The sequence below is a fragment of the Diospyros lotus genome, chromosome 12, assembly GCF_014633365.1.
Source record: "Diospyros lotus cultivar Yz01 chromosome 12, ASM1463336v1, whole genome shotgun sequence".
NCBI lineage: Eukaryota > Viridiplantae > Streptophyta > Magnoliopsida > Ericales > Ebenaceae > Diospyros > Diospyros lotus.
In genome coordinates this window covers 18,189,217-18,261,305 of record NC_068349.1, presented here as the reverse complement: position 1 = coordinate 18,261,305, position 72,089 = coordinate 18,189,217, and the positions used below count along the sequence as shown (strand labels likewise).

Below are 72,089 nucleotides of genomic sequence, written 5' to 3'. Positions count from 1 at the left end.
AAAAAATATTTTCCAATTTCATGAAAAATAATCCTCACCTACTATCTAGTTGCAGTTTTTTTTATGGAAAATGGATCAAAATATGATTCAATGTGTTGTATCATGAAAATTTTTCATAAAAAATGTTAAGCAATCAAACATACAAATATAAAATTTTTTTCATCGATATGATATTTTTCATGAAAAATAATTCAAACAAACAAGAGTATTCTACTTGTGGGGCCGAAAGAGCAATGGGCCCACAAGTGGGAAAGAAAGTGGGCCAGGACCCGCCAAAAGTTTTTTAATCTGCGGCCCATCAATTCGAGTTACAGCTTGACGAATCTAACCCATTACCAAAATCCAAAAGGTTGCTTTCAAGCCTTGTACTACTTTTTCTTTGGGAATCAATTCTTGTCTATCCTTCTAATTTATATATATATATATGAATTTGTTGATTTCTTCTACTCGGTAACAAGAATAGAAAATTATAAATGTTACAATAATAGGAACAAAAGTGACTACTTACTTACCCATAATTATATTATAATTATTAAAAATTGGCATTGACATGGTCTTTCTGTTTCTTATTCCAGGTGCATGTCTACTGAATTATTTGTGTAGAATTTTTTATATAAAAGAAATCTTATTAATAACATATTAATGGATGGCATTAAGAAGGGTGTCCTCCGTATGATGAATGAATCCAATTACATTCTATATAAAATCCAATTATATATGTTGAATACTAATTTCATCATTACCTTCAACTACCCCTTTCCCTCGTATATATATCATCTAAGAGGCTCTTTGCCTTATCGATTTATTTTTGTAGTTTTTAAGATGCTTAACTTATAAATTGTGTAAATATTAAAAGTTGGATAGTGTTTAGATTAATAACATATTTAGATAAATATATTTTTAAGTTATCAATTATATAGTTATATATTTGCTTTGAAAAATTTGATAATTTATCAAAATTTGGTAAAAAGGCAAAAATAAATATATTATTGAATAATATAAATAAAATTTATAAAAATATTAAATTTTAATAAAAAAATTAAATATATTAATTCAATATACATTAAAAATATATATATATATATAGTGACTAGAGGAAGCAGGGAGGGGCAACGACGATAGTGGGAGGAAGAAGTAATAGAGAAAAAGATGGAAACAACAACAATGGGCTAGAGACGATGAGCTGGGATGATGGTGATGGAGACAGATGAATGATGTCACTAGACGACGGACGATGGCAACAATCAACAGTGACGAAATGGAAGAGGCAGATGATGGCAACAAACATGGAGGGGGCGATGATGGAGACTAGAGGCTACTGGAGATGAGTTTGGCAGCGGCGACGGAGGAGAAGGTAAAGAGATTGCTTGGTCAATGCAAAAACCTCCTAAAAGCTTTTTTTTTTTTTTGGGGGGGGGGGGGGGGTGTTAGAGCATAAACCTTAAATTCAAATATTGTTAAAATAGTTTATAAGTTTGATGGTATTTAATCTCTTAAATATTATCAAACACGTAAAAAAAAATAAACTACATAACTTATAAGTTAATTCAATAACCCAAACTACATATTATAAGTAGTCAAATCGATAACCCAAACACCCTCTAAAGCTCTAAACCTACTGCATTCTACCAGACAAATGGAGACGCAAGAGAGTTGGAGTCCTCGTGATTAAGACCACCACTACCACTAGGCTTTTATCTCATATATTAAAAATATTATTGAAGGAAATACTCAGTCCAAATGTGTATATATGTGAATCTTTTGTATTGTTTTAGTTTGCAGGTTACTCAAAATATAAATAGACTTAAAGAGTATATACTTGTTGTTACACGTATGACGTTAATTAGGATAACAACTATATATATCATTGCAAAAGGTGAAAAACCGGCAATCTGGTGAAATTGCGTATTCTTTTAGTTGCACACGTTTTATAAAATTATTATTGTTGCTGTTGATTAGGTTTGGATTTAATCTAAATCCAATTTAGATTCGACCACTAAAATTTAATCTAGTTAAATGCAAACTTGATCCCAATTCAATAGACTCGTGATTCGTAAGATTCATTAATAATTATTTGGTTGAATCTGGATGAACTCCATCAGATGTATTATTAAGCCAAATCTATTATAAATATATATATATATATATGTTTTATTATAAAAACAATCTTCTAACCAGTTACTTGAAAAAATCAAACTAAAGTCTCATTGACAATGTCTAGAGAAATAAAGAAGTCTACCTAAGATAAAGCGCTAAGTCATCAACGTTAGGGCGACAGAATCTAATCTATGTAGAAGACTGCCACCAAAATATCTCCTAGGGTAGGATGTGGATAACCGTCACAAGCACACTTCAAATTAACATGAGATGACAAGGTTTTGAAGTACTTATTTATTAAATTATTATTGTAAAGATACAATAATTAAAATTAATTTATTTGAAAACTTTAACAAAACAATCAGTTGAGCCTGACGAGAAGAAAGAGGTAGAAAACCACTAGAGGAGATTGGCAATCGAGGGCTGATCCTGCTGTTTAGGGGAACAGAATTATTGAGTCAACTTGCTCATATTAATTAAGTTTTGATGATTAATAAAAATATTTTTATGATATAAATGTTTTCTCTTACTCATACAAAGAGTAAATTTATTTTGAATTAAAAGAAAATTATTTTTAAACATATTTTCTTATTTTAATCATTTATATCTCTAAACCTTAAATTTGAATTTTTAAATTTTAAATTAAAGCAGAATTATTTTTAGACATGTTTTCTTTTACTTATACAAAAAGTAAATTTATTTTGAATTCAAAGAGAATTGCTTTTAAACATGTTTTAAATTTATTTTGAATTAAAGGAAATTGGTTTTAGATATGTTTTTTTGTTTTAATCATTTATGCCTAAAAAGCTTATATTTGAATTTTCAAATCTTGATTTCTCATTCAAAAAGTAAATTTATTTTGAATTAAATGTGATATATATTTTCTTATTTTTTGAGAAAACTTGAACATTTTTTAAATTTCAAACTTTATATTAACCCTTTCTTTAGTGGCTACACTACAAAAAAACTGATTTTTTGTGGAAGTTTTTTGCGACGGTTTTAAAAATCGTCACAAAACATGGTGTTTTACAACGGTTTTGAAACAGCTGCAAAATATGTTTTTTGTGGTGGTTTTTTAAAAATTTTGCGGCGATTTCATAAAATCGTCGCAAAATTTAGTAAAACATTTAATTTTGCGACAGTTTTTAAAGAACCGTCGCTAAATTTAAAAAAAAATTAAATAATTAAAAAATTAAATTCAATTTCGCGGAGATTTTTTAGAAACCGTCGCTAAATTCAAAAAATTAAATAATTAAAAATTAAAATTAAATTAACATTTGCGACAGTTTACAAAAATCGCCGCAAAATTCATTAAAAAAAATTAAATTTTACTCAAGAAAATAATTAAAAATTAAATTAATAAAAATAAATATAAAATCTTAAAAATAAATTTAAAATTGAATTTAAATTAATAGAAAAATTCATTAAAAATTTAATTTTAAAAAATAAAAATTAATTTAACAAAATTTTAATAATTTTTAAAAAATATATAAAATCTTCTTTTTATTTTTAATCAATTAACTAATTTAATTTAACTCAATTAATTTATTCCATTATTCTTTTAAAAAATAATCAATTAATAATATTTTTAATATATATTAAAAAATATAAAATATAATTCTGCAAATTAGTTGTTAGATTAGTATATAATACATATATGTGCATATATGTCAAGGGGGCTTCGCAGATCAGGCGGGTCGCGCGTGCGAGCGCATAGTTGAGATCCTAAGTTCGAAACTTGGAGAGGGGAAGGCTGTAATTTAATTTCCAGTATCGCCACGTGGTGTGCGCACGAGCTAGCGAGCACACGTGGACTGGGCTGGCTATGCTTGCGAGCGGGCTTGACAATTAAAAAATTAATTTTTATTAATTTTTATGGCAGTTTTGAAATCGCCACTAAAAAAAAATTTATTTTTTTTAATTTTTTGTGGCGGTTTTAAAACTACCGCTAAATATTATAAAAATCGCCACTAAATCACTTATTTTGCAACAGTTTTTTAAACCACCGCAAAAAATATAATTAGCGGCGATTAGTCTAGCAGTTGCTGAAAATCGCCCCTAAAAGCTCTGCAACGGCTGACTTAGCAGTAGTTTTGAAAACCGCTGCTAAATGCGAAAAAAATCGCCGCTAAATTTCAATTTTTTTGTAGTGCTAAAATGCTTATAAATACCCCCCAAACTCATTTTTTGAGTATTCAAATACTTCAATTGCATATCTAAAGCACCCGAAAGCTCTCAAGCAAAGCATCCAAACAATCCAAGGCTTTCGAAATATTATTACACATCCACCGAATAGCCACAAAGAAAGAGGAGAGAAGTTCTTCAAGTCTTCTACGACAAATCCGAACTTTTTCATTTGAGGTTATAAATTTATTTATTTATTTAAATATTATTGTCTTGTATAATTTGTTCTTAATTGATTATTTGTGTCCAAGTGTGGACAAATTATTTGTAACATTTAAATTACTATTGTGGATTGTATAGGTTTCCTAGAACCATTAAAATATAGGTGAATCTAGTTTTCAAGATAAGTTAGGAAGAAAACTTTGGTATAGTGGTTGCCTAGAATTTATTGTAATCTAGGTGTATATTTAGTTTCCAAGGTGAGCTAGTGTGAAAATCTTGGTGAAATTATTTTAGTGGAACCCCAATGGTGGTTAGACATTGGGAGAGTGGACTAGGTGTGTGTGAAGACACCGAACCACTATAAATTGTGTTGTGCCTTATTGTATTTATTTTTATTATATCTCGTGGCTTACATTTATTATTAATCTCAAATATAATTTATTATATTTATCAACTATATATTTTTCAATAAAATCATTAATCAAGAATATTTATTAAAATTGAGAAAAAATTTAATCATTCAATTCACCCCCCATCTTGAGTGGCCATACCCTAAGGGACCAACAAGAAGGATAGGGCACCGGAGGAGCATAAGGGATGTGGATGGAGAGGTAGGGGTGCCTCGGATGGATCTTCAGAGGATCTGCAAGATAGAAGACGGTCAGAAGGCATGGGGGATTTCTCCTACGTGGGCCCTTCAATAACCAAGTTAGCATAGCTCATAAAGAAATAAAGATACGGTAAGATGCAGAATGCTCAAGTGTAATGCGCGGACAGAGTCTATGGGTGCCTTCTGAGGAAGTGTAAGGGCTAGCAGGATGAGTGAACTGTGCAGGTGGACCTTTCGGGTGAATGATACAAGAGAATAAAGAAAGATTATGTGGCTGAAATGGCTTGCCTAAAGTCAAAGGGTAACGACCGTGACTAGGACACGTAATTGGCATGTGACACGCGAACGTTGGGAGTGCATGACTCTCTCGTAGCATCCAGTGGTCATTTTGGGAGATATGGGTTGGGAGACCTTCGAATCTTAAGCATATTAGGATTTGGGGTTGTTCTGTTCATGTTAAGAGGTTAAGGACAGAGAAGTTGGATCCTAGATCTAAGAAATGTCATTTTGTGGGGTATCCTAAAGATAGTTTAGGGTATTATATGTATTTTTCAACTAACCTAAGAGTTTTGGTCACTAGGCAGGTCATCTTAAAAGAAGAGTTCATCCAAGAGGGTGGTATGGGTAAGAAAATAGATTTGGAAAAAGATGAGTCTTATGTTCCACAAATGCCTACTCGGATTAATGAGCCTGATAAATCTAATCAACTTGATCATCCATAGGTTCCTCGTAGGTCTGGTGGAGTATTGCAACCTCCAAATTGATGGTATGGTTTGTTGATGGAGGAAATGCAAGAATTATTCTTGTATGGGGATAGTGACAAGTTAGTTAATCCTACCCCCTATGAGGAGGCGATGCCTAAAATTGACGCCTCGAAATGGAAAATAGATATGGATTCAGAAATTGAGTCTATATACTCCAACCAAGTCTAGGACATGGTAGATTTGCCTGAGGGAATTGTTCCTATATGGTGCAAATGGATCTTCAAGGGAACGATCGATGCTGATGGGCATGTGTCTACCTACAAAGCTCAGATGGTGGCTAAGGGCTATCGTCAACATCAAGGTATTGACTATGATGAAACTTTTTCACCTATCGCAATGCTAACGTCCACCAGGATGATGTTAGCTATTGCCGCATACTATGACTATGAGATCTAGTAACGTCAAGATGACTTTTCTGAATGAGTTTCTTGAAGAAGAAATCTATATGGAATAATCGCGTGGTTTTGAGTTTGTCGATCCACGTCAGTTGTGTTTGCTTAAAAGATCAATCCATGGTCTAAAGCAAGCATCAAGGAGTTAGAACATTCGTTTTGACCATGAGATCAAATAGTTTGATTACATGAGAAATTCAGATGAGCCATGTGTATATAAGAAGGTTAGTGAGAGCAATGTTGTGTTCCTAGTCTTGTATATGGATGATATTCTTATCATGGGTAATAGTGTGGACATGATGATGTATACAAAAACTTTGTTTTCTAGAGTATTCTCCATGAAGGGTTTGGGAAATGCTACGTACATTTTGAGGATTAGACTTTACAAGAATAGAGTCAGGAAATTGATAGGTCTCTCCCAAAACTTGTACATAGAGAAGATGCTAAAGAGGTTTATCATGATGAATTCTAATAAAGGATAGTTGGTCGTCCGGACTGAAATTCATCTCTCTAAAGGGATGTCCTTGAACATTCTTGAAGAGAGGGATCGTATGAGTAAGGTACCATATGCTTCGGCAGTTAGGAGTCTTATGTATACGATTGTATGTGATGATATGTACGAACCCAAATATTACATATGTTGTCAGTGTTGTAAACCGATATCAGTCCAATCCTAGTAAGAGTCACTGGATCGCAGTGAAGCATATTCTAAAGTACTTGAGAAGGACTAAACATATGCTCTTAATTTATGGAGGTGGTGATATCCATGCTGATGGATTCACTGATTTGGATTTCTAATCAGATGTTGATGATCGTAAATCAACATCTGGTTTTATATATCTCTTGAATTGTGGTGTTGTGAGCTAGAAGAGTTCCAAATAGGAAATCACAGTGGATTCAACCACCGAAGCCGAGTATGTAGTGGCATGTGATGCTACTAAGAAAGCTGTTTGGATCCAAAAATTTCTTTACAAGGTTGGTGTGGTTCTATCCATTTTGTCACCAGTGTCACTGTATTGTGACAATAATTGAGCTATTTCTAACAAAGGAACCCATGTCTCATCAAAATTCCAAACACATTGAACGTCAGTTTCATCTAATTCGAGAGATTATAGCATGTAGGGAAGTGCAGTTGCAAAGAATAGATTCAGTGGACAATGTTACCGACCCACTCACCAAGGCTATGACTCAATCACAACTAAATCAACATCTTGAGAAGATAGGCATCCGATACTTGCCGATTGTGAAACACTAGTTGTAGATTCGTTATAAATTAGGATTAGTGCAAGTGAGAGATTGTTAGTGTTGTGTGCCCTAATGCTAGATTTGGATGACGTCTAGGTATCTTTGTATATGTTAATATAAGAAAATTTATCTTCATTCATAAACTCTCCAATTATATTATAAATAAGTCCCTAAATCTCCTATTTGAGAATCTTATTCTCAAGTGTTGAGACTGTGTGACCTAATTTTCTGATAACATGACTTCTTAAAAGATTCTTGGTCCTTAGAATCTTTGGATATGGACTCCAATTAGTCGAGTATAGACTAGCACATAGTTTACTACCCTTGATCAATATGAGTTATTGATAGTAAGGGATGGTGTGTCACATATCATATGCCATGGGGATATTTCTAGTAAACTCATGGGTGGTTGTTGGAGAAAACCACACCGAATGTGAATCGACGACACAATGGAACTCCTGCCCACCGGGAGTTGGATTCAGAGTCTAGGGAACATCCGCATTTGCTTTCTACCATGGGACCCATCCACCAAGGAAAGGTCTGCCTCCACCACTGACGACTAAAGGGGCACAAATTCTAGGTACGCTTAGGGCGTCTGGACACAAATTTGGCAAGGGAACCTAATGTCAGGGCTACGCTGATTTATGCCATGGTGTTGCCTCGGGATGAGCAAGATTTCACAGGGCGCATGTCGGAGATGAGCTTGGGCAAACAAGGCACACGTTAGAGGGGCAATAAGAAATCGAGGCAACCCTCCGAGAAGCCAACACCCTGTTGATAAAGAAGCACTGTCGTGCCCTGGAAAATAGTGATTTGCAAACTCAACTCAAGGAGGCGAAGAGAAAAATTGTGGAGGTCACTCGCTAGTTAAAGGGAGTGGACGTAGATGCCATTCGTGCATCGGCGGTGAAGGAGTACCAACTCTCCTGAGCATGCCATGCAGAGAATGAGAGTTATGCTATGTGCTTTGTGAATTATAGCTTCTACTTGGCTCAAGGGTACCTGGAAAAGACCCATCCGGGAGATGATTTTTTTAGGCTTATTTATTAGGCGGAAGCGATTCGATGCGGCATTCCTGATTGGAAGGAGCTTGGAGATCTATACCCGAAGGCATCAGAAGCCTATCTAAATGTCGAGGTGGGAGACCTTCCTAACCTTGTTGGTCCATGGAGTTCATACGTATCGAAACCGAACTCAAAATCTCTAGTGCCGATGAGCCCTATCGCTACTAGCACACCAGAAGCAATAAATGCTTTGTCCGACATTGACTTTATGGCCTTGGATTTTATAAAGAGAGCCCCTACCTCCCTTCCTAAAAGTGAACCTTTCGAAACGCTACATTAGGCTAGGCTTCCCTTATCTTTTGGCATTTTTTGGCTCATTTTGACTATTGTACTTTGGACTCACTTATTAATGGAATGAAATTGTTTTTTCTTTCAAAAAGGCAGGCGCTTAGGTCATTTACATGCATAGGCTAGCTCTGTGTGTGTGTGTATGTATTTTGTGCATTTATGCATGCATTCATAGAAGTAAAGCCGGAACATAAAATGATAGAATATAAAAGGGTGATAACAATTTAACAACAATGGTGTGCAATATCTAATTGTTTCAAGTAGGGACAACGCACTTAGCGAGTACCTATGTTCCTACACACATGCATGGACAAACAAATAAAGGAAACCAGGATCCACAGTGTAATTGTTCTAGGGATGTCGGTCTACCCCAACTGGTGGGGGGTGAAGCAGTTGCATATGTAAAATTATGAAAAACATGAAATAATTTCAAGAGTATCGATGTACCAGCCAAGGCACTACGAGATACCCAAACCTAATAAGTATTTAAATTAGCATTCCAATAAGTGCCCAAAATATCCCGCTAATCATCCAGCAAGTAAATCCAGATGGGGTACCACTGCCGCCACCTACAACTAGGGTTTATGAATGTGCTTTAGTCCTTGAACCGCCTTTAACCTGCCAGTCTTGTCCGTAGCCTGGTCATCACTACTATTCCCTAGGACCAAACAGGATGGAGGACGCCAAACCCCATAGAGTACCTTTGTGGAAATGTCTGCTCGATAGGAAGCGTAAGCACAACATTAGGCGCCCTAGTGTAATGGAGGGGGTGAGTACCAATAGACCTACATAAAATGTTTCCTAAACCTCGTTCCTTCCACCAAAATGCACGAATGTACAAGGCAAAGATCAGTAATTTAGAGAGGGCGCCACCCTCATTTTTGCGTCCAAAGACAATTTGAATTGTCTTGTGGGTTTTTCCCAGGCCCTTAATGAAAGAGAATTCCAAGTGAAAGGAGCAAGCCCTACCTAATAGCATGGGGCAAGCATAAGAAAGCTCTATTTTGTTTACGCGATTCAACCTAGTGCCTACATCCGCACACTTATTTTATTTCAGCGATTCAACTCTTCACCTACGTCTATAATAAAAAAGAATACTAATATTTTGTTTGGCGATTCGGCGAAACGCCTACTTTCGCAACCAGAAAGAATACTAATATTTTGTTTCGACGAAACGCCTACTTTTGCAACTAAACAAGTTGAAAATAGATGCTGGCCCAGCGCACGGTACAGTTGCTCCAAGAGGTATGCTTGCTTCATCCTTGTATTTTAGTAGGGCACAAAGGCTACAGTACGGTGTTGCACTAAACAAGGAGGAGACCAATTTTTTTAATTTAAAGAGTTCCAGCTAAGACGCGGGAATTATGTACTTTGGATAAAAATCTGACAGTTGTTTTGATGCTTTTACTTGGACATCCTTATCTCAAATTTCATTTATTCATGAACAGTTCCTCAATCACGTCTTGGTCTCAAATACAAAAGATTGTAATCAGGTCAAGCCTAGGAGGTTCCATCCCCCTGGCTCCCCAGCATGAGCAAAACAAAGAAAGTATATGAATATGAATATATACATATGAAAATACACATGCACTATCGCCATTACATTCTTTTGTACAAATGTATTTTGTTTGCGCGGTTCGGTGCACACACCTACATTTGCAGTTTACAATGAGTTAGTTTTTAGTTAGCATTGTTTTCGCTCGAATATCAAATATTCAATGCATACACCTTCAATTTGCTAGTTTTGGTATCAGCCGAATATCAAAGATTTTCATAATATTGCGCAAATTGTCTCGAACTTTTTGAAGGTGGCGTTTACAAAGTGATTAACATAATGCCTTTGGCTGCTCGCATGACCCTTTGCCTTTGAAGCATTTATGGTGAAGGTTATGGGAAACTCTCGCCATAGCTGATCACATTGTCCCGCTCGCCTAAGGCTTGGGGGGATTATGATAGTCACCAAAAAATCTTCCAACAAAGGAGACAGATGCAACAATCAAGAAGATGAATGGTTGCAAAAAGATGTTGGTTGCAGAAGGTGTTGATAATAATCTCTTTTTGTCAACCCTTCATGTAGCATGCCAACTCCTCACCTTCTTTTGACGTACAAGAAGGCACCCTTTTGTCCTGCGATATGCTCAGGCCGGGATAAAGCATGTCTGCGAAACTAACCGACCTAAGCAGGCCGAAGGAGATGTCACTCCACTTTTGAATGAGTTTAGGGTGACATTCTTCATCGAGGACTAGCATTGCTTGGGAGAACGACCTTAATCATCAAGTTTAAGCTCAGAGAGAACATAATGAGAGGCACGTCTCCCATTCCTTCCCACTTTCCTTGACTGGTTCTCAGGCGACTAGGCCAAAGAACACTCATAAAACAAGATGGGAAGGTGTGTTTTTCTCCCCAAGGCTGGCGTAATAATGGGGAAAAAGCCTTGGAAGGCTTATAATAATAGGAGAAAAACCTCCCGAAAGCTCCCTAGTGCATCACAAGAGGATTTGCAACATGATTAATTGGGAGGCACTACAGGCTTGAGTACGTGGACCTTATAGGCTCTGTCATTGGAGATGACTTCTTGCTTGTTTTTCATAGGCAGTGCCAAATTGTTATTGTTTAATTACAACAATTGAATTTATTTGTCTTAGGGAACAACTCAGGTAGAGTCACAAGGTCCGAGGGCACCGTAGGAGGGACAACAGGTGCCAAGCTCAATCCGCTTTCCAGAATAACCAAGAAAATGCTGAGAGTCTTCATGTGCCTTATAGGATTCTCTAGGGGCCTTGCTCCCTGAGGACTCTTCGGATGGCTGGTATTCTGTAGGGTCTCCGAAAGGGTCTACAACACAGAGATAGTCAGAAGGCACGCGGAGATCTTCCCCCCCGCAGGCCCTTCAATGCCTAACTCAAACAATGGTTTCTTAAAGTATGAGTGTAAATGTATGTATGTTGTATGTATACTCTAGATGGGAGTCTTCCGATGAGTTGTCTCCCGAAGGGTCTTGTGTGGTTCAAGATCTAATTCTTTGGGTCTAGAGTCTATTTGAGTGAAGTATGAGGAGTTTGGGTCCAAAATATCCATTTGTTGTGGAACGAGCAAGTATTTATAGACACTTGGTGGTGGGATCCACATTACATAGGGCATGCAAATGTGAGTTTCCTGACTCTTTGGGGAAGATGCATCGGATGAGACCGGAGAGTCTGAAGGTATCTTTGGGGTTGAAGTCCCCTGATTAGTATCCTCCGGATGGGTTGAAGACTCCTCAAAACCATCGGATGGCTTGGGCCTAGGAGACTCTTAATGAGTCTTAGGCTATGGAAATGCTAAGGCTAGACCTCCCCAGAGACTCTCTGGAGGCTCTAGGAGACTCTTGTCCTGAAAGACTCTTCGGGGTGATCTGGGTCTTCGGCCTACTTGGAATATTTCTACAAATTTTTGGAATTCTTAACTTTGATTTTCCTAGAGCACCCCAAAACAGAACCCAGATCCCAAGCGAATTATACTCCTAAATTACTTGGGGATAAGCAAGGTGAGAGAACCTAATCCATGTAGAAAACAAACATTGAAATACCTATCACTACAAGATATAGATAACCCTCACAAGCATAGTTCAGGCATGAGAAGGTCTCGAAGTCAAGTGTTAAGCCCTTCCTTAAAGGCAATTTCAATCGGCTAAACCTTCAACATAAAGCAATCCTTAAGATCTATGGAATAGATAAGTTGAAGCCTAGTACAGAGAAACACGTGACAGACATTCCAAGTCTCCTTAATACCACATGTCCTAATCTCTATATGCCTAGGACAAGATATTTCACACTTAACGAATGATTCTAATCCAAATTAGTCCCATACTCATGAAAACCAAGATGAATCAACTAATCCTCATGACATTGCAAGATCAGCTAATTCTTATCGTGATCCTTATCACTAAGTTTACCCACAAAGTATAAAAAGACTTCTAACGTTGAGCTAAAGGCATAACATTTTTCACTATTCTTATAGGCCCATAACCTATTTTTTGAATTATTTGCTAACTTAAACATTGAAGTCACATCTTTCCAACCGAGCCCCAAGGCAATTACTTTTGTTTTAATTGTGTAAGAATCTCAAGTTTATATCAATTTAGAGCGTGGTTCAAATCTTGTGTTAAGTCTCATAAATTCAATAAGTGACTACTCCCTACGTCATCACCCACTATTTTAAATTCTCCTATTAATCTCACATATTTTATATTTACATTATAAAGATTGTTTTTTATACTACTATTTGTTAGAAAAGGTTTATGCTTTAAATATTTCACATCAAAAAATATTTGACGTAAAAAACTATTTTATTTAAAAAAGAAAACTACCATTAAGAAATATAACAATGTTTTATATGCTGTGAAAGAAGTGTTAAAAAAATAATATTTGATAACTGACTACAATTATTGTGATTAGTAATATTAAAAGTAAATAATAAATATAAGTTTTATTATAAGTTGTTTTGCCTTTTACAAAAGCAAGGAATTTCTTGCTTTTGCTTTTAAGCAAATTTGTGTTTTATCAGACGTTATTATTTTAAAACTTGAAAAAAAAAAAACCTATATTTTAAAGTATCGCAATACCAAATAGACTCTAATATGACCAAAAAAAGACTATTGACGTGCCTAATTAATATGGGCCCATCTGGATTGTGTTACAAAACATAACTCTCATTTGACATGGAGTTTTAACTTACATTAAATTGAGTTTAATGTCAAACATGATAAAGAAGGAGACAGGTGTCTCGAAACTTCAATATTGTTGTTTTAACTTAAACCAACATTTCATATGGGAGAAATTTTTAGATTTTTAAAATTTATAATTCTTAAGAATATTTTTAAAAAAAATTATTCTCAAAATTTATATAATTTTATATTTGGTTAGTTTTAAATATTTTCAAAAATATTGAGTATTTTTTTTCTAAAAATCTTACATTCTTATATTTAATTTAAATACAACATTCTTAAAAATTGATTTTTTTTTCTAAAATTACCTTTATTTAATTTTTTTATTTAAAAATAATAAATTCTTTCTATATATAAAATATTGAGACTTACAACTTTTTAAGAAATTATAAAACGTCATTTTTTTATATACACATATTTTATATGTTTGTATATATAATTTTATATATTTATAATAAATAAGTTATGACAAAGATATTCGTAAAAAAAAATTATGAAATTATAAGAGAGTAAGAGATGTTATACACTTTTTATTTCTTAAAAACTTTCCCAAATATGAGAATCCAAGATTCTCAATCCCATAAAAATCTTTTTGTAAAAAAAGTTAATTAAAAATATTTCATAAATTTTTTTTTAAAAAAATTATACCAAATATAAAAATATAAATTCTCAATTAGAAATTTAAAATTTTCTCATGTACTAAACATCCCCTTAAATCTTTGGTGCAGTATTGAGTCTAAAGTGTTTTATTTATACAAACCAAAATTTTAATGGGATCAATTTAGCAAACAAATTTGATGTAATCAAATCCAAACTCACCTTAATCCCAAGCCTACTATGGAATTTTTTTTTTTTTTTTTCCGGTTGTGTTTTATACAGTGACATTTATAACTAGCCCTCCTCATAGGCAAAACCAATTGTGAAAATTGTGTAATTAATTAATAATAATTAAAAACAAGACAATAAAAGAAGGGTGCTTAAACATTGACTTTTTGACTCAAAAAGATGGAAGTGGAAGTGGACGTGGAACAAGGAAGGATGGGGACGCATAACCAAACAAACAGACCACCGAGGCAATGACTAGGCACTTGAAGATAGATTTGCATGATGCATTGCAAGGACGCCATCTCTCTCTCTCTCTCTCTCTCTCTCTCTGCATCACCCGCCTCATCATGTAAACTCTACTCTTTACCAAACCAACCATTTCCTATAATAATAATAATAATAAAGCACCAACATCGACACCTCCCAGTCCCACGCCACGCCAAGCCTCATCATCCTTTGCCCACGATGCTCGCAACCCAATCTTATTTAGAACAAACCGTGCTCGTGTACTGGAACGCTCTTTTTAGAATACATTGTAACTTCTTATCACATTGTTTACATAATACATACAACAACATTGTGGCTAAACAATTGACCGGTTGGCCATCGCGGATTGGCAAGGGAGGAAGGGATCTGAACGCGATGCCTCGTGGATTAACAAATTAAGAAATCATCATAATTAGAGCTAATTAAGAATGGGAACCACCCAACAAAACTGAATCAAACCTACCACAATAAACGACGCCTGCCTGCCTGCCTGCCTGCTGCTTGCCCTACCTCCCACGACTCTTCGTTGCCTGTACTATCTCGCTGATCTCGCCTTCCCCGCACATCCCCACCTCCACCGCCATGCTTTTCCTCTTCGAGTTCACGATCCTACAGCAGTTTCTCCGAGGAGACTGCCAACCAAAAAATAAATATATATAAATGGAAAAATCAAGCCCAGATTCAGTTTAACCTAATAATAAAGCTAGCTAATTACAACTACCTAATAGCTAATTAAGTCTCAAGAAAGAATTCAACAACGGGCGGGCGGGCAATGAACTGAGCCACTGCCAAGAAGCAAGTTCTATTACTTGGTTTGAAATACTATATAATTCATGTAACCACTCCGACTCTTTTTAACTTATGATAATGAAGTTATATACTTGTAATTCTCAATGCTCAAGAGTGACATGAAGAGTAAAGCAGAGAAGTAATAAGAGATACCGCTCACCCTATTCCACAGATCAGGGTCGGGTTTCTTATAAACCTCCACCCTGTCGAGGTCTGCAGGATCCGGCATCTTCCATCTGCACGCCGGATAGAGGACCTGATGCCGAGCGTAATGGCTCACCGTTCTGTTCGTGGAAGCATCCAACCACGCCTTTGACAAGTAGAACACAAAGGGCTTCTGGCAAGTGTTTCGCATTACCGGCCGGGTATTAAACGCATAGGCCGTGTAATCGGCTCTTCTGTACCAATTCAAGAAGGTCCTGGAAGGCATCTCGATTTCCCGGGGCGACAGCACGCCCCGGAAAACTTGAACCGCAAAACCCCATGAGATAGAGACGGTCCACTTCTTCTCGCTATCGTAGCAAATGGATTGCTGTATGAGGCCTGCTGAGTCCAGCTTCATGGGAATTATAAACCTCTGCAGGGCTTCAACCCGCGTCACATTGGGGAAAATGGGCTCAACCACGTCCAGATGGTGCATCGACACCAATGGCGCCACCGGGTGCGCCGCCAGCAGCCCGAAGAGGTTCCCATATACATCATACTGAAAGTAGCAATCAAATAGGGAAATTTCATTACCAAAGGAGATGTACCAATGAAAGGCCTACCTAAAGCACCCATGTTCTAGTGAAGTGAACGCATTTCATAATAATACCTATTAATTTCAAAAAAAAATAAATCTCAAAATTCTCCAAGCTTACAATACAGAGTTACAGTTCGATTTAACCAGAACCTTCTTAAGATTTTCATTTCCCTGCAATTAAGGGGACACCAAAACATTTCGTCGGCAATCAATCATTAGAAGCACGTGCCCTTCACGCTCCAGCAAGAGTCACCTGCCCAGGGTCAGAGTGGACCCCCACACTGCACGTACGACAACAGCTCATGGATCTGTTGGCCTTGAGAGTTTTTATAGGCCCAATTGGGCCCAGTAAACTTTACAACTTTCCATTTCATGGTAAAACATTATTATTATTATTATTATTGTTGTTGTTGTTGTTATTTATCACTACTGCTAAAAACTGCTGCCACTGGTACTACTACTTTGACTGCGTCTAAACCGATCACCTTTCCCATTCCATAATTAACAATTAAAATGTCGAGATGTTTCCTCTGCACCGTCGGCGGAACCAGGCGACAAAACCACAACAAAAATGAAAGAAATAAAACGCCCAAAATGGAAAATCAAAACATAGCAAACCCGTAACAAAACCCTAGTTATCTGAGTTCAGAGAGCGAGTCGACGATGAACAAACCTGGTGGAAACCCACTTCTTTGGTGAGTGGGACGCCGAGTTCCGCCATACAAGCCTGCATTCGATCGTCGGAGGCGAACAGTCCCGGGTACCTCTGGATGCACCGGTCCTGCATTTTCTCCAGAGCTTTGGCCAAGGGGTAGCTGATGGCGAAGCCGCCGCCGCCGTACGCCATGTTGTACGAGAAATAGATGTTCTGGAGGTGGCTCTCCGAAAGGCTTCCAATGTAGTAGTACTGGTTGTGGTCGTACTTGTTGAGGACCCTGACCAGGTTGTCGGTGACGAAGACGGTGTCGTCGTCGCCCATCACGAACCACCGCACGTTCTCCATCCCCAGCCGGAAGGTCTCCGACACGATCCGCGATATACGAATCGCTGACCGGTGGCCCTGCCGGTTCGTGTACTTGAACCGCGTCGTGTTGCCCGAGATTCGGACCTCGGGCAGGTCCTCGTCGGGTTGGGTCTCCACCGGCCTGTCCAGCCACACAACGCCCCGCATTTGCCCCGGCTTCCACCACAGCTTGATGTAGTTCTTCCTCTGGTCCCAGAGCTTGGCCGACGCCGCAATGCCGAACACGATGTGGTCCAGGCCTGTCGGGTCGTGGATTCGGGTTTGACCCAGATTCTTTCGGACAGTCGATTCCTCCGAATCGGGGGCGGGCTCCGTGGCGTTCACGGGCAACGAGAGGCGCAGAGCGAGGCGGTTGTTGGTGGCGATGAAGAGGGGGTCGTCGTCGCAGGAGCGGGAAGAGGAGGAGACGAGCTTTAGAGTGTAGATGACGTAGCTGACGGAGACGAAGAGGATGATCCAGACCATGAACTTGGGCAGGGCCCGATTCGGGGAGGCCGCGACGGCAATGGGTGTTCCCGATGGGCTTCTCATCTGATCCCAAATCACCTTGTCGGAATCCTTCTGGGTCAGTTTCATGGTCCCAACCGAAGCTCTAACCCGCGAATCGAGCCGGGTTCTGAAGAATAGGGGCCAGATCTAAACTAGAACAATGGGAGATTTGAGGATCTGAGAGAAATTGAGAGAAGTACGAGAATAAGAAAAAGAAGAAGAAGAAGACGAGGTGAAGAACGAGAGGAGGGAGCATTGGCTGCAGACTCCCCCGAAATGGAGATAAGCAGAAAACGCTGATTATCTATCATTTTTTATGTTCCGGCTTCCCGGGTTTTATACGCCGTATTTATAACAGTATAAATACAGCGTACGAATACCGTATATTAAACGCCCATAAATAATAGATTCCAGAGGGGGAGAGATAGAGATTGATTGCATATGACGTCGGTCGCCTAAAGGCTAAAGTCCTGTTTGGAAGGTGCGGAAGTTGAAAAATAGGAAAGCAAATTTCAAATAGTAAAAAGATGGTGAAATAATGAGTCTTTTTTGAGTTTAGGGCCTTGACGCGGAGATGGCGATGATGTCATGTCCCTTAAATGAAGCGTGGATGAAAGAGATTGAAGATGTAATTTATGATGCATTGCACACACAAATTCATTTGTTAAGAGGGGGATTGTTATAAAGATTAAATGTTCGCACTTGATAATTGTATTTGTGTGGTATTTGATATTTGTATTTTTAATTATGTTAAAAAAGATAAATCGCAGATTAAGCCTTTAACTCTTACATATGATGAGCATTGAACTCATAATCCATTAGATTGACACCAATATATTATTCATCAGATCACTTAACCTATATATGAAGAGTTAAATGTCCTATATACGAGGAGTTAAATGTCCACACATGTATCAACATGTATCATAACCAGGTCCCCCCTCTCCCCCCACTTGAGGCATCTATATATTTATTTATATCTCGACAATCACTTCTAGACTCTCCTCTTAAGCTTTACAATATTTTACGTCTAAATATATTTTTCACAATAAATTCTTTTTTTATTTTTTTCAATGCCAAACATAAGACCCACGCTGATGCGTACAAGTACTAGTTTTATATTTGTATATAAAATATAGTGTAAATTGCAAAAACATAAAAAAAAAAAAAAGAGAAAGAGAAAACTACATATGATAATCTTGAGATTTAAGATAATTATAAAATTATTCCTAACGTTTGAGAAAATATGAGAGAGTACCTATGAGATTTAATATTTTACCCTAAAAATACTCTCAGAGGGAGAATGAATTGCATTTTACAAAAGTTCAAGGATTTTTTTTCAAAAACCTTTGGTGTTAATAAGTTTGATTTTGATATGTGATTTGCTGATAAAATGATTAAGCAAGTACAAAAAAATAAAGCACAATCACACAACTCAATTTCTATAAAGTTTTGATTTTATATCTTAGGGTGCGTTTGATTGCAAATATAAAACTTACATGAAAAGAAAATAAGTTCTAGGCAATTTAATTGTCTAGAAATTATTTACATGAAAATTATCAATTGAAGGTATTTGACAACAATTTTTTTTTCTATGTAATTCTCTCTCCAAACGCACTCGTCTCCTTCCTGCCTCCCTCATCCATCTCTCTCTCTCTCTCTCTCCCAAATCTACTTCTCCTTCCTGCCTCCCCCCATCGCCGGTTGCAACGGCCATCGCCATCGCTACCATCTTCGCTGCACATCTCTCTCTCTCCCCCAAACCCACTTCTCCTTCCTGCCTCCCCCCATCGCCCGTTGCAACGGCCATCGTCGTCGCTACTATCTTCGCTGCACATCTCTCTCTCTCCCCCAAACCCATTTCTTCTCACTGCCTCCCCCATCGCCGCCACCGCCGTTCACTGTAGCTCTCTCTCGCTTGCTCGCTTGCCCCCTCTCTCTCTCACTCACTCTATCACTGCCTTTGTCCCTCTATCGTTGCATCACTTCGTCACTGCCTCTATCCCTCTTTCGCTCCAAATCTACTTCTAGGGGAAAGGGAAACCTTACCTTAAATGAAGATGATGAATCCTCGGAGCTTGTATTCAACAAAGATGGCGACGAACAAGGGGAACTCGAGGATTAGGCGTCAAATGGAAGAAAGACTCGAGGAATGAGCGGTCATGAGAGATGAGTTCATTTCTTGGAAAATGTTTTCCATCAAAAGTGAGAAAATGGGCATCACGTAACCAAAGTTGGAATTTGTATTACCTAGAAAATATAGCTAATTAAACACCACCTAAACTAAAATTTACATGAAAAATAGTCATTTTTCATGAAAAATATGGCCAATCAAACAGGCCCTTAGATCTTTTCTCTTCAAGCAAAAGTTTAAAAGTTCAATTATGAAGATATGAACTTAACTTCGATATAGGAGCTACAACCTCAATTTTACAAGTCTATTTCAATCAGGAACATTTCTTGAAGCAAGCTATACACCCTTACAAATTATAGCAAACTCTCCTTGCACACGCAAATAAATTAAATATAAAATATACATGATCATAGATGGAACAGAGCACCAAATCCTACCTTGATATGAGTACCTGCAAGAAAAAATAGGGTTGATTTTCTTAATTTAGTCTATGATACTTAAGTTAGTAAAAGATATGGGTAACGCACATAGGCGAATTTAAGGAGCATGTGGGCAGTGGGCAAAGGACAAAGAGATGAAAAGGGTGAGCTTCAGCTAGACTTCAGTGGGCTGAAGCTCGTGCCTACCCCCCTAAATCCGCTAGTGGAAACGAGTATGTAATAATCACCATAAGTTATGTGTTAGGTCATAGCTCTTATATAGGTGATGCGAGTTAAGATATTTAGAGTTATTTTTGTGATTCCCAAGTTTGAATATTTTGAGCTAACAAAGAATTTGGCCTAACAAATCTCTTAGATAAATGTCAAATTTTCTAAATTTGAGATATGAAAGTCAAATCTTGTGGACTTATCTCTTCTCTAGGATTGAGATTTGGGAGTTTAATCTTGCCATTTCTTGGCTAACGGTACATGTGTCAATGCCTTATTACTTAGGCTGGTGACATGTGACAAGTTGTAATTCATCCCTTTCAAGGGTAGTTTAGTAATTTCAACCTTTCAGGTGTTCTCGCATAGCTTACCTATCACTCCGTGAACTAACCTATCTTATTTGATTCGAGGAGTAACACAATTTGATAATCCTAAGCTTGGCATTCAATGTTATAGTTTCTCTTCTTCCAATGACTACTCAATTAATACTTGGAGTCGCATTTTGGCAGCTTGCGCCCTCATGTGGTATTTTTCAACTTAAAGTCATAGTGGTGCCTTCTTTTGGACCACCTAAATTTAGAACAATTGCAACCTATATAAGACCCTTCCCTACCCTAAAAATGTTTTACTTTTCTTCTCCTAATTCCTAGATAGTTCTCAATTGTTTAGCATGCAAAAAGTTTCTATGCGGTTCAGCTCAATTAATTTCTCTCATTATTTTCTTTGCTTTTTTTGTTTGGTTATTTGTCGCCTTCTTCTTGGGCACTTGGTCTAACTCGTCTTCTGGTCTGACTCGTTTTCTGATTCTTCCAATTAACCTTTAAAAAGACCCAAGGTGGATGACTTAAAAAGGGAGATGTCTTCTTACCTGACTAAGTTGGGCACCACAAATTTTTTAGCTAGGCATGTCTAATTGAGCAAGTGGTGAGGATAAAATATCCAAACTGGCTACTTTACAAAAGGATCTAACTCAAGCTTGCTCAGTCATGACTGAGGGGGACATAAAGGCCTTGGTGAAAAAGTATTACCTTCCCCAACAAGGTTATTTGTAGAGTACCCCAAGAGATTAAGGGCCCCCAAGCTTTTGGGGGTAGTCTAACAATGTATGAGAACACATTGCAAGCTAGGTTCTGACTCCCTTTAGCCATGTCCATGGCTCATGTCTTCTTTGCACTTGATTTGTACCCTTCCCAACTCTCTTAATAGGTAGAGGAACTTAGTTTCCCTCATTCTTTATTGTAGAGCTAAATGGGTAGAGGAACTTGGTTTCCTTCATTCTTTGTTACCGAGCTAGATGGATAACTCTTAGTGCTCAGCTTTTTGGTAAAATGTTTTGAGTGTCCGCCATTAACAAGATTGAGTATAGGTTCTCTTTCCTAGCCATCCCTCAGAGAAAACTCATCGTAGTTGACCCCTCCTCAATGAAGAAAAGAAAGAGAGGTACTTTTTCATTGGGACGAACCAACAATGACCCAAATTCAATGTCCCTACTCGATGGAGTTAGGAACTAGACCAATCCTTCAACCATAGGATTGTCAAGCAAAACATAGAAAGTGTTGAAAAGCTTAATGGGTTGAAGCATGTAAGTGCTTAAAAGCTCTTAAGCAACCGAACTGTAACACCCCGCCTTGCCGGGTATGCCACTATAAGGAGTTATAGGGATTTTCGTCAATACATAAGATCCATTCACGCGCAATGTTTCCAAAGAACAATCTTCACATGCTAACAAAATCCCAGAACCCCAGTCCAGCCTTTGTATTATTAAGACCAATAGATCTAAGCTAAACAAGGCATAATCTCACGCAACGGAAATAACTAAACTTGATATCATAGGATATTACAACCGTTCATACAAATCGTCTTCCAAGCAAAATAAGGATTACATAACTAAAAGAAAACATAAATATCATCTAACACGCTCGTACTTCCTCAACTCTATCCGATCATGCATCATCCCTATTGCGATCCTCGTCTGGAACATTTGAATATTCTAGGGGCATAACTCATATTAGATGTTGAATCATCTAAGTGATGGCACATAAGCAATTTTATAGAATGCATGAATGAACATAAGCATGACATATACAAAATAATACGACACGTCAACCTTGAGAAATCTCCCTGACATACTCAACCTCCCGTGAAAAATCCATTCCACATCACACCATTGGAATTGACCTTGCAGCAACATACTTAACCTTAAGGTGCACATCATCTCGTCACCCGAACAACGGAGATTAACCTTGCCCCATTCTCAAAAAGCCCTCATCCCGTCTCACCGGACTAAGACATGATTTTAATATAACAATGTCATGAAAGACTCACACGCCATGCATATTCACAATCATATCCAGTTGATGCATCTCATAAAAATAACTTGATATGCACAATATGCTTATAAACAAATAGACAACATAACCACATAAAAATCAACCACCTTGAGGTGAAACCATAAAGCAAACCTCGAGCTGAACCACCCGCATAAATCACACTAGGTTTTGAAAGACTGCTCACTCACCTTAGACAGTAATTCGGCATATTCCTCAAAAAATGTGTCGACCTTGAATAGAGTGTAAAATCCCAACACTTATAATGATCTTTTCCTGGCCAGTAATTATCCAAGGAAATCAATATTTATGGTTTTTCTAATTTCTTCCATAATTTCCTCAATTTTTCTTATTTTTTTCTCTATTTTTCCTTCTCTTTGAAAATGTGTAATAAATATATAACACCTATTTTTACCAAATATTTTTCCACAAATATTCCTAAAATAATTTTCTAGAAATTTTAAAATTAATTCCAGAATATTCTCGTACCTCACATGCCAAGACAGTAGCCTGTGAGTGGAATCCGCGCGTGCAACACACGCGCCTTGTCTTCTCCAATCTTCTTCTCCGGTGACGGCGACTGCAACTTTGCTCCAATGACAAATCCGATCCTACCACCTTATAGCTCTCTTCAATTCGGTCTTATGAATACCCTGTGTTGCTTGAAAACCTCACCGGAAAAGCCTCAAACGGTTGCTTACAGGGTCAGCTCCGGCGAAACCCAATTTTCCCACCAACTCTCTGAAACCCCTTAAAACCTATGCCAAAATCTCCCAAATTCTCCAGAAATGCTCCTAAGAACTCAAGGAACAAAAGCCCTATGCTCTCAATGCTCAATTCTTGCTAAAACTTCCCTATTTGCCTTCGATTTTAAATGAAACCCTCAACCCTTTGAACCCTATTTATACCTTTTTTCACCAAAATTTTAACCATACATAAGCTTTCCTATACCCTAAGCTTCGAATCTAATCATTACAAGCCTCGAATCGAGCTAAACAACGATGAAAAATCCTTTAAAATTCTGGCCAATTTTTTGATTTTTTTTTTAAATTGGTTTCCCATCATCTCACCGTCGATCCCGACCAATACACTTGCCCAAACGAGTCATGATGGCCTGGAAAGCAAACATGACCCCCTTGGAAGCCTCGCCGACAGCTGTCGTAAAGTTTGCCGATGATTTGCAAGTTTCACACCTATTTTTTGTTATTTGCATTTTCATCCCTTAACTTCTGATATTTCACATTTCTGCCCTTACCTCTCAAATCCTGGGTTTTCCACTTATTCCATAAGACCCCATAAGTTTAGGATGTCTTGATACACCCCCCGAAAGTTTAGGAAAAACCTCATTTTGACCACCCTCGATCAAATTCTAGATTCTGCACTTTGGTCCGAATGCCCTTAATCGTGCATTTGATCCTAAATTTCCTCGAGTCTCTTTATTTTTGAGAACCCCTAACTCTTTGGACATTTTTACCCTCCAAGTTTCGTTTTGGTGAGGTCACTTACCTTTTTGTTCATGTTTTGAAATTTACACATTGGCCCGAAAGTATGTAAACTGCATTTAGACCCAAAAGATTTCTAAAATACTTTTGATATAAAATTTCAGGTATTACACGAACCCTTTTCCTTGGGGTATTACCAAGGGTTTGTGCCTTGGAACATGTGACTTTTCCTTAGATAGTTAACTAGCCAAGATAACTTTCTTGTCTTTTGTTAATGCAAAGCAAATGGTGACCGACACGTGGTTTTGGGGAGAGAAAAAAAATATAAGTAGTAGGATACAAACAATAAAAGACATAGAGCTTGAAAGTAAGGTGAGGTGGTTCCAACCGCAAAGAAGGCATGGTCCACCATTAAGCCACCTACTTCCAAGGCAATGGTAGCCAAGTCTTCTCTAGGTAAATTACCCATTGTTACTCCCAACTCTCTAACTCAATTGGACAAGCAACCCCAAGCACCTTTATGTTCCAAAGTAAGGGGAGCAAGAAAGCAATCTCAACAATCAAAGCAATGTCACTAGGCAGCTCGTTCACAAGTTACCCACCCTCATTGACCAAACAACCATCAAAGATCTTCCGATCAAAGTCTTGGAGGCTTCTCTATGCAAACATCAGGCCCATGTAGTCCTCCCTCATCTTCTCAAACTTTTGAAATTATCTTGAATACTCGACAACTATTGATTGTTTTATGGTTTACAAAGCATAACCCTCATATTCGATTTATCCCATCAAATGGTTTCATTCCTTAAAAGGATACTCAAGAAAGCTTACCTCTTAGAAAAATATGAGAAGGCTCTATAAGCCAAAAATAAATCCTTCTAGATTGGTTCAAACCGCATTGCCAACCTAGAGGTTGAGCTTCAAAAGTTGAATGCTAGAAAGCAATGATTGAAAGAACAACTCAGCTTGTTCAAGGTTGAGAATGCCAAGCTACATACCTAAAACCAAGGCTTGAAAGCCAAGTTAGCCAACCCTAGAACACATCTAGAGGTAGAGGATTTCCTTCAAGAGTAATGTTAGGAGGTTTGGAAAAATGGGTTCGCCAAGCATTTGAAATAGGTAAACCAAGCCTTCGCTAATATGAACTTTTCCTTTACTAGCACGATTGAGGCAATAACTGCCAAAATGCAAGGATTAGTAGAGGATGCTGAGGAAAAGGATAAGGAAGGTGTAGCTCTAGCCAAAAACCCTCCATCTCACCCCAATGCCTAGCAACATGTTACATGAAGTAACTAGGATTGACTTGTACCCTTTTTTTTTCTCCTTTGTAAAAAAAAAAAAAAAAAAAAAAAACTTTGTACTACTTAGCCCTTTTTTATTATTTTAATCAAATGAAGAATTTTTCCTAATCGTTATGTGGCTTGTTTTAGTCCTCTTATTCCACTTTTTGATTTCATTCTTTTCTTTATCTCTCCCTTAGGCTAGGTGTCTTATAACCCCTTTGGTTCGACCTTTAGTCGAAGTGGAAGAGTAAAAAATAAGAGTTCCAAAGGTTATCCTACCTTAACACTTAATAGAGGTGAACACCTTAAGACCTCTACTTGTCCTTTTAATTTTCAGCCTTTCTTACCTTATATCAAGTAAGGTGAAAGACTTACGATTGATTATCAACCATTTAGTGATCAAATGGGGGTCAATCCAATTGATCAGGTTACCCTCCCCATAATGCCTAATTTTTCATTCTTTAAAACTTTGTTAGCTTAAGATGGAGTTAAATTAAACTTTTTAACCCTTTAAAAAATAAATAACTTGAAGCATTAAAGTAAAAAGAAACTAAAACAATGTAGCATGCAAGATATATAGTGGTTCGGTTATGCCTACTCCACTAGCTTGACTCCTCACCAAGGATTTTGTCCAACCAACTTACTTGGGTAGCTTTTGAAATAGGATCAACTACAAACCTTTACAGCCAGTGGCTTTTTAAATATGATCAGCCACAACCAATGCCCTTTACTAGGATTAGTCCTAACCTTTACAAGATCACAATGACATGTGAATAAGAAATACAAGAGAAGGTATAAGGTGATACTGAAATATAAGTACTTCTCTTGGTTTTACAAAGAGATAGAAGGATTGGAAGATTTAAGCTTAATCTTTATTCCTTTTGAAGGATGTAAGTAGTAAGGCACTTCTTTGAAACTTTGAAATCTCGAGAGAATATGGTCTTTTCAATTTCACAACATACTTCTGTTCTTCAGACTTCAGCTCTTTTAAATAGTGTTTTGTCACTTAATGCTTCTACTGCTAAGCTATCCATCAAGGTGAGAGAATGTTCTTTTTGTGTCTTAACTGCTACTTTTTATCTCTATAACATTGAAAATTAAAAATATATCATATTTAATGCTCTGTAACAACTATATTTTTCAAATTCTACCAAGTATTACTCGAGTACAAAGTGGGGCTTTAATCGACTAAGTTTAATCTTTACTCAAGTATAGATGTTTTGTATTCGACTATTTTTATGACTTACTCGATTACTAACTGCCTTTTACTCAATTAAATTTTTGACACAGAAAAATTCAATATATACTCAATTAAAAAACTATATTTACTTGAATATACTAAGATCTTTACTCGATTAAGATTTTTAGTACTCAATTGAATTAATGGTCCAGAGACTTAGCATATTTTTGCTAGATATCTACTTGATTAAAAAAATAAATCACTTGAGTAAACATGAATCATTACTAAAAATCTATTTTAACATGTCAAGTACTCGATTACAAGAATGATCCGAAAACTTGACAAATTTATGGAGGATATATACTCAATTACAATGACTAAATACTCGATTAATTTTGTATTGCTAGAAACTTGTATTAACTACTTAAATACAAAGCCTTATTTAGTCACGTACATTTGACCTTTACTCGAATACACAAAGATTTGTAATTGATTATCTATTTTATAGCTTATGTCTACTCGATTATAAATAGGATATACTCGATTAAAATGGCATACCTACTTTGAATTAGATTTGAGGCTTTTCTTAACAAGAGAAATACTCGAGTATAAAAGATTTTTACTCTAATACAAGAATTAGATCGCAGAATTATTCGATTAGATGGGGTCGTTTACTCAATTAAGAGAACCAACTTACTAACCTAATATGAGATATTACTTTATAACTCGAGTAACACATATTTGTACTCGATTAAGAACCTTGACTTACTCGATTGATCTTTATATATTACTCGATTATTTTTACAATCATTCATTAAGCTTAATACACTATTTTGATCATCATTACTTAACAAAAAATTATTATTTCTTCATCAAATCAAAACTTTAACAACTTAATGGATTACTTAACACATTTATACGGTCCCCGAGCTACTTTGAAGGGCCAGCATGGTTCCTTTGATTATCCAAGGTTATCCCTAGATTTTCATAAGTGTAATACCTAAGAGTTTAATAAAAATTCAAAAATAAAAGGATGTGGAGATTTTTCAAAAAAGAAAAAAAAAATGGTTAAGGGCATTTTGATAATTTGGATTATTATCCAAAGTGTATTTTGAAAATTACGGTATTAATATAATTCATCAAAAGTTTTAGGGTGAAAATGCAATTTTCCAAAGGATCTGGGTGCAAGCAAATACCTTATGTTAAGGGGGTAAAAATTAAATTTTAGAAAACTTTCATGCCAAGTATAATTATTAAACAATCCCAAATTCCCTAAGCCATCACACACCTAGAGAGCAAGGTGTTACAATAAGGGTTTAGGGTGGTCCTGAATCTTAAAATTGTTCATGTTTTCCCCAAGCTACCTTGAAGGCTCAAAATGGTTGCTTTGATTATCTAGGGTTATCCCTTATAACGACTCGAATTTAGATATTCTTGTGTCATGTTTGAAGGATTGAGTTGAATAGTCTTGGTGCTTAATATGTTGTTTTGGTGATAATTTGCTAAGTGTTGGATAAAGGTGAAGTGTGTAAGCTAAGTGATTAAGTTAGATTTTTTGTGTTGGAAATGAGTATATGTGAAAATTGTAGCTTAGTATCCGAATATAGGCTAGGATATTTGAATGAGAGCTTAGGCATTCGAATGTGTGAGTCTTGGGTTTCATTCGGATGATTTTTGTGAGTTTTAGTGGAGAGATTCGAATGCTATAGGGAGCCATTCGAATGGAGAGTGGAGCATTCGAATGAGGAGCCAAGCAATTCGAATGGCCTATATTCCTGTGTGCATATTCTCTTTGTAACCTGATTTTGACCACGTTTTAGTTTGAATCTATCAAAACTCAAAACATAAAAGTTGTAGATATTTCTTTTTTAGTTCCATAGCATCTTGAATCTCCTCAATCGGAGTTCGGACGAGAGAGTTATGGCCAAAGTTCGAACAAGTGTCGAAGTTGTCCAGAATTCAATTTTGTAAATTAAACCCCCACATTCGAATGAGCCCAGCGAAAATTGAAAAATTCATCCGAATAAGGGCGCTGTTGCATTAGAATGAGCTTCCAATTCCTTCAGTAATTCAAGTTACTATTTAAAATTCATCCGAATGTCCCCCTGCCTCATTCGAATGACATTCGAATACACGCCATATCATCCGAATCTCTTTGCATGGGACCTTATATCTTTAAGAAAGACATCCGAATGGCCTAGGATACATTCGAATGACTCTTGCATCTTTTGAATTTTAACTCCTTATCATTTGAATGCCTCATAACACATTCGGATATCCCTCTCAGTGATACATATATATATATATATACATTCTGAGTCATCGTTAACTTTGGAAAGTCATAGAAAATTCTAGAATTATGACATAAGAAAGAAATTTTAGAGAAATTATGAAAATAATCAGATGGATAAGTATCACTCTTGGAGAAAATATAAAAGAGAGAAATTTTGGAGAAAAATGCCAACGCCTCAATCGAGCAACCCAAAACTTCTCTCGAAAGTTTCTTCTTCTTTGAAAACCCTCATCCTCTTCTCCAACCTCACGTCAAATACTACCATCCAAGAGGTCTCTAGATGCTATCAAGCGTCACAGGAAGCTTAAAAAGGCAAGTTCTCTTCCTTACCTCCTATCTTTTGAATTGTAATTAACTGTAAATGTGGTATTGGGTTTTAGGGATTTTGATAGAACCTTGATAAATGCACATTGGGGTGGAAAGAAGAGTACTGTGAGAGTGGTTTAGGAACTTAAAGGTATTGTTAAGGTTGAATACAGGGGAAATAAATAAAAGCAACTACATAAACAGATGGGTGAGTCATACGATTGATTTTTATGGGTTAATGGATTATAACTTGGGGGAATGTTTTGATAGCTATGTGGGGCTTGTTCTTCTCCACTTTTCTTAAGGAATGGTGAATTTGTTAAGATTTTACATGGGAAGCTTGTCCCTTCCCCATGTCCTGCCAACACTTCAGACATTTAACAATTTACTCTATTTTACTCCTGAAGCCTAAGAGTAAAGTCTTCCATATTCTCAGAGTGATTTACTGTCAATAATGATCACGACATAAAATAGGAAAATGTTTAAATTCAAATATTACTCATAGCCGTGACCTGTATATTTAGAGCCCTTTTGCTGCTTCGCAAGCCCAAAGATATTCTTCTTTACTTTTTGTATTCTTGTGAATTGAGTGTGAATTTTCATTACTTCTGGTGCTATTCAATCATTGTGATGTCCATGATTATGAGATGAGAATAATGGCCATTAAGAATGTTACTCCTTGTCATGACATGCTTTGAAGGTGTGGTAATTGTGGATCATGGGCATGTTGTTATGTGTGAACATTAACGTCTCATTACATGTGTTCTCATGAAGCATGGACATTTACTGTTACATGAGCATTGAGTGTGGCCACCAAGTTGTTGCATTGCATTTGCATGGAAGAAATGGGCAGATGATACGCGCTGCATTGTGTATCGCCGGGATATATCTCCCAAAACCAGTAGGCACTGACCTGACTGCGGTTACACTCTTGCGGTGACGACTGAGGGGCGCACTCAGAGGTGACGACCCTGGGCGAGATTATATATATTTATGGTTATAGTCGAGTATATGAGATAGGACCTATGGTCCACAGATTATCACAGATTCTTTGGCTGTAGGTATCAGATATAGGCCGGTATGTATTTTGATGGATTTTATATTGTTTTGTGAGGCCGTTGGCCAGTTATGTGTTTACCGTCTTTCCTGTGTGTTATGCATGACATTATTATCATGTGTGGGTGTGTAGTCCATGTGTTATAATCTATCCTCCACATCTAGACGCTTTTCAGATACCACTCACCTTACCCCTGTCATATTACTATCTGCTATGTTTTTCCTTCCTATTTCTTATACTTGCTGAGCTTTGTAGCTCACCTTATACTCTTCACCATTCCAGGTAAAGTAAAATAATAGCTGGTAAGAGGTCGAGCAAGATGGATGGCAGTAAGATGTATGCGCGAGTCTACTCTCAAATCAAAGGTCTTGGGAAAATATGTGGCTAAAAATTGTGTAGGTTTTATCTTATAACATGTAACCTAATGTAGAATTGGGTTGTAATCCCTAAAAGTTTTCCATTTACATTTTGGGTTCAGTGGCTTACACATGATGTGTAGATATATTATTCGTATGTCGATGGTTGTCGATTCTTTTCTTGATACATAACGCTCTTTCTTCCAAGTTGCCCGGGGATTAGGGTATCTCGAGAGAGGGGGTGTTACATCCCTAAATCTTCATCATGGTTCAAGGTGCTCCTTAATCCTTTACTTGTTTGGCTCAAGATGATCCTTTCCATTATCTAGGGTTATCCCTAAATTTTTATAATGGTTAAGAGTGATCCTTAATCCCTAGAATACGTCTAAAAAACTTATTAGCTGGCATCTAGTTATGTAGTTAATTAGGGAGTCGATTCTCAATAGAGGGTAGCTATCCTTGGATCATGCCTTATTCAAGTCAAACAATCCTTTACTTGTTTAGCTCAAGATGATCCTTTCCATTATCTAGGGTTATCCCTAAATTTTTATAATGGTTAAGAGTGATCCTTAATCCCTGGAATACGTCTAAAAAACTTATTAGCTGGCATCTAGTTGTGTAGTTAATTAGGGAGTCGATTCTCAATAGAGGGTAGCTATCCTTGGATCATGCCTTATTCAAGTCAAACAAGTCTACACAAAGCCTCTATTTTTCTTAACCCTTTAGACACTAAAACCACATTCGCGAACCAATCTGGGTAGTCCACTTCTCAAATGTACTAAGATACCATCTTCTCTACTTTCTCTTCTATTACCTTAGCTCTTCCTAGGGAAAACTCACTCTTATTTTGTTTCACCAGTTGGTTACATAGCTTGACCTCGAGCAAATGAGTAATGATGCTAGGGTTTATCCTCAGCATGTCTTGAGTTAACTAAGAAAAGATATCTTCATACCAGTAGAGAAAAGAGATAATCTTAATCTATACAACATTGATTTTAAAAACTCAATTGAGTTTCCCTTTCTTTAGTGGTATCTTCACCATCTTATCAACATGTTAAGTTATCTTAGGCTTTTTTAATCTTTTTAAGGATGAAATTAGTGACTACCTCGTGTTATTATAGTGCCTCGAGGGTTTTCATGGGCTCCGGGTTTGACCTTTACCTAAGTTCCTTGTTCACTGCTAGCCTCAATTCTAGGTTGTGTCCCTATTCAAGCTTAGTCTTATAAAGGGTAAAGAGAGGCACATAACACTGTCAAGCTACTTGATAATCTCCCTTTAATTCTCCAATCCCTCAAAGGTATAAAATTTCATCACCGTGTGATGGGTGCTCGACACAACTAGTAAGACACCTAGTCTTGATCATCCGATATCATGTTATAGGTTAAGGAGACATCGATCACCAAGAAGTGTAGAATCTCTTGTACCTTTCTAGAGCCTCTACCAATCATAAAGGGCAACTAAATGAGTCTTTCAGCATGGACAACCTCCTTGTCATATCCAACCAATAGGACTCATGTTGGCTTAAGCTACTCCATTTTATAACACGTGCCTAGGAAAGACTTCTTGTACAAGATCTTGGAGGATTTCCAAGGGTTTACCAAAATTTACCCGAGTTCCCACTTCTCCAACATAGCCAAAAAAATAAGGTGGGTTGTAGCTGGGATAGCTTGACAAGTCTTTAACCATAGAAGAGATTAGTTCACCTGTGTGCGATCTCTTGGAACCTATTTGATGGGTGCAATAAACATTAGAGCTTCTCTTAATAGCCATAGGCATAAATCTTATGGCTAGTGTATAATAAATCAATGGTTGTTGAGGCTCATTTAATGGTTTTTTCCCTTCTCTTCCTCCTTGGGGAGGTTGGGGTTATAGCTTTATTTTGGTAATGATGTTGGGTTCAAAAGGTACTCCTCCCAATCCCATTGCATTGTTCCACTCTCATGAGCAATCACTCTTCTTAGCCACAAAATTACTAAGGAAACCCTAATTGATCAGCTCGTGTATCTATTCCCTAAGTTGTTGGCATTCCTCATCTCATGTCCATGATCTTGGTGGAACTAACAGTACATATTTTGATTCCTTTTGTGGGTTGGTGCCTTCACTGGGTAAGGCCTTTGAATGTAGTTCTTATCTTCTATTATTCAGTGGAGTGAAATGGATCACACTCTTCTAGGTATTGGCTAGACCTAATCTATCCTAGGGTCTTACCTTGCATTCATTTATACTTGGCTCAATTGGTAACTTGGGATGTCTTTCGGTTTTATTAGGTTGCTCGACCTTCTTCACACTTGTTAGTCCTCAAGATTATTATACCTATCTACCTAGCCAAGGATCTTAGTGGAAGTCCTTAAAGGTATTTTTACCAAGGACTAAGGAGAAGGGCCTACCTTAAGGCCATTTTGGATTGCCACTATAGCAATCATCTAGTTAAAGTCTTCAATGCTTAATGCTTATTCATTAAATTGAGCTACAAAATCCTTTAATGACTCCTTTTGGTTTTGCTTAACATCAACTAAGGCTATTAAGGACTTGTGATGATAGTTCAAGGTGCATAGTAGCTTGGAAGCAAGTCTTCATATACTCAAAGTTAGAGATCGAGTTATGAGAAAGGTTTGAGTACCATGCTTGTGTGTGCCCCTCTAGTGTAGTCGACAAGTCCCTGCACCACATGGCATGGGTGGTTTGGACGAGCATGTGGAAGGAGAAGATCTCCACATTGTCGGTGTCGTGTAAGAAAAATGTACACCCAAGAGGGGGTGAATTGGGTGCATTTATACCTTTTTCAATTTGAAGAAACTTTTTATACAAAAGATGTTTGGACTTTCTAAATCTTTGATTCCTAATCAAAGCTATTTCCAAATGTTAAATATGATAGAAAATAGTATATGATGAGTTTATAGAAAATTCAATGCACGTGAATATACGAAGTAGTTCAACCTTTTGGGTCTTTGAAGACAATTTCTTTGAGTGTAGAAATAAATGAAATGTGTATAACAAACACAACACAAGCAATAATGCAAGAGATTGATCCTTGTTGAAATGTGATGTGCTAAAAAAAAATAAAAGTAGAGGAATGTAGCACACAATATTTTTAGAGTGGTTTAGCCTACTGCCTACATCAGCTACCTTACCTCCTCGCCAAAGATTTTAACTAATTCACTAAATAGCTTTTTATTTGGGGTTAGTTATAACCACTTTACAATAGTTTTCAATGATCAACTGAAACTACTACCATTTCAAGGATCAGGCAAAACCTCTTGTCTTTTTAAGGATCAAGCGTAACCACAAGTAGCTTATAAGAAGCAAAGGTTTAAAAATTCAATAGAAGCTTATAATGGAAACTCACAATATACAGAGATTTAAGAATAGGAATTTGAGGCACATTTCCTTTCTTTTTCTAACATAAGATGTATTCTCTTAAGACTTTCTTTTCTCAAGAATGATGGTAGAAAATAAGCTCAGTATCAACAACATTCTTCTTGAATCCCATCTACCTTTTATAGTTTTTCTTTCTTCCTAACTATTAGCCTTTTTGTCTATTGAGTTAAACCTGCAACATTTGCAAAATTTATTCTATTCTTTTTGTTTCCAATGGTTAGATATATATAATTTACTTTTAAAGAATGTTTAAAAGGCCTTTTTGTAATGATTAGAATCGAAACTATGTACTTTTTAGCTAGGTTGCACGGAAACGGGAAACGTTTCTGATACGAAATGAAAACGCGAAAACGACATTTTTCAAAAAAGTTAGGAAATGAAAACGTGGGGTAAACTGTAATTTTAAAAAATATAGGGATGTATGTGAAATTAATTTATAATTTATATAATATAAATAATATTAAGTTGCAAACCCTAGAATTGCATATGAAAGTTGCTGAAGGTTTGGATTTTGGAGCAGCTAGAGAGAGACCCACGTTGCCCCTTGCAGGGGTGTTCTGCCACCATCGCCGCCTATCTCACCGTCAATGCATCGCCTCACCTCTTTCTCCATTCTGGTTGCTGCCTCGCTTCTCGCCCTCACCCCGGAATGGTTCTATTCAAATCACAGTTGAAGATCTAGATTTGCTCATTCTTTCCTCCGTTCAATCTCCGAAATTACTAGCTAATTTGGGGATCAAGACAAGGACTTCTCAGCTAGCTTCTTTCTCACCGTCTCTGGGGACAAAGTCACCTTTTGGGTATGTGAATTCTGCCACGGAAACCCCCAATTCTCCATAGCATTGTCACTTGAGTGGGGACTTGAGATACTTGAGTGGATCAATCATCCAATCGATTGGTAGATTATGATAGTTAATTACTTTTGCAAAAACAAAAACCAATTTTAATACTCAAGTGGATCAATCATCCAATCGAGTGGACCTTTTTCTCACTCGATTGCACATTTTTAATACTGAAGTATACATAGCATCACTCGATTATACATTTCTCCAACTTGAGTATTTTTCCAAAAATAGAGAATAACACTATGTTTGATGCTTTTCACTCATTTGGAACACTTATTACTTAATTACAAAGCTATTTTTACTCTAATACTTCAACCACCTTAGATACTCAATCCAACCACATTTGATGCTGGAGTCAGGCCATTTTCTAACATAAATAAAGATATATCATTGATAACTTATCACCTTTGACTTTAGAAGATATATCAAATAAAGAATATTCTTTAACACAATCACTTTATCAAATAAAGAATATATCAGTCGATTACAAGGAAAATACGAAGCATCATCTATATTCAACATAATCTACTCGACATGAATTTATTCGACTGGGAAAAGAAAAATACTCAATTGAGCATACCTCCTAGTCAATTACTATCAAGGTACAGAGACCTGACTTCATGCAACCTTATTCCCACTCAATTGAAAGATTTTTTTAATTGATTAAACACATAGACTTGATTTTAAGCTCACTTTTGTCACTTGATTGCTATTCTGATCAACTTGAATATAATGTTAATCACTTGATTGAAAATTGAAAAAGACATTTGAGATTAACAAGCATGCACTCAATTAGGCCTTACAATGCCTATTGAGATACTCGAATATAGTAAACCCAAACATATATCTACTCGAATACTATCAAACAACTACTCGAGTGATGATAAAAGTTGGTTAAAACTAACTTTCTCATTGCATTCACTCAATTACTTAGAAAGCTCTACTCGAGATGGATAATGAGATACTCTGATACACAACATATATCACAAGTATATAGCTATATGTGTGAAATGATTTCTACATTCATATTCTCTCGATTAAAATCATACATAAGTTAAATAACTTACCCATTACTTGACTAAGACAAAGCATCTTATTAGTTACAAATATTTAGTACTCGATTAGTTATTGAAAGATAGATATAACTATTATTCTTGAACATTATTACTCAATTTCATTCTAGCTCTACTAGAGTGATTAAACATCACTGGATTGCCAACCTTAAGATTTTTGACACCTTCAACAAACTTAATTATCTACTTAAGAATTTGCCACTTAAAACTTGATTCAAAAACCTCTAAATCTATCAAGCATTTGAATGATTTGCTTTCCAAAAAACAAACATTCATCGTTTAATTTTTTCAAACATTCATCCATTAAATTTCAAAACATTGAAAATCTTAAGAATTTGATACTGAATATCAAACAAACATTTTAAACTCTTATGAATCAACGTTCAAGTATTATTACTTGAGTATAAGATCATTTACTTAAATATCAAGAATGTATATGGAATACATTACATTGACCTTGAGAAATGCTATCTCCTAGACTTGATTTGTTACTTAAACAATACATATTTTTGAGCACTTGGGATATTATCTTAATCCTAATTCATGTTTATTCTATGTACCATAAGATCCACACAACACTCATGCATTGTGGATACTTAAGATATTCTTGAAACCTTATAGAGAAGAATATCAATAAAATAATCTCAACACATATGAAAACATTAATAGATAAGACATATTAATAGATAAGCCTATAAGAGGTTTCTTGAGCTTTTCATTGTCAAACCAACCTCGACACATCCTATCAAAACAACCTCAACTTATGCTCGGGAGATATAAGAACATTATGAGATCATCATTATGGAGAACATTAAAATTTTGCATAAAGCATGCATTCATTATTAAAACACTCTCAGTAACAAACTCAACAAGTAATTCCATCATAGAGCTTATTGGCTGGTATATATGCAAAACCTTTCTGGGGGAACCTTGTTTGTTATGATAGGTTGAGTCAATGATTGATTCAGGCCTGAAAACAAAGGCCCCTTCATTCTCTTCTTTAGGTCAGCAAGTTCCTTCTCCACAACGTGAAGTTGTTTATTTCTTTTTTTTTTTTTTTTGGGAGGGGGAGGGGGAGGGGGTTGGTCTCACCCTTTTAAGTTGGAAACCTTTTTCTCCTCTAAGTGTCATTCACACTTATTATGCTGGGAAAGGGCTTCTCATTCTCTCTCATTAATTCCTGTTGAGATTGTCTGTCCTCTTGCCCAAACTGCTCCTGTTAATGGTGGTGCTCACACTATATTGACTAATGAAGAGCGTTAGCAACTCAAAGAGGTATTGAACTCACCTCTCTAAGCACTCTCAAAATTTACGACTCGGAGCACTTAACTCTAGTGTACTTTTATTTTTGATCGAAAACCCTTTTTGACATTGTTTTTTGACTTAAAAAACTAAATTTATATGTCGGAAAAGAAAATGACCATATGCCCCAATTAATCTCAGACAATTACACACAATTCTATTGTTATAAATTAATTTAAAAATAAAATATCAAACTTATCTTTAAGTAGAGAAAAGTGATTCCAATTGATAATTTAGGGGGGGGCGGGGGGGGGGGGGGGGGGTGGGGGGGGGGGGGGGGGAATCACAAAAGCTTGTTTGGTCTTTTTTTTTTTTTTTCAATTTTATTACTTTGAAAACAAAAATAAAAAATAATATTATTTGATTCCATGTTTTTGGATTTAAACATTTTGAAAAAATAATGGAAACAACACATGAGTGCTTTTAAAAAGTATGGTTGTTTAAAACACAATCCAACACTGTGAAGCTGTTTTTGACAATTTTTTTGTCATGGTTGTTTTCAGTAGACAGAGTAATTTTTAGATTTTGAAATTAGAAGTACAAATATAACATTTGAAAATTCAATCAAAAATTATATTTACTGAGAAAAAACGAAGAAGATTTAAAAAATTGCGTGTTTGAAAATTCAATCAAGAACATATTTATTAAGGGGAAAAAAGAAAATTCAATTATTTAGAGGTTATTTTACCTCTATGATCCAAAAATAAATTGGAGACTAATTTCCTTCTATGATTTTATGAATTAAATTTCACTTCGATCGACCAATGACGAGAGTTTCAGAGTTAATCATCATCTAATTCATAATATTATCCTTTTTTGTGTGTGTTTTTTGCAATTTTGGGGTTATTTATGTAATTTTTAAGGCTTAACTTGTCTTGAATAGACTTCTTTCTAAGGAGAGTGGGGTATGGTCTCTCGGTAGATTCCCTGACGTTCATGTCAATTATTATGCTTTTATTATGATTTAGAATGACACAATAGTAATATAATAAATGTAATATTTAAATCCTTAAATACTATAACTTTATATAAGGAGACATTACAATTTGTGTGGCCAAGATAAAATAAAATAAGACGGTGAGATGTGATCCTCAACATAGATTTGACTTGGTGGATCAATTATGGGCGTTGCCTTAAGCCATGGCCAGCCTTGGCGCTAGTTCAAGTTCGATTCCAAGCACATGAGTAAACGCGAAGGCAAAATACCCATCTCTAAATTGCCCCTAATGACTGGGCTATGTTTGGGGACTAGATTCACCCTCTTTTGATTGATGCATCGACGTGTGAATAATTATTCTTCATACACGTTTTACAAAATGTAAATTTACATTATTGACTTATTCTGTTGGTAATATATATATTATTAGCAGGTGGCACAAATGCCCATTTACAATTACAGTCAAAGTAATTAAGATTTTTTTAGTCTTTCCAAGCAAAGTCAGTGGAGAATAGACATGATCATGTTCACATGGATTAGTTATTTGATCTGTCAATCACTATGGAAAAACAAAATGTCTTTGTCAAAATCATAAGCTTACCGGCAGACATAAAAATGACACCTCTCACAGACCAGCAAAGAGCAAAAAAAAAAAAAAAATCCATCTCCTCCTTAATGAGTTAGTGTGTGTTGAGACGCGCTCGCTTAGAATATAGCCGAGAAGAAACCCAAGGCTTTATTAATTCTGGCAATATATAAATTAGTCTCATCCATCTCTCATGCATCTTGTCAACTCTACTCTCGTCACGTTTCAACTAACCCATGACTCTTTAAACATCATAATATATGTAGGTTTGAGACAGTATTAATTAATAGTGTGTGTACAAAAGACGTACACACACAATTAATTAGGGTCAACTTGCCCATTCTACTGAACTGTATTCAATAATTTAATTAATTAATTAATTAATTGTTTATTTACCTCTTCCCTTGATTCTGGAAGCACCTCTAACAACGCCTTTGTTTTTGCCAAATGAAACCCGTGTGCAGTCTCAACCTTAGGATTAGGATTAGGATGGTACCTAAACAGAGTCGGTAGAATGTAGCTGTCACTGTGATTTGGTCTCTTTGGGACCCCTTTAGTGAGCAGGAGAGGGTAGTAATTTTCAAAACTTCTTAGGTACAAGACATGATGGCCTCTCTTCTGCTACCACATAGGACTTTTTCTATCTATGATTGTGTAGTGCGTTGGATTTGTGAATTATACAACCAAAGGGTTCTACCATTCTGACAGTGAATTCATATAATTCCTTCTAAAGAGAATTTTAGTATACGATGCTTCTAACATTGCACATAAAATAAAAAAAAATAAAAAAGAACTCTTTTAAGTGCTTAAATAAAAATAACAAATTTTTTTTTTTTTTTATAAATAGAGTAAAAAGTTTTGGTCAACGTACATGTAATTATTGAAGCGGCTCAACGGAGGGAGGCGTTTACCAATGGGCGACTTGTCGCCTGCTCACATGGGAATGGGATAACTGTATGTATATTAAATTATTATGTATCCTAATTAAATTATTATGTATCCTAATTGAATACTTAAATTTTGTTGCTCCCCAAGTTTATGATTTAATTAGCATTCGCCAATTGTAATAATTATGATAATATATATACATTAGATTGGATCTTTGCATTCATAAGACATTAATTAGTGTCAGCTTAGTCTGTGTATGTGAATTAACCCACCCTTTTTTTATTTGAAGAATAGTCACATATAAGTCACCCTTCTCATTCTCATAGGGTGTGTTTGATTGGAATTATTTTTCTTAAAAAATGTCACATAGACAAAATTTTCCACACTTGCATGTTTGATTGACTAACATTTTTCATAGAAATTTTTTGTGCTACAATACATTGAAGCATGTTTTGGCCCATCTTCTATAGAAAATTGAAACTATGAGGGGATGGAATTGGAAAATATTTTCCTTTTCCATCTTTTTTCCATGGAAAATGATGAAAATGAAAAATATTTTCTAATTTGATAGAGATGGAAAAAGATGGAAAAAAAAATATTTTCCAATTCCATGAAAAATAATTCTCATCTCCCCATAGTTTCAATTTTCTATGAAAAATGGGCCATAACATACTTCAATATATTGTACCATAAAAATTTTCTATGAAAAATGTTAGTCAATCAAACATGCAAGTATGAAAATTTTTTCATTGATATAACATTTTTCATTGGAAAACAATTACAATCAAACATGCCCTTAGAAACATAATATATATATAATGTTATTAAAACTCTTAAGTTGAGAATGATTTTAAAGGTTACAAATTTAATTTTGGGCAAATTTAACTTCATTAATGAAATATAAATATTGTGACAGCATTTAGACGTCTTTTATAAAAGATTAAGGTAGCACTGAGTAAGAAAGTACAAGTATTTATTTAATTATTTTAAAAAAAATAAAGCCCAATTTAGCTCTCATGACAATATATAGGAAATAATTTGACACTTTTATTTTAAAAATAATATCAAATTATAACCGTATAGAACATATAGATTGTAAGATAATAAATTATATTTGGCAAGCAAGGCATCATAGCATAGCAACCACCTTTATTTAATTTTTTAAAAATTACAGTTAGCACCATTCACTAACTTCAACTTGCCCATCAAATTCAAAGAACCATAACTTGACTATTTTAATTCCACTCTCTCCTCCCTCCCTTATTTATAGTCATTGTTCTCTCCCCCTTCCTTTTTCTTCTCTCTCCAATTTAGAGTTATATTTTAATTATAGGGAAAATATATTATTTATAAATTATATTACTAGTAATTATAATTTATATTTTTTAAATTATCATTTTTTTGTACCTTATACGAAATTTTTATCTCATTTGGTTTATTACTAAATAAATAATTTAATAAAATTACGTTTGGTACATGAAATTTAATTCATATTTTTGAATTTTTAAGTAATTACAATGGTTGATAGGTTAGTTTTCTAAGAATCTTTCTTACTTTCATGTAAAAATCACATTTTCATGATTAGGTAGTTGTTGGTTCCTTCTCATCTTAAACTTGTCTGATAATGTTCTCAAGCAAGTAAATGACGAGGACACTGCCTCCAAGGTATGGACTAAGGTAGAATCCTTCTATATGACAAAGTCCTTGTCTAATAAAATCTACCTTAAAAGAACAACTGTTTGGATTCAAGATAAGTTAGAATCCCTCTATATGACAAAGTCCTTGTCTAATAAAATCTACCTTAAAGAACAACTGTTTGGGTTCAAGATAGACCCCTCTAAGACCTTAGAAGAGAATTTAGATGACTTTAAGGTTATTACCATAGAGCTGACTAATATTGACGAAAAAATCTCTTATGAAAATCAAGCAATATTACTATTAAACTCATTGCCAGAGTCCTATAAAGATTTGAAAACAACCATATTGATTTGAAAACAACCATATAATATGGTCGGGATTCCCTATCCTTAGATATTATCCTAGTTACCCTAAGATCAAAAAACCTAAAGGGTAAGAAAGATAAGAAGTCCAATACTACAGATGCAAGTTAAAGGTATGCCTGATAAAAAATATTCTAGAGGAAGAAGTGCATCTAGATCTCTGTCTAAAAGTAAGGGTAGTTCTAAAACCTGAACTTGTTGGCTATGTAACAAAGAGGGTCATATTAGGAGAAATTGTCCCTCAAAGAAGAAAGGAAATGATAATTGGGGAGACAGGTTAGAAATAACAAATCTTTCTGATGGTTATGAAAGTGGAGAAGGGGTGACCATTTCTGAACATAGTTCAAGAAATGAGTGGATTATGGAATCAGATTGTACCTTTCACATGACTCCTAAGAGAGAATGGCTGTATAACTTTAAGAAAATAAATGAAGGGAAAGTTCTCTAATGGGAAATGACCAATCTTGTACCATAGCTGGTATTGGGTCTATTAAATTTAAACTGTGGGATGGTACCTACAGAATCTTGGATAATGTTAGGCTAGTGCCTGACTTGAGAAGAAATTTAATCTCATTAGGAATGTTAAATCTAAATGGGAATACTTATAAGTCTGAGAAATGGATCTTAAGAGTAGTAAAAGGGTCTATGGTAGTCCTAAAGGGGATTCTAAAGCAAGGGTTTTATGTCCTTCAAGAAGAAGCAGTTTCTGGAGATGCTGCAATTTCAACATCAGTTAAAGATGAGACTGAAATATGGCATAAAAGGTTAGGTCATATTGAAATGAATGGTCTCCTAGAACTCTGTAAACAATGAATTCTAAATTCCAAAAGAATAGGAGTCTTAGACTTTTGTGAAACTTGTGCATTAGGTAAATCCCATAGACTTCAGTTTGCCTCCTCAGCCCATAAAACAATTGATATCCTAGAGTATGTTCATTCAAATTTATGGGGTTCTCCTCAAGTACTCCACTCTCTCTTAAATGTCCTATATTTTATTTCCTTTATAGATGATTTCTCTAGAAAGGCCTGAGTTTATTTACTAAAATATAAAAGTAAAGCTTTTGAAAAATTTAAAGAACAAAAGACTTTAATGGAACATCAAACTGGGAAATCAGTAAAGAATTTGAGAACTGACAATGGCCTAGAATATTGTGACCATGAGTTTATAAATTTTTGCAAAAAAAAAATGGAATAGCTAGGCATAGAACTTGTAGCGAGACCCCTCAACAAAATGGAATTGCTGAGAGGATGAACAGAACAATATTAGACAAGGTAAGATGCATGCTTAATGAAGTTGGCTTGTCTAAGAGGTTCTAGGCCAAGGCTGTGGCAATAGCCTGTTATCTATCACAACCTGTTATCTAATAAATAAATCACCTTCATCGGCATCTAATTTAAAATCCCAAAAAGTAAGTGGACTGGAAAACTCCCAAAATTAGATCACCTAAAACCATTTGGCTGTATTGGATATGTTCATAAGAAAGAAGGGAAATTGGATCCAAGAGCCAAAAAAGCCATATTTCTAGGATACCCTAAAGGAATAAAAGGCTATAAGCTTTGGTTAATAGATGAAAAAAAGGTAATTATTAGGAGGGATGTAGTATTCAATGAACTAGAAGTTTGTAAGAAAAATATGGTATCAAAAAAGAAAAAAACAAATTGATAATTTTCAGTTTGAGGTGGAATTAGGTGGAACTACAAACTACCAAAATTACTAGAATAATGACAACTTAGCAGCACCACCTGACTCTCATGCTACATTAGATTCCCTAACTGAGAACCCTAGTTCTGATTTAAATCCAAATAACTTGTCTAATTCCCCTGATGATGATCAAAATCTAAGGGAGTATATCTTGCCAAGAGATAGAATAAGAAGGGAGATAAGACCCCAACAAGGTATGCTCAAGCAGATTTTATGGCTTATGCCTTGAATATAGGAGATTCAATAGAGTTGAATGAGCTTACCAATTTTTAAGAAGCCTGTAAATCCAAGGATAAGGCTCACTGGTTTCAGGCAATGGGTGAAGAGATGGATTCTCTTAAAAGAAATCAAACATGAACCTTAGTTGAGAGACCTCCAAATCAAAAGGTAATAGGCTACAAGTGAATTTACAAAAGAAAATCGGGTACCCCAGGAGTTGAACCAGCTAGATTTAAAGCTAAGGTAGTTGTAAAAGGGTATTCTCAGGTTGAGGGTATAGATTATCATAAGGTGTTTTCACTTGTGGTAAAGCATACCTCAATTAGGCTAATCTTGACCCTAGTAGCTCTATATGATTTAAAGCTTGAGCAACTAGGTGTTAAGACCGCTTTCCTCCATGGTAATTTAGAAGAAAGAATATTCATGGAGCAGCCTATAGGATTTGTGAAAAAGGGAATAAAACACATGGTTTGTCTACTCCAAAGGTCTCTATACAGTCTTAAGTAATCACCTAGACAATGGTACAAAAAATTTGATGAATTCATGTTAAAGAAAAGTTTTAAGAGATGTAACTTTGACCGTTGTGTTTTTTTTAAACAACTGAATGGAAGGAAATTCATATACCTCTTAATCTATGTCAATGACATGATAAGATGTAAAGAAAAAGAGAAAATAAACAAACTGACCCAAACCCTTAAAACAAAATTCGAAATGAAAGCTTTAAAGGCAACTAAGAGAATTTTAGGGATAGATATTGGCTGCACTTTCACCCTACAATTAAAACACAAAACAAAACACAATAAAAATTTTATATTTTTTTTCTTTATTTAGGTGAGAGGTTTATACTCGTCAGTGTACGAGTGCAGTTGTAGTCCAAATTTAAATTTATACTTTCTAGATGAGTCCAGGTCGTCCACTAAGAGATTTATTCATGGCAAAAGAAAAAAAGAATGTCACACACGCGCACACGCATTTAGATGGATTGATAACAAGATTTTTTTTATGAATTTTTTAGATAATAGATACTAGAAAATAAAGCAAGGTAGAAGTTGAAATAAATGCTTAATGTGAGGATATAAAATTGGATAGCACTTGAGTTAAGACAATTTCAGCACCAACCCGTTGATTCCCAAATTTTAGCAGACAAGATTAGTAACATTAATTTAATTTCAGATATGAGGGTTTGTTACTAAATGCAATTAGAGATGATGATAGTTCTAGTTTAAGCAATCCCCATACATGATATGCGAGATTTTAATTTAAGCAACTACCATAAATTCAGTTACAATTAATATACTAAACAACTAAATTAATTATTCGATTTTGGGTATAATAGCGTTTTCAGTTCTAGTAACTCCTATGCATGACATGAAAACTCTAAGTTAGGCTTACATTCCAATCCAAACCTAGTGATTTCTCAATAATTAAAACTCACTCATACTGAAATTTAAATTAATGTTACTCATTTAAAGCACACATTTCTTTAGGAATCATTGGCGTTGGACACTGTCCTTGTCTTAACCCAAGATTAAATTTAGCTACTCATTTCCATTTAAAAGTTAATTGACAAGAATTTAAATGGCGTAATTTAAATAACAGAATTTAAATGACAAAATTAAAATAGCAGAAACTAACCGGCCATTTAGGCAGTGGATAATTAAAAGACAAGAATTAAAATTGCAGAAATTTAAAGGCAAAAATTAACCGGCCATTTAGGTGGTAGATAATAAAGTAACAATAAATGACATAAGAATTTAAAAGAAAAAAAAAAATGAAGTAAGATTACAAGAGAGAGAATAAGAGCAATTCTTTAAGAGAAACTCTAAGAATAAAACTAAACTTTGATTCAAGTAATAACAACCTCTCACAAATGCACCAAAGTGAGCTATTTATAACCCACAAGATGCAATACAAACCACACAATTATTCAACTAAACATAATTATATCTAATGGGCACTCACAAAACATCCACCTAACTAGTGGAAGAAAATTAAGTAAAAGACAAAAAAAATAAAAGACTTTAGGTGGTAGAATACTTATAAGAATACAAAAGACTTTAGATGGTAAAAGCACTCATAAAAATACAAAACAAAGAAAAGTTTTCTACAAATTAGGCTTTGTTGGGCCTTTGATTGGTCTTGAACCCTTCTTATGTTGGATTATATTTGATAGTTGGGTTAAGTGCACTTGAAACATCCTCTAGGCTTCATAGTTGGCCCATGATTTTGAGCAACAATAATGGGTAATCCAACGTCTTCGATTTATGCCCCTAATTAATTATAGAAGTCAACTTCCTTACTTCATCCTGTAATAATATGTAATACAAATAATTATTTATTTTAAGCATAATTATAAAGCCAAAATGAGAATATAATTTATTAAGATTTAGGAAATATTGACCCCTCATCACACCCCCCAACTTGAATATTGCTAGTCCTTTAGGAATCAGATTATACACCAGCCATGATCTAATCGCAATACTTGCATGAATATAAAAATTTCAAATTCGAAACCAAAATGCGTATAATAGAACATTCAAAATAAGTCGAATATTCAAAATTAGATTTCTGGTTAAAGGTCATACAATCTTAGGAATGGCAATCAGGATGACCAATACACAGACTTACTCTCTCGAAGTTTTGACTTTAAACCTTTTTGTGGATTTTTCCTCCAATAAAACGATTCATCAAGTGTACACACAATGAGGTGCACCGTTATAAGAGTAAATGTAGAACAAGTTCAAAACTCGGTGTCATCCCAAATACAAGAAACATATTTTCATGAAAGAACGGGGAAATTGACATAGCTTCATGATTGGAATAATGCCCTAGATAAATAATTTCTAAATTTAAACATAATTTCCTACTCTAAACTCAAATTCTGAGATCATATGATTTATAGCATTAAGAAGGATCAAACCGGGTTATAATATGGTTATGAGGTTAATACAGGTTGTCAAAGAAAATGATAGGGTGTGCAAATGGTGTGTTGGGATTTTTTTTTTCAGCATTTATTTTGAAACAATTGTGCTGAATAGTTAAGAGAATTTTTTTCTCTTTTTTTTTCCACTCTTTTTTTTTTTAAATATGAAAATAACTAGACAGACTAATTCCCAAAATCACACCAGGTCGGACAGAATTCATATGGTTATGGGTTAAACGAGGGTAACGAAAGAAATTGTACTACAAATGGCTTACATGGGCTAGCAAGGGAGATTAATGTAAAGAAAGAAAAAAGTTAATAGGCCCAAAATGAAAAAAAATTGATCCCCTTATCATGCTTTTACAAAACGATGTTACTCAATCATCTAATTCAGAGTTTGAAACAAGTCAAACTCATCCGCTATCATACTAGACATTCAAAGCGAATTGATGTTTTGAAGCCATTGAAAAGATAAGATAAACAATAAAGCATATTTAGAGTAAGTGTTATTTCACTCAGAATTAATGGTTATTAGGCTCAACCACTCACTTGGATAATAGTCTCCACTTCTGTTGAGTGATCATACAATGTACTAATCAGCTAATTACTGTTACCTTTGACTTTATGACCGATAACCAATTTTTAAAATTTTGAATACCTGATGAATGCAAATTACTTGTTCTAATGCATATATGTTTTCAAATAAGAAATTAATACATTCATGTTTCGTATTGCAAACTTAACCAATTATCAGTGTATAACTCCAAAGCTTTAAGAATAGCGTTATTTAAAACACATAATTTTTTTTTTTTAATAAGAGCAGAAAAGGATAATCAATTCACACAAGACTATAAGCTAGCAATAGCAAACTCACAGTTAAATATGAACCAGATAATGCATAACTAGACCTTACACCCCTCAACTTGAATTGTAGTAATAAATTAGGGTTGTTAGGAATACCTGTAACTCCACAAGTCCATAGATTTGCTGTGAACTGTTAGTACTCAAACAAACAAATAAGCATATTTATATTTTCACAACAAAATTCATGCAAGTCATAAGATAAACAAAATGCGTTTCAAGAGTACAAAAAGTACTCCTTACTCAACCATCTTATCATAGACTTGCCTAACAACATTCTACAGTTTTTTTTTTTTAGAGAACACAAGATAAAAAAAAAGATTTTACGCAAGTCATAAGAGATGCATCTCAAGAGTACAAAAAGTACTCCTTACTCAGCCATCTCATCATAGACTTGTCTTACAGGGATAAATCTAAATTAATCGGACCTCTTTGGCGCTTGTTTCTGATTACCTTAGACCAATCTATCCAAGGCTCATAAGGATCGTGTTGTGGCACATAAGCATGTAATTTCTCTAGCAGCTCATCAATGGTGGATGCGGAAATGAGAATCTTTCTTGCTGAAAGAGAAATGAACTATTGATCCACGGCCTGATCAAGAAAAGAGAGCAACCACTCGAAAAAATGATTAACATTTAAAAGTCCAATGGGTTTGGTATGGAGATTACTCTTGGCCCAAGAGATTATACAAAAGATTTCTTCAAGTGTTCCAAAACCTCTTGGTAAAGTAATGAAATGGTCTGACTGATAAATCTTACAAGCCATGTGCTCAAACATAGAAGTCGTTTCTATAAATTCACCGCGTGTAATCCCAGAAATATGTGGTTCAGTCAAAGGGATTGCCATTACACCTACCCCATATGATTTTCTAAGATGTGCAGCTTGTGAAACATAACCATTCAATCCACAACTTCCCCCTCCATATACCAAATTAATTTTTTTCTCTCCTAATTTTTAGCCTAGTTCGCTTGCTGCAAGTGCGTAACAAATATCATTCCCAAGTTGAGAGCCACAAAGTACACATATGGTTTTGATTCGACGAATTAACTGGCCTTCCATGTTTGTTTCTTTTGTATGCCCTGGAAAGAGGTTTGGCGATCAAAAGTAGCTATACAACAATTCAACAAGAAATAAATACAAACAAAAAATCATGCGTATGTATAAGTAGTTGTGATTGTGGCTCACATCTTTCTCTGGTTTTTCGTCCAGAAACGGCTTAAACACTTTCTATGAAGCGGGGATAAGCTTCCCATCCAATTTTCTTATAGATTGGCAAACATGGTCATTTTTAGTCAGATTCCCAAGACTATAGCGTTGGTGGTCACTTATGAACTGGGTCCATAAAGTAAGAAGTTCTCTTTGCACTATTCCACATAGATGTGTCTCAAGAGTCAATCGGATATAATCCAATGACTCCTTACTCAGTTCATCCTTTATGAAACTAATTTTATCTTCTCGATTTACGGACGTAAACCCCACAGATTTGCATCGTGTGTTACAGGTCCAACGAGCACACTTGTGACAACCATTCACTCTTTTAGCTCTTCGTTTTTTCGCAAAACTACTCTTTCCTAAACCTGAAAAGTGCTTAAAACTATGTGAAGTTTTGCCTAGTAATCGAACTTTTGCTTCGATCAACTAGCGAATATCTTTAGAGATGTTATTATACATCAACATTCTAAGTTTTTCACACCTAACAGCATAAATTTTTTTTCAAATCATTCATTGGGAGAGATGGATAGTACTTGCAAATTTTTAAGAGCTGAAGATCCATTTTTTTTTTTTTTTAGAAAACTCTAATGAGAAGAAAATAAAGAACTATAAACTTTACAAAAGGATGAGAGTACTTAATCAGAGAATAACACAAAAGAGAAAAGACTGAGCTCAAGAAGGGTGGCTTGCTTCATACAGATATGAAGTCTCTTATAGAGTAATGGATATCACTATTCAACATTCGGCTCGAGGTAAGCCATAATTACACCGTCAGGCTTGGTATCGTCTAGCGTCTCATTTTTCAACATTTAGCAATGTGCCTCTTTCTTTATAGGGCAGTGTGATTACACTGCCCGAGAAAAATGGTTACCACCAGCGTCAATTCTGTCTCTCTCAATTCAAAATTTTTTATTTTTATTTTTATTTTTATTATTATTATTTTTTATTTTTTTTATTTTTATTATTTTATTTATTTATTTTTTTTAGGCCCAATAAAATCATATATACCACACAAGACAATATTATCAAGTCAACTAAAATTATTTGCACAATGGATCAATTTCAAATACCAATAAATTAATTCTTAAGTACACCTTACCCCCAACTTAAATTGCGCATTGTTCTCAATCGACAATAAAATGATAGAAGATAGGCATACCTGGCGGTTTTCAATGCATGAACTCCTATGTAAAAAATTTATTTAGACTGCACATAGAAAAATACTATTTAAGTAATGCAGACAAGAAACAATTTATATATATATTTTTATATTTTTTTTTTTTCAAATCTAGAAACATCCATTTAACCTAAATGGAAATGTGGTCTTTTAATGTCAGATTCCTAGACGACATGAAACTTCCCTTACTCATCAGATGATGGTGGATCATCCAAATCCACAGCTCCTTCATTCTCCTCAATACTACCTTGGTATGGTTTCAACTTATGACCATTGACTGTAAGAAGTTGTCCTAACTCCAAATTTTCTATCTCCAAGACCCCATATCCTGAGATGGACTTGATTACAAATGGGCCGACCCATCGAGACTTCAATTTTCCTGGGAATAGATGCAATCGTGAATCATACAAGAGTACCTGTTGCCCTACCTGAAAGCTTTTTCAAATGATGTGCCGATCATGTAACTCTTTCATGCGAACCTTGGCCAATCGTGCATTCTCAAATGCCTCATTCTGAATTTCCTCAGAGTTCATTCAATTGGAACTTGCTAGAGAGGCCTGCTTCAGTTAGACTCTTGTTGATCTTTTAAATTACCCAATATGCTTTATGCTCAATTTCCACTGGTAGATGACAAGATTTACCGTATACTAGTCTATAGGGAGACATTCCTAAAATTGTTTTGTAAGCTGTCTTGTACGCCTAAAGAGCGTCTACTAGTCTTAAGGACCAATCCTTACGATTAGGAGTAACAGTCTTTTCCAATATGCGCTTAATCTTCCTATTGGCTAACTTGGCTTGACCATTGGTTTGGGATGGTATGGTGTTGCAATCTTGTGCAGTACACCATATTTCTTCATTAATCCTGCCACAACTTTATTACAAAAATGGGAACCCCCATCACTGATGATTGCTCGTGGCATCCCAAATCGACTGAATATGTTTTCTTTCAAAAATTTCATAACAATCCTATGGTCATTTGTTCTAGCCGGGATTGCTTCAACCCAATTGGACACATAGTCGACAGCAAGTAAGATATATTCATGACCAAATGAATTGACAAATGGGCCCATAAAATCCATACTCCAACAGTCAAAAACTTCTAACACTTGGATCGGATGTAATGGCATCATGTTTCTCCTCGACAGACTTCCTAACCTTTGACATCGATCGCAACTTGAACAGAACTTGTACACATCCTTGAACAGTGTCGGCCAATAAAATCCACTCTGAAAAATTTTTGCAACTGTTTTCTTGACAGAAAAATAGCCTCCACATGCAAGAGTATGACAGAGATTAATGACACTTTGTTGCTCATGATCAGGGTATGCATCTACGGACGATTTGGTCAGGACAATACTTGAAGAGGTAGGGCTCATCCCAAAAGAAGGTTCTGACTTTTCTGAAGAATTTATGCCTATCTAGCTTACTCCAATACTCTGGGATCAGACTAGTTGCCAGGTAGTTCGCAATGTCGGCATACCAAGGGACAACAGATGATGCATGAATAACATTCACTTCAAACAGTTGCTCATCAGGGAAATTGTCATGGATTGGTTCATCAAATTGTGTGAGATCTTGACTTGAAATCCTTGACAAATGATCAGCCACCACATTCTCTACTCCCTTCTTGTCTCTTATTTCAATGTTGAACTCTTGTAGGAGTAAGATCCATCGGAGGAGACGGGGTTTTGCATCTTGCTTTGTGAACAGATACTTCAAAGCAGCGTGATCAGTAAAAATGATCACTAGTGACCCTACGAGGTAAGATCGAACTTGTCTAGGGCAAAGACAACTGCTAGTAACTCTTTCTCTATAGTGATGTAATTCTTTTGTGTCTCATTAAGAGTTTTGCTATCATAGTATATCACACGAGGTTTCTTATCAGTCCTCTACCCTAACACAACTCCTACCGTGTAATCACTAGCATCGCACATAAGTTCAAATAGGAGGGACCAATCAGGGGACTGAATGATAGGTGCAGAAACGAGTGATTTCTTCAACTTCTCAAAAGCAACTTGACACTCACCGTTCCACTCAAAAGGTATGTCAAGGGTTAGGAGGCGGCATAAAGGTCTGGTTATGACACTGAATGAAGCGATAAATCGCCTATAAAAACCAGCATGGCCAAGAAAAGACCTAACTTCTCTCACGTTCCTTAGGGCTGGTAATTTTTGAATTGACTCAACCTTGGACTGATCAACCTCAATACCCCTGGAAGAAACAATATGTCCCAAAACACTTTCTTGAATAACCATGAAATGACACTTCTCCCAATTTAGCATTAAATTCGTTTCTTTGCACCGGATTAGAATTTTCTCCAAATTTTCAAACAATTCTCAAAACTGTCTTCGTACACTGAGAAGTCATCCATAAAGACTTCTACCACATTCTCAACCAATTCACTGAAAATACTCATCATGCATCTTTGAAAGGTTGCAGGGGCATTACACAGACCAAATGGCATTCATCTGTAAGCAAATGTCCCGAATGGACATGTGAACGTGGTTTTCTCTTGATCCTCTAAGGCAATTTCAATTTGATTGTACCCAGAATACCCATCTAAGAAGAAGTAAAAGGCATGTCCCGCTATTCTCTCTAACACCTAATCCAAAAATGGAAGCGGAAAATGATCTTTCCTAGTCACAGAGTTGAGCTTCCTGTAATCTATGCACATCCGCCATCCAGTCTAGATGTGTGTAGGAATGAGCTCATTGTTCTCGTTTGCTATCACAGTGACTCCTGACTTCTTAGGTACAACTTGAGTTGGGCTAACCCATTTGGAATCAGATATAGGGTAGATGATGCCAACATCTAAGAGCTTCAACACCTCCCCCTAACCACTTCCTTCATGTTTGGGTTTAACCTTCTTTGCATCTGTCTCACCGGCTTTGCATCTTCTTCCAAGAAAATTCTGTGGGTACAAATTACAGGACTAATACCATGCAGGTCTTCTATAGTCCAACCTAGAACTTTTTTGTGTACCTTTAACAGATTTAGCAATTGTTCCTCTTGTTGAGGATTCAGACTTGATGAGATCACCATCGGCAAAGATTCTCCTTCACCTAGGAATGCATACTTAAGGTTGTTTGGCAATGGTTTCTTTTCAGGTGCGTGTGAGCAGCTTAAGACAGATTCAATTTTCTCTCGAGAGCAATCTTGTTGTTCCAAAAATTCCTACAACTCAAAATTTTCCTGAGAAAATTCACAATTAATGTACTCCTCACTCAATGTCTGTATCAAATCAGCTTCTTCAGTCTCATTCTCCATATCAAGTTGTTTGGAAACCCTAAAAATGTTTGTTTCCAAAGTCATATTTTCAAATGACAATTTCAAGATTCCATTCCTACAGTTGATGATGGCATTTGATATGGCAAGGAATGGTCGACCTAAGATGACTGGCACAGGAGGCTGAGGCCCCTGATGCGGATGGGTGTCCAAAATGATGAAGTCCACCGGAACGTAGAACTTATCGATTTGTACTAGAACATCCTCCACAATTCCTCGTGGAACTTTAGCTGATCGATCAGCCAGCTGAAGGGTCACTTTAGTGGGTTTGAGCTCACCTAATCCCAATTGTTGATACACACTGTATGGCAACAAATTGACACTAGCTCCTAAATCCAAGAGTGTCTGATCAACCTTTTGACTTCCTATGATGCATGAAATGGTTGGACAGCCCGGATCTTTGTATTTGGGAGGAGTTTTCAATTGGAGAATGGCGCTGACTTGTTCGGTTAGGAAAGCCTTTTCATGCACATTTGTTCTTCTTTTGATAGTGCACAGATCTTTCAAAAATTTTGCATATGAAGGTGTTTGTTTGATTGCATCCAACAACGGGATGTTGATTCTCACTTGCTTAAACACTTCATATATATCTGCATTTTGTTGCTCTTTTTTCAAATGATTCAACCTTTGTGGAAAATGTGGTTTGGGCCTGTATTGAATTTCTTTTCCATCTTCTTTTTGTTTTTCATTTTTTCATTTTTCTCATTTTTTCATTTTCTCCACGGTGGATTCATGATCTTTCAGTTCTTTTTCTTCAGCAATAGGTTGGTTTATCCTAGGATCAGTTGGTTTTTCAATTATTCTTCCACTTCTTAGGGCAGTCACTGCTTGCACTTGTTCATGAGTGTTGGTTTCGCTATTTGAAGCTTCTACCTGGTTGGTTGTCTAATTGGGTTATGATTAATTTGGGATGGAAATCTTCCGGGTTCTCTCACACTCAATGTTTGTGTTAACTTGGTCAACCGGCTCCTAATGTCTTCTATAGCTCTATTTGTTTGGTCTTGATTTTTGACAATCTGAGCAACCTGATTGTTGATGCCTGTTTGACTTTGGATGAACTGGTGCAAGGTATCTTCCAAAGATCTCCTATGAGGAGGTTGGTAAGTATTAGATGAAGAACCTTAATTTTGTTAGAAGGTGTGTTGTTGTGTAGGGAATGGAGGTTAAGAATGATTTCCAGAATCATTTCTCCAAGAAAAATTATGGTGATTTCTATTATTGGGATTGTATGAATTGTAGTTCTGATTATTCCCATAATAGGCTCCACTCTGATTTTGATTTTGTCTCCCCTCAAAGTTGTGTGAATGATTGTTATTAGTCTGCCTATACAATACCTCCTTGAAAGTAGGTAGGGTAGGACATTCTTCAGTTGAATGATCTGTTGCATCACACACAACACACTTTACTTCCACTTGATTAACGGATTGCACCTTTTTGGGTTCCATGTTTTCAACTTTCTTTGTTAAAAAAGTTAGTCTTGCATTTAAATCGTCACTCTCACTCAGTTAGTATCTCCCTCTAGGTTGTGGATTTTCTCTTGAATCAAGGGCAGATGTTGGACCAACTTCTCAGTTCCTTGTATTCTCAGCCAATGTGTCAAAGAAGTGAAAAGTTTCTTCTGGAGTCTTCTCATAGAATTCTCCATTGCACATTGTAGAAATTAATATTTTCAATTGGGGAGTGAGTGAATCAAAAAAGAAACTGACCACTCTCAATTGCTCAAAAGCATGGTGCGGACAAGTGTGAAGAAGATCTTTAAACCTTTCCCACGCTTGAGTAAAATTCTCATTTGGTTTATAGGCAAAGTTCATGATTTGTCTTTGAAGAGTAGTAGTTCTGTTGGCAGGGAAGTATTTTTTTAAGAAAGTTGATGCATTTCTCTCCAAGTTCCTATAGATCTAGGTAGGAGAATGCCTAACCATATTTTTGCCTTATCTTTCAATGAAAATGGAAAGAGTTTTAATCTTATGACATCCTCATTTGTTGTATGGTCCATGCAAGTGCTACATACTTCCTCAAATTCTTTCATATGAGTATATGGATTTTCAGAATCCATGCCATGAAAAGTTGGCAACAATTGGATTGTGCTAGGTTTGAAGTTAAACCTATGATGGTTGATGGGAAGAATAATGCATGAAGGGTTGTCTGCCTAGGAGGATGAAGATACTCCCTAAGGGGTCTGATAATCTCCTGGTCAATTGGGTCAGGGTCACCGTGGTCACTACCACGTGCAGACATGTTGTGTGCAAGTGGCATGTTCTCGTTGTGTTGAGATATAAGTGATTGATATTCTATAATTCTACCTAACCTAAGTATCATACACCAGATACAAACAAAAATAAAGTAAAAAGAAAAAAAGAAGAAACAGAGTTACCGCATTTATCAGAGATGCTTATTCTTATTTTTTTTTTCTTTTTGTTTTTACCTCAATCTCCCCGGCAACGATGCCAAAATTTAGTTGCACTATCACTCTGCAATTAAAACACAAAACAAAACACAATAAAAATTTATATTTTTTTTTCTTTATTTAGGTGAGAGGTTTATACTAGTTAGTGTACGAGTGCAGTTGTAGTCCAAATTTAAATTTATACTTTCTGGATGAGTCCAGGTCGTCTATTGAGAGATTTATTCATGGCAAAAGAAAAAAAGAATGTTACACACGCACACACACATTTAGATGGATTGATAACAAGATTTTTTTTATGAATTTTTTAGATAACAGATACTAGAAAATAAAGCAAGATAGAAGTTGAAATAAATGCTTAGTGTGAGGATATAAAATTGGATAGCACTTGAGTTAAGACAATTTCAGCACCAACCCGTTGATTCTCAAATTTTAGTAGACAATGTTAGTAACATTAATTTAATTTCAGATATGAGGGTTTGTTACTAAATGCAATTAGAGATGATGATAGTTCTAGTTTAAGCAATCCCCGTACATGATATGCGGGATTCTAATTTAAGCAACCACCATAAATTCAACTACAATTAATATACAAAACAACTAAATTAATCATCCGAGTTTGGGTATGATAGTGTTTCTAGTTCTAGTAACTCCCATGCGTGACATGAAAGCTCTAACTTAGGCTTACGCTCCAATTCAAACCTAGTGATTTCCTAATAATTAAAACTCACTCATACTAAAATTTAAATTAATGTTACTCATTTAAAACGCAGCTTTCTTTGGGAATCATTAGCGTTGGACACTGTTCTTGCCTTAACCCAAGATTAGATTTAGCTATTCATTTCCATTTAAAAGTTAATTGACAAGAATTTAAATAACATAATTTAAATGACAAGAATTAAAATAGCAGAAACTAACTGGCCATTTAAACAGTGGATAATTAAAAGACAAAAATTAAAATTGTAGAAATTTAAAGGCATAAATTAACTGGCCATTTAGGCGATGGATAATAAGGTAACAATAAATTACATAAGAATTTAAAAGAAGAAAGAAAGGAAGTAAGATTACAAGAGAAAACAAGAGAGAGAATAAGAGCAATTCTTTAAGAGAAACTCTAAGAACAAAACTAAACTTTGATTCAAGTAATAACAACCTCTCACAAATGCACCAAAGTGAGCTATTTATAACCCACAAGATGTAATACAAACCACACAATTATTCAACTAAACATAATTATATCTAATGGGCACTCACAAAATATCCACCTAACTAATGGAAAAAAATTAGGTAAAAGACAAAAAAAACAAAAGACTTTAGGTGGTGGAATACTCATAAGAATACAAAAGACTTTAGGTGGTAAAGCACTCATAAAAATACAAAACAAAGAAAAGTCTTCTACAAATTAGGCTTTGTTGGGCCTTTGGTTGGTCTTAGGCCTTTCTTATGTTGGATTCTATTTGATAGTTGGGCCAAGTACACTTGAAACATCCTCTAGGCTCCATAGTTGGCCCATGACTTTGAGCAACAATAATGGGTAATCCAACGTCTTCGATTTATGCCCCTAATTAATTGTAGAAGTCAACTTCCTTGCTTCATCCTGTAATAATATGTAATGCAAATAATTATTTAATTCTAAAGTCAAAATGAGGATATAATTCATTAAGATTTAGGAAATATTGACCCTTCATCAGATATAGAAAGAGATATAAAGAAAGGAACTTTGACTTTATCACAGTCGGGTTACCTTAAAAAAGTAGTGGATCTGTTTGGAATGACCCACTGCAAACCTGTTTCTACTCCTATCCCCTCTCACTTTAAGCTAAGTGCTGTAAAAGGAGATTTTCCCAAAGAATAAGAAGAATTCATGAAGAAAGTCCCATACTCAAATGTTGTAGGGAGCCTAATGTATGCAATGATTGAGACTAGACCTGATATTGCATATGGGGTTAGTTTAATGAGCAAATTCATGAGCAAGCCTTCCAAAGAGCATTGGAAAGTAGTTAAGTGGCTGCTTAGATATCTAAAAGGATCAGTTAATAAAGGGATTGTATTTAGATAAATAAAGAAAATAATTGCTACATAGAAGGTTATAGTGACTCGGATTATGCAGCTGACCTTGACAAAAGAAGATCCTTGTCAGGTTATGCCTTTAAAGTAGGTGAAAATTTAATAAGCTGGAAATCAAATCTTCAGCATATAGTTGCTCTTTCCACAATCGAGGCTGAATATGTCGCCCTTACTGAGGCCATAAAAGAAGCCATTTACCTATAGGGGATTACCCAAGAGCTTGGAATAGTTGAGCAAATATCAATAGTTTATTGTGACTCTCAAAGTGAAATACACCTATCTAAGAATAGTGCATTGAGCAAATATCAATAGTTTATTGTGACTCTCAAAGTGAAATACACCTATCTAAGAATAGTGCATTTCATGAGAAAACTAAACATATAGATGTAAGACTTCACTTTGTAAGAGATATGATTGCTAATAAGCAGGTTAGTGTTGAGAAAATCTCAACTGAAACTAATCCTGCTAATATGCTCACTAAGTCTATTCCAACAGCTAAGTTTGTGCAAGCATTAGAGCTGCTCAATGTCTTACCAACATAGTAATAGGGTAATGCAGGTACCTTAGTCTATCCACTATAAATTTTTTGAGTCAAGGTGGAATTTATTAAGATTGTGACTCAATAAATTGTTGAGTCCAAATAAAAGTAAATTGGGCTTGGGCTATTGGTGTCTACAGCCCAGCAAACCCAACACGTTCATTTATCCTTTTGATTAATGCCAAATGTGTCCCCTTTAACCTAAGTATAAAAGGCGTGAGATTGGGGGAAAAGTGCAAATCGAAGCTTTATGGAATGCTGAGGCAATTTTTCTCTCTGGAAACCTAGGTATGGTTTTTTCTCTTCTTGTGTATATCACTGTAAAGGTGGGTGAACGAGAGGATTGAGAGAGATGGGATGCTTTGAGATTTAGAGCTTGTATTCTGTTCTAGCTTGTGTAAATATGTAAATAGTTGTATGGTGGCTGCAAGAAATAGTGGATTGATTAGAGGTTTTAACCCCTGCCGTGAGTAGTATTATATTCGAATTCAAACACGCAAGTCTTTGTGTGCTTCTTGCGATTGCTTGATCTTCTTGCTGGGTTCTTCGACTATTTTCAAGTTTTGTTCTTGTTATATTGTTTGCTGTCTGTGGATAGGTTCTTTTGCAAGATCTATTCTTCTTGTTTTGGTTTCGGTTGGTTGGTTGGTTGTTTTGCAGGATTTGTTGTTCGAGACATCAAACATCAACAGTAGTATTTGTTAACCAAAATATAAATTGAAAAAAATAAGACATGAAAAGTATTACAAACTTTGATTATTTCTAATATGTTTGTTAAATTTATCTATCAATCATTGAAAAAGAAGTCACATACCTTTTTACTTGACATTTTTTATATATGTTTATTTCTCTCTCTTTAATGATAAACATATTTAGACCTTATAGATAAAAGCAAATGATGAATATGTCCTTTAATACATTCTAAGAAATTTATCAAATAGTTTGATAAAAATTTTAAAATATTTCTTGACTTTATCCTGATCATTTTATATATTGATCCGCAAAACATTTCAACCTTATCTTATTAATTTTAATAAATACTACTTTAGCAAAGACTTGAGAAATTAATATATCTTTGCCCTTCACAAATTTTATCCTTAATCAATGACATAAAATTATCAGCTCCCAAGACATAAATCAAATGACGAGCAAGTGATATGTTAAGATTAATACCAGTAGATTACGTTTTCAATACTCAGTTTAGACAATGGTCAAAACTTGTTTACGATTTATTTTTATTTATCAAAACTAAAGACACTAACAATAAAAAATTACATAAAAGCACTAATCCTGAGGACATTAAAATTACTATCTTAACCTTCTTTCGTCCCATTCATCTCTCCCAACTCAATTCTCCCTTTTATCTTTCGGCAGGCCCTGACCTGTCCTGCCCTTTTTATTTCAATTGAAAAGTAAAAAGATGCTTTGTAATTATGATGTTTTCGTACGAACGTACTTAAATATAATATTTTATATTAATAATACTTAATGCAAGTAGTTTGTATCCAGGGGCGGACCAAGAATTTTCCCGTGTCCGCCGGCCCCTGTTTGTATCATAAATCAAGAGAGTATTTTTGAACATTTTCCCAAAACAATATTTAAAATACCGAACACAATACTGCTATTTTTTTTTTTTTTGAAATTTTAATTGATGCTTTACCATGTGTACCACACACATAAATATTAAATTTTAATTAATATAAAGACACCAAACATAACCTAATTATTTTCTATTTATCTTTTTATAAAAATTACTATAGAAAAAGAAAAGATAAGAAGGGAGGAGGAGTGGGATCAGAGTGCGATTTTGTTCACCCTCTTTAACAAGGGTGAACATAACTCCACTATTCTGGAGTTAAATTAAATACAATTTTATTCATCATCTTTAACGAGGGTGAACATAACCCCACCGTTCTGGGGTTAAATTAAATTTAAATTTAATTTAACTCCAGAACGGTGGGGTTATGTTCACCCTCGTTAAAGAGGGTGAACAAAATCGCACTCGGGAGTCAAGGTTGGTGGGAGTTAAATGGGTCGTCGAAGGGGAGACAAAGGAGGAGAGGGGGAAAGGTCGATTCACAACTTTAGATGGCTGCCTTTTTTATGACAATGATGTCCCTTAACAATCCTCCTATGGAAGTGGTAAAGAAAATTGAAGAAAATGGAAATTGTACTCATCTTGGTAACGAAAGGGGTGAGTCTAAGATGATGTAATTTCGCTTTTCCCATGGCCAGCAAGTCAAAGCTAAAGAAATCAAAGATATGGTCTAAGAAAGGAAAAAAAAAAAGAAGCAAGAGAGAGAGAGAGAGAGAGGGGGTTCTGATCCCCTAAACCAAAGAAAGGAGGGAGAGAAAGATAGGGCTGAGGAAAGAGGGCATCTATATATATCTTGTTGAGTACTTAGTAAATTAAGAATAGAAATGTCTCAGAGACGAGGGATTGTCCATGTACTTATACCACCAAACTTCAGGATGCAGTCTCATTAATTATTGATATCACATTTGCGCAATAATTTACTGATGTAATATGAAGCTGATCAGACTCAAAACACAATGAATTTTATACAAAAAAAAAAGACAAGTAACGTTGTATGCTGCTCCTAGGTAAGGTAGGAGGAGGTAATAATAGTGTCAAATATTATTGAGCAAAGGAAGGGTTCTGCTCATCCTCCCCTCCAGGATGGATAATTTTATTCCCCTTCAATGTTCAGTCACTTTTCAATTTAAATAAATTAATTAATTATAAAATAGGAGACTGATCTTGCGACCAAAAATTCAAATGCATCATTAATTACTAGAAATTAAAGCCCAATTCTCTTGCAGGTAGAAATATTTAATAGGTGCTGGTAGTATATGCCACAGATTCACACACACATTACCACCTTCTGCATCTAGCAAGAACTCTTTCTTCCACGTAAAGGCTAAATCCTCATCCTGCATGCAATCTAATTCACTTTAATTTTGGCACGCCTGCAAATTCGCTTCCAAATGGATGTTCTTTGAGTTTGCTATTAGAATATGATTTGATTTGATGATGAATGTTTTTTGTCAAAATTTTAATATTCTCACATGTTATATGGAAATTATTTTATCCTTTAAAATATGTTAAATTCACATATTTCTTAAGAATATATTAAGGTTGTGTTAACAACATTAATATGTTTTATTTGTGATTAATTTTGTTTTGTTCCTTATTTATCAATATGCTTAATATGTTAATAGATTATTCTAGCTAGAATTTCAAGGGATATCCTAAGTATCAATAATGCATGAGTGACAAAGTGGATGTTATGATGCTTAGAGTAAGGTTAAGGTTAGAAAATATCCCAAGTGCTCAAAATATGTGGAAGCATTATCCAAATCTAAAAGCAATGTGTTTTATTTGATATTTAAGTGTCAATCATCAAAGTTCTTGTAGTAAATGATAATATACTCATGAGATGATTCTTGAGTTTTGATTCAATGATTTTAGATTTTGACTATTTGATATTTAATATCAAATTTTTAAGATTCTCATTGATCTAATAATTTTAGGAAAAAACACCTGAAGAACTTATCGTTTGGATGTTTGTTATTTGATAAACAAAATCATTCAAGTATTTGAAAGAATTTAGAGTTCATTAAATTCAACAGTATTTGATCATACTTTGATTCTTAAAGTAAATATGAATGAAAAATTATTTTGTTACATATTTGTGTTATATGTTGTGTATCGTTGAATAAATTAAGTAGAATGACTTTTATTTGAATCTAGAAAATAAATTCTTCTAGTTGAATAACATATATTGTGTTCAACGTATTTGCAATCTAGAAAAATTCTATATGTTTTATTTCAGTTATGTAACAAGTAAATTGATTAACTTATGTGTGTTTCATGTGTATATATTTGATAGTGTAAATGAATGTTTATTCGACTATTTATATTTCTATGAAATATGTTGTGTTAAGGAGAACAATATTTCCTTGACCTAGAAATGAATATTTTTAGTTGAGTAACATTCAGTGTACTCAACTTATTATTTTTTGAGAATCTAGTGAAATTTTATGATATGAGAATATCTCATTATCTGAGTCTATTAAAGCTCTCTATGTAACTAAATAAATGTGATTGAAAAGTTAATTTTAACTAACTTTCACAAACACTTGTGTATTCAATATCTTGAATATTTGGGTTTAATATTTATGTTAAGTTATTTATTAGATGATGTTGATGATCAAATTGTTATGATGATATTCAAATCAATATATTAAAAATGAATGTTGATAGAATTTTAATCGAGTAAGACATAAAATCAATCAAGTATATCAAAGTATTAATCGAGTAAATATTCTATGTTACTTGAATAAAACATCGTTCTAAGCAAATGAGTCCTTACTCTCATCATCTTAATTAAGTATAATATCGAGTACATATTGTACTCTATCCTGTAATCGAGTGAAAAATCTTATTGTACTTAAAGTAAGTCTCTTTTTTGCAACAAGTTGGAGAGATTTGGCAGCGAGATTTGAGAGAGAAATCCGCAAGAATGTATGGGCAGGGCAGTGAGGGAGCAGTTGAGAGCCTATAAATAGATGGAAATGGTGAAGAATGAAGAAATGGGAAGAAGAGCAAGCAACAATAGAAAGTTGCAGATAGAAAGAAAAGAATGGCCGAGAAGGAGAGCTGGGCGGAGACATCAAGCTCAGCGAGCAAGGTGGCTAGAGTAGGCCGCAACAGCTTGCGGCAACCATGGCTGCAAGCTTCCAGTGGCATGGCAGCTCGACAACGAACTGGACAACGAGTGGGGGCGCGGTCGTGGTGTGATAGTGGTCTGGCAAGGCCGGTGATGGCCAGCGATGGCCCTACTAGCGGCCGACGAGGGGCCAGGTGGTAGTAGCCGGCGGCTGGCGTGCATTGCAGGTGTTGTGCGTAGGAAGAAGGAGAAGAATAAGAATAAAGAAGAAAAAAAGAAAAAGAAAAGAAAGGAAAGCAAAAAAAAAAAAAAATATGAAAAAATCTCTAAAAATTCTAGGAATTAATTTGAGGTTAGAAAAGCATGCTCGGAGCCAGGAAAATTGATCGGGCAAGTGTTTTGAGGCCAGAGCACGCATATCGAGGAAGTCTAAGAGGTTAAGTTAAAGTGAGTAAAATTTTTTAAAAAGTTTTAGAAAATCAAGAAAATTATTTTATGAATTGTTATAGAGAAATATTTGAGGAAATATTTGAAAAATATTTAGTTTGGATTTATTGAGAAAAAATTAGAAGAAATAGAAGAAAATTAGAAAAAATAGAATATTGATATTATTAAATAAATATGATGGCCATGGTACGTTGAGATTCTAAATTGAGTACGTTAAAAGTCTGGCATAAGAATCAAGATATTTTGAGATACGTTTGAGATAAGTGGTTCAACCCAAAAATCCAATTTCATGCAAACGTTTTGTTATCATGTTGTCATGTTTTGGTATGTTATGCATCACGTAGAGTGTATTTACATTTTCTGATGATAATATATGCATATGAGGACCATGAAATTTTCGGTCATATGTCACATGGGTTTGGAATTAGGGACTAGCGTCGTTACTTTGCCAAGAGTGCACCCACACACTTTGGTCTGGTAGGGAGACTATACAAATGACGGGCAACAGTTGGGTGCGATCGACCCAAACATAGATTAATGATGATATATTACTTTGCATACATACATGTGCATTAAATGATGTACCCTTACTTAGATGATTCAGCATTTAACGTGGAGTTTGCCTTTTGAAATATTCAAATATTCCAAATGGAGATTGTAGCAAAAACGATGATGAAAAAAACATGTAATGGCACTTAGTTAAAGTGTATGATGTAATGATTATGTGTTCATGTTGCCTATATATTTAAAGTTTTGCTACCTTGAATTCTATATGTTTTGAAAAATTATGATGTATAACTTTCTTATTTGTTAATGTTAAAGTTAAGATTTGATTCTAACTTCCGCATTTGATGTTTATGATAATTCTCATCCAAGATAGATGAATGAAAATTTGGGATGAATATGAGCAATTGATATGGTTTAGTCGTAGTTTTGAATAGAAAAAAAAAATTATTATCCCAATTTATAATACGCCTGAGATATATACTCGAGTAAATTCAAGATAGTGATCGAGTGTAGATTGTCTAGTATTTTGTCATGTCTCTAGATTTTTTGTGTAATCAATTGTATAAATTTGTAATTGAGTAAGGTTTAAGTTTGATGCTCTTGAGTGAATTAATTGACTCAATATTGATGTATAACCAATTAAATTTAATTTATAATCAAGTAACTAATTCATGTTTCTACAGCAAATTTGTAATCTTCAAAATTAGTTTATTACAGACTATTTGTATTTGAGTACAAACAAAACTTAATCAATTACAAACTTTATTTACTTGAGTAAAGATAAAAAAATACTTGATTACAAACTCCTTCTACTCGAGAAAAGAATATGCTTAAACTTAAAAATATTAGTCGTTGTAAATGCATTTAATACACAGTTTTGACCATTAAACCTCTAAAATTGTTCTAAATTTTTCCTAAATCTTTTATGTTGATTTTTTAATATTTTAATAATTATTTTGGAGAGAGAGAGAGTTATTTCTTGTAAAAGTCATTCTATTGACAACAATTATAAAAGGGAAAAGAGGCTAAAGAAAAAGAATTTGCCAACATACATCCTACCCTAGTTTTAAGCCAAAGAATTATTTCAAGTTTTTATTAATTATTGACCGCAAAAACTAAGAAAGATAAATCTTTGTTTTCTATTTTTAAAATATTTATTGTCTGAGAGGAAGGTTATTTTCTGCTGTGATCAAATTTGTATCTGTAAATCTTCTCTTGCTATCACATTCTTTACTTCTTGTAAACTTTTGTGGTTTCACCTGATCCCTAAAAGACAAGAGATTACGCTTGAAAAAAGCAGTGACTAAGCCCATCTTTTAAAAAAGCAATGGTTTCTGTTAAGATTTTAAAAACCATTGTAAAGTGATTTGTAGTTAATCCCATTTTTAAAAGCTACTTAGTGGAGTTGATTGAAATCCTTAATGAGGAGCTAAGATAGTTGATTAGACTGGGTGAGCCAAACCACTATAAAATTTTTGTGTGCTACATTTGATCATTTTTATCTTTCATTTCACCACTTTTTCTTTTAGAAAATTGTTATTTATTACATTGTTACTTCTTGCATTGACACGTTATTCTTAGCTCATTTTTATTACTACACTTACGGCAATAATTTTCAAAAGGTCTAAATAATTAAAACTACTTTGCACATTCACTTGCACCAAGTTTGATCTTAAACTTATCATATTCTATTCTCTATCAAGATTAACACCAAAATAGTCTTCATCAGATTTCAAAGATTTATAAAGGCAAAAAAAATTTGGTCAAAATTACTTTAATCTAAAACGGTTTCAAATTCACCCCTTTATGGTGTATATTATTTCTTACAGATGTTTTATTCCCCACAAGAGAAACACTGAAGGTTCTTCACCTACACACTCAACATATCACACACACATGTATAGTACTCTGCAACTCAAAAGTGTTTTAACATTTACCTTTTCTCATTGCCGAATTCCGAACAAAACGCTTTGCACTGCTTATCAGTCATCGTTGCTATCACGGTTCACCCATGTCTCCAACAAGGAGAGGGCGACCAACGGTCCAAGAACTGGCGGGAATGGTGGGGGTTTGCTGAAAGCAACAATGGGATCGGCCTTCTCATCCATAATCTTTTGTCCTCCTTCCACAATCTCACTACTTGTTTGCTTCTTTGGGGTTGAAGTGGCCGCTGCACCTCAAGTTAGCATAAGTGCTGTCAATAAAGGACTGTTGCATGGAAAGGGTGTAGAGGAAAAAGCCATACATACATACCCCATATTGTTCCCTTGACAGGGTAGATTTGTTTGAAAATATTCCTTGCGGGCAACACTCCAGCAGTTCCGCGCATACAGGCTCGGGTTTTTTCTTCTCCCGAGAGGTATGTCTGAGGTGGAAATAAGCTAACAATCTAGCAGGGTAAAAAATGGGAACATGTCAAATAAGCTAACTTAATTTGACCATTCAAATTGGTGATTCAAGAATACTACCAAAAATAAAAATAAAAAGAAGATTTGAGAAACCACTCTTCACCTCTCCCGTGTTAAGTAGCACACGAGTACATAAACATATCAAGTGTTTATCCTACTACGAGAGATCAGTTACACAAATATCATTTCTAGTCCATCACTCATGCATATATGGGCTTATTTTTGTACAAGGCCCCTAATAACTAATTAGTATACGAGTCCAATTGAAGAAATATGTACTGGCAAAGTAACCCCTCATTGGGACCAAATGCAATAAAAAAAACACTTTTGAGTTGCTATTCCATGGGACCTAATAAGTCTTGAAACATTTAATTTCTAACTAAAAAATATATGGGAAGCAAAGCAAGTCCTTTCTTCTCAGAACAGTTGTGGTCTTGCAGATAATGCAGCTAGCTGTACCCTGTACAGAGGGTGCTACTTTAGGCAAGTTCATGAAAGAGAGGATGTGATAATGGTAAGCCGAGATGGTTGTCCCATTTTCTGTCCATCCAATGAAATGTAGTCAATCACCCATTATTAAATAATAATTTTTTTAAAAAAGTTATAAAATTAAACAAAAAAATTATAAATGACATATGTTGATTATATATATATGTTATTATTGTGATTTTATAATTTTTTTTATTTAATTTTATAATTTTTTTAAAAAAATTATTATTTAATAAAAAATAATGTGACTGCATTTTATTGGGTGGACAAAGAAGGGAACAGCCTCTTAGGACAGCAAATCTCGGCTCCATAATGGTTGTGATAATTTCATATCTGCATCCACCCAATGAAGTTGGACTGATTGCTTTAAATAAAAATCCCTGATATACTAAATTAAGGACAACCACATCAAATCTTCTAATCAGAGCTACACTTAACTGTGATTCTCAATCCACTATTGAAATACACCCACTCTGAATTAGAGCAAAATTGGAGAGGTGGTGTTTATAAAGCTCCTAAGTTCAGCTGTAGAAAACAAACGGTCCCTTTTGCTATGTTCTAACAACTCACTATTCCCGAATTCCTTCCATCACAAAGCCCTAGCTCCAAACATAGCCTCTATATGTTCTCCCCCAGTTCATAATAAACCCAGAAAACGCATTCCCTCAACTGAATCAATATATACTTCTCTCAATTCTGATGCCAGAAATTAAATTTGCAAACTGTTAAACCTATCAATTCTCTGAATCTTTTGACAGGATTTGCCATCGTTCTGCTTCGAATTTCATCAATACAACGGTGGAGAGAAAATCACCCAAAAGAAAATCCCAAACAAACACGCATAGAGCTGAACCAAAAACTAAAATAAAAACAAAACTAGAAAAAATGAAGTAGAGATGGTAAATTCAGATGCAGAGGTAAGAAGATCGGTGGGATATGCTGTTCGTACCTGCAATTATTGCGAAGATTGGGGCGTCCTTCTGGCCTCTGCCTCTGGGTGGATGTAGTCATGTAGAAAGACAGGAGGATCCTTCGGGAACTTTCAGGTGTGACGGGCACGTGGCAGCATGCGGAGAGCCGGTACGGATGAGTCACCAGTCCCCCTTTACTTCGCTGAAAATTACTCAGTACACCAATTATTGGGTAAAACTAGTCATGGTTAAAATTGAACCGGACCGGCGGTTCGAATCAGAACCGGACCGGTCGGAATCGGACTCGAAACCGGTCGAATTGGAACCGGAACCGGACTGAACCGGCGAAATTCGGTCCGGTTCCGGTTCAAGGTTCCGGGGAACCGGAACCGCCGGTTCCGCGGAATCGGAACCGGAACTGCCGGTTCGGGTTTCGCGGTTCCGGTTCCGCGGAACCGGAACAACCCCCCCTCCCCCCTAGCAGCACCCCTCCCCCCCCCCCAACGGTCCAATTCCAATTTTATTAATTTTTTTTTTAATTTTATAATTCCTATCTATATATACCCCTCCCTCCCCCACTCATTTTTCACACTTTCTCTCTCTCTCTCAAGTCTCAAGCTATTATTCTCTCAATTTTGTCTCTCATTTAATATTTCAATTTCAATTTCTTCAATCTTCTCATTTTGTTATTTATCAATTTATTCAATTATATTGTTAATTATTTATTACTTGTTACTATATTATTTTATCATTATTATATTTTTTTATTATCATACTTTTTTCAAAAAAATGGCAAGTGAAGGTAGAAATTTTGAAAATGTTGAAAATGTTGAGTTTGAAACTCAAAATTTTCAAACACAAGAGAGTGAAACTCAACAAAAGGGAGGTGGAAAAATTTATACTTCTGATATTTTTAATATTTATTTCAAGAAAACACCAAAAGGAGATGGTAAATTTGATGTATCTTGTAATTATTGTAATCAGGTATACAAATTCAAGCAAGGAGGTGGATATGGTACTTTCGCCCGACATTTGCAAACAAAGCACCCGCTCAAGGTTGGATTGAGCCGCGATCAAACACAAATATCCGGGTTTGCTACCTCTTCAAACTCTCCTCAATTATTTCTTTATAATGAAGCTAATTGTAGGTCTGGTTTAGCTGAAATGGTAGCAATTGATCATTTATCTTTTAGTTTTGGTGAAAAATTAGGTTTTACTCGATTTTATCAAAACTTTGTTAATCCTAGTTTTAAATCAATTCCTAGAAATACTCTGAAAAGGAATTTGTTAAGATTGTTTAAAAACTCAAAAATTGAATTGATAACATATTTTCAAAACAATAATATTAATGTTTCTATTTGTAGTGATATTTGGAGTGATCATTGGCAAACTCATTCATATATGGGTATTACTTGTCATTGGGTTGATGAAAATTATGTTTTACAAAAAAGAATTCTTGCGTATCGATGTTTTGATGAAAGTCATAATGCTGAAAATATTTGTAGATTAATTCAACAAATTTTACAAGAATATAAATTAGTTAATAGAATTTTTTCAATTTCTTTTGATAATGCATCGGCTAATACTGCTTCTATTAATGAATTGAAAAGAATTTGCCAACCAAATTTTGGTGGAAGATTTTTTCATGTTAGATGTGCATGCCATGTTTTAAATTTATGTGTTCAAGATGGTATTAAGTCACTTAATTCTTATTTAGATCCAATTAGAAATGTTATTTCTTATATTTGGGTACACCCTCGAACTGCAAAAGCATGGGCACATTTTTGCACCTCCAATGGTCAAACCCCAAAACGTTTTTCAAAAGATGTCCCTACTCGTTGGAACTCAACTTTTAAATTACTTAATCAATCTTTTGAATATAAAGATTTATTGTGTTCTTTTGCAGCAAATTATATTCCACAATATCCTATTTTTCCAACTATGTGGAATGTTTGTAGTTCAATTTTGAATATTTTACGAATTTTTAATGATGCTACTCATACACTTAGTAGTGTTTATAAACCAACTTCACATCAATTTTTAATAGAAGCAATGAATGTGACTGGTGTATTAATGGAAGGAATTAATGTTGAAGAAATTTGTCATGCTGTTTTAGAAATGAGAGAAAAATGGTTACGTTATTATCAATTTATTCTTGAAATTTTTCTTGTTACTATGGTATTTGATCCTAGGTGTAAATTTGATGGTTTAATTGAGTGTTTGTCTAACTATTATTCGTTGTTAGGATTAGAAAATAATGAAGAAATTGATGTGAATATTATAATTTCTAAGGTTAGAACTTTATGCAATCAATTATATGAAGCATATGTTATTGCTCCTAGTAGTGAAGAATCATTTCCATCCATGGCTTCGCATTACTCTTCCTCCCAACCAATGAAATGGGGTCATAAATTTTTAGACCAAAGGAGGAAAAAACCTAGATCGAGCTCACATTCGGAGCTCGAAACTTATCTAACCACGGTTTTTGAGTTTGGTGATGATACAGGTTTAAATTTTGAAATTTTGGAGTGGTGGAAAAGGCACAAGGAGACATTTCCAACTCTTGCAATTATTGCAAGTCAACTTCTTGCAGTTCCAGCTTCAACTGTAGCCGTTGAACAAACATTCAGTAGTGGAGGCAACATTTTGGACGAAAGAAGATCAAGATTGGCTCCAGAATCATTGGAAGCTCAAGTTTGTCTCGATGATTGGGAAAGAGCTAACATGCGACGTCAAGAAGAACTTATCCATTCATCATCATCTGACGAATGGGTTAATGATGGTTCAACAACGGCAACTTCCGACTCCAATGAAGATGCGTAGGATCCAAGTCCATATTTTATTTTTTTTCATATTTGTAAAAATTAATTACTTGTATTACATTTTTGTTGTAATTATTTTTTAATGAAATTAAGTCTAATTCTATTTTTTATTTTTTATTTTTCACATTTGTAAAAATTAATTACTTGTATTACATACTTGTTTAGTTGTTTTAATTATTTTTAATGAAATTATTACTTATATTTCTTCAATTTTTAGTAGTGTTTTTTTATTAAAAATATAGTTGAGAATATTTATATTTACAATTACATTTAACAATTAAAAATCGAAACCAAACCGAACCGAACAACAGAACAAGGACCAAAATTAAATACAACAATATTTAAAAAAAATTAAAAAAATTCGGTTTGAACCGGAACCGGAACCGTTGACCGAACCGGTCCAAACCGTTGACCGAACCGGCACGAACCGGAACCGAAACCGAACCGTCCCAAACCGCCCTTGGGCGGTTCGGTTCAGGTTCAAAGATTTCTTGAACCGGAACCGGCGGTTCATGAATCGTGGCCATGTTTAGGTAAAACTTACACATTTTAACTTAATAATTAAAGATTTAGTCACATCATTTAAATAATTTCAAATTTTTTTTGTTAACGTCAACTCCACTCTGGTGGGATTATACGTTTCTTTTAATAAAAGCGATTTTGAGAGTCTTTGTTTGCAACATTTGGTCAGAATTAAAAAAAAAAAGAAAAAGAAATTATTGAGTAAAAAAAAATTGTTTCAGACATTAAGGGATGTAAAGTTATGTTTTGAATGAGTATTGAAAAGTAAGAAAGAAGAAATATTATTAGTCTTTTTGTTTAAAGCCTAATATAATGCCACAGCACATTTTAATTTCACAAATTTACAAAATGATAGGAGCATAGCAGTACAGTGCAGTACGGTACAATAGCGCATTATTAAGGCCCAATAAGACTGCTTTAGTTTTCAGTTCTATAAAATAATAAAAATACATTTATTTTATTATTTTTAAAAATAAAAAAAATTGTGAAAAAAATCCAAAACAACAAAATGTTTATTTTCAACCAAAATAATCTCTAAGTCCAAAACATGAAAAACACAATCAATTTTTTATGTTTTGAGTCTAAAAAAGAAAAGGAAAAAAAAAGAAAAAATTCTTAAATTGTAAAAATAAAATTATATATTTATTTAAATTTTAAAAAATATAATATATCTGTATTATAATTAAAAATATAAGATAATATATAATATATTATACATATTATTTATAATAATATTTAATATAAATTATTACTTAGATCTCAATAATTTATTAATTAAATTTATTATTTTATTTTAATAAAAAAATTATTTAAAAAATTAATTTTATTATTTAATAATCAAATTTATTGAATAAAATATCATAAAATAATATTTCACAAAATTAAAAATAAAAGTATTTTTTAATTTTTTATTTTAAAAAATAATTTTTTTAAATGATAAAAAACACATTTTTAATTTTTTAAAAATAGACTATCAAAATAAAAAAATAAAAATAAATTTAAAACTTAAAATTAAAAATTAAAAACGCAAAAAAAACGTAACCTAAGTGTTTTTGTCATCTTCATCAGGATGGAATAGTTTTTATTTTCATTTTTAACCTGTTTTTCTTTTTTTTATAATTGAGGTACTAGACCTTCATTATAATGTTTAAGAAGGTGGTGTGTGGGTACAAATAACAAATACAATTGCCATCCTGTTTGTTTTAACGTACATATCTATATCATCTTCTACAATTATATAAAT

General features: G+C 34.9%; 1 protein-coding gene and 1 long non-coding RNA gene across 2 annotated transcripts; both read right to left on the bottom strand.

Annotated features, from left to right (window-relative positions):
* Positions 1-14,842: 14,842 nt before the first annotated feature.
* LOC127787222 (uncharacterized) lies at positions 14,843-18,049 on the bottom strand. Its single transcript, XM_052315160.1, has 3 exons — positions 16,809-18,049; positions 15,554-16,096; positions 14,843-15,236 (listed from the first exon to the last, which is right to left on the bottom strand). Exons 1-3 carry the CDS (start codon positions 17,733-17,735, stop codon positions 15,111-15,113), a joined length of 1,596 nt encoding a protein of 531 aa, XP_052171120.1. The 5' UTR covers positions 17,736-18,049; the 3' UTR covers positions 14,843-15,110.
* Positions 18,050-45,471: 27,422 nt separating this feature from the next.
* On the bottom strand, positions 45,472-57,055 carry LOC127787380 (uncharacterized). Its single transcript, XR_008020150.1, has 2 exons — positions 56,728-57,055; positions 45,472-45,573 (listed from the first exon to the last, which is right to left on the bottom strand). It is a non-coding gene; the product is annotated as an uncharacterized LOC127787380 (long non-coding RNA).
* Between the last annotated feature and the right edge of the window lie 15,034 nt (positions 57,056-72,089).

Excerpts from the sequence above, each read along its gene's own strand:
- LOC127787222 (XM_052315160.1), bottom strand. The coding sequence starts at position 17,735 with ATGAAACTGACCCAGAAGGATTCCGACAAGGTGATTTGGGATCAGATG. Across the intron at positions 16,097-16,808 it reads AAGAAGTGGGTTTCCACCAG|TATGATGTATATGGGAACCT; the intron begins GTTTGTTCATCG and ends TGCTACTTTCAG. Across the intron at positions 15,237-15,553 it reads ACCCTGATCTGTGGAATAGG|TCTCCTCGGAGAAACTGCTG; the intron begins GTGAGCGGTATC and ends TTTGGTTGGCAG.